This window comes from Fundulus heteroclitus, chromosome 3, assembly GCF_011125445.2.
Source record: "Fundulus heteroclitus isolate FHET01 chromosome 3, MU-UCD_Fhet_4.1, whole genome shotgun sequence".
NCBI lineage: Eukaryota > Metazoa > Chordata > Actinopteri > Cyprinodontiformes > Fundulidae > Fundulus > Fundulus heteroclitus.
Genome location: NC_046363.1, coordinates 43,391,412 through 43,455,277, shown reverse-complemented (window position 1 = coordinate 43,455,277; position 63,866 = coordinate 43,391,412). Strand labels below are relative to the sequence as shown.

At 40.3% G+C, this 63,866-nt stretch overlaps 2 protein-coding genes and 1 long non-coding RNA gene across 5 annotated transcripts; 2 read left to right on the top strand and 1 right to left on the bottom strand.

Annotated features, from left to right (window-relative positions):
• Positions 1-3,343: 3,343 nt before the first annotated feature.
• Positions 3,344-30,964, top strand: ntrk1 (neurotrophic tyrosine kinase, receptor, type 1; the record flags this gene model as incomplete). The annotated part of the gene is given in 7 exon segments (XM_036135463.1): positions 3,344-3,446; positions 4,571-4,726; positions 6,711-6,841; positions 9,764-9,936; positions 18,096-18,336; positions 18,457-18,615; positions 30,122-30,964. Coding segments are annotated over 7 exon segments (1,149 nt in total), but the record flags the coding sequence as incomplete, so codon positions are not given.
• Positions 30,965-36,958: 5,994 nt separating this feature from the next.
• Positions 36,959-61,614, bottom strand: paqr6 (progestin and adipoQ receptor family member VI). 3 transcript variants are annotated; one of them, XM_036135465.1, is made up of 8 exons: positions 61,254-61,614; positions 47,355-47,620; positions 43,485-43,612; positions 43,184-43,389; positions 41,073-41,199; positions 39,476-39,572; positions 39,091-39,235; positions 36,959-37,694 (listed from the first exon to the last, which is right to left on the bottom strand). In XM_036135465.1, the coding sequence occupies exons 1-8, from the start codon at positions 61,312-61,314 to the stop codon at positions 37,432-37,434; spliced, it is 1,293 nt and encodes a 430-aa protein (XP_035991358.1). In that variant the 5' UTR covers positions 61,315-61,614; the 3' UTR covers positions 36,959-37,431. The 3 variants fall into 3 exon arrangements, with proteins under 3 accessions (XP_035991358.1, XP_035991359.1, XP_035991357.1); XM_036135466.1 differs by lacking the exon at positions 61,254-61,614 and adding an exon at positions 54,725-54,833; XM_036135464.1 differs by lacking the exon at positions 61,254-61,614 and adding an exon at positions 47,754-48,022.
• Positions 46,475-47,583, top strand: LOC118562698. The gene is made up of 2 exons (XR_004930766.1): positions 46,475-46,690; positions 47,318-47,583. It is a non-coding gene; the product is annotated as an uncharacterized LOC118562698 (long non-coding RNA).
• Positions 61,615-63,866: the final 2,252 nt, after the last annotated feature.

Genomic DNA, 63,866 nt, shown 5'->3' with positions numbered 1-63,866 from the left:
TCAATTTTATTTATATAGCGCCAAATCATGAAACATGTCATCTCAAGGCACTTTACAAATCAAGTTCAATCATATTATACAGATTGGGTCAGATTATACAGATTGTTCAAAAATGTCCTATATAAGGATCATCAACATTGACTTTGCAGCAATTCCTGATAGGCTATGTCAAAATACCTCTAAAATCTGTGGTGTGGTGAGCCCGACCATATTCCCTGTTACTTACAAATTAAGAAATAATTTGGACATTAAATTTATTAAGTTAAAAAGACAACATAGAGAGCTCTGTAATTGTATGTTTAAACTGATTGTTCTCTCTGTATTGAATTATATGTTGACTGATTGTTTTTCTTTTTCTAAAAGGATCAAGTACTTATGTGTTAAATAAATGAAATAATGATTGTTTTAGTGCAGACAGTCTGAAGAGAAAATAGATTTGAGCATGGTCAGTTACGAGGGTATGGAGCAATGTGTGAGTGTCCAGAGAGATCAGCTGCTGTCCACAGGAAATGTGCCGGGGAGAAAGAGGAAGTGGAACCAGATGGTTTGGTTTAAGGAACTGTTGCTGGGGTGAAGGCGATGAGGTGATGAGGGACTTTTTGCTGTTGTTCAGTAAAAGGGGATGTTTCAAAGTTTTTGCAACCTCCCAACGGCTCTCTCTCTCTCAACACATAAAAGAAAGGTGATTTGTGTGCTCGTTGCCCAGTCTCCTCAGAAGACACGCAGCGCGGAGCAGAAGAAAAGAAGACCAAGGACGGAAGGAAGATCATCGAGCCGAAGGAAAAACACGGCGCCCCTGTCTCTGAGAACCGCCGAGACTCAGTCAGATTATCTATTTTTGGTGTTTTTCCACAATTCGGGACCCATGATCTGCAACTCCTGTCAAGAAGAACCGCTGTGGTTTTGTAGCCTCGTGAGACCATCCTGATCTCGCGAGCTTTCAAGGTTTCACTCGCAGATCAGTCTGGCTACTTTCCGTTAAAGAAAATTTGGAGCCGTTCACCAAACGAACGTCCAATCAGCGTTGGCTTTGAGGCGGGTTTGAGGTGTGACGCAAACGGGAAAGCGCGACAGTTCAGTCTAAAGAACATGGCGGCTTCAGCCGATGAAAACTAGCGTTAGCGTGGCTATCGAGCAAGTTTTATCGGAATTATAGAGTATTTCTTCACTGAAAGAAGAGCAAAACACTGCTCTGGAGGCTTTTCTCAGAGGGAAAAGATGTTTTTTTGCTCTTCTCCCGACTGGTTTCGGCAAGAGCTTGTGGTTGTGTTTTCGTCGTCGCTGTTAGTACGTCATATGCTTCGTTGATCTGATTGGTTTATTTGGCCCGTCTATCACCAACATAGGCCAATCAGCTAACCAGTATTTTCGCCCCTTCCCAAAATTACTTCAACGGAAGGTTTCCAGATGGATGTGCGGAACAAATCCATCTGGCGGAGTCAGGTTAGTGGTTTTGACCCGGTTGATGAGAAGATCCTAGATGTTCCGAAGATGTGAGTTGCACCCGTGAGATGTCAGTACATCTAGGCTCATCTCATCAACCAGGTCAAACCAAAGCAGTTCTTATTAACAGGATTTGCAGAATCGTTGGCCCAGAATTGTGGATGAACACAGAAAAGTGGATAATGGCTTAGTCTTGGTGGTTCTCAGAGACAGGTGTTCTTTCCCTCGGCCTGTTGCTCTTCTTTTCCTGTCTTGGGTCTTTTGTTCTTCTGCTCCGTGCTGCGTGTCTTCTTGAGTCGAGATCTAAACCCCGAGCACACCGATAATCTTTCCTTTTCAAACCCTCCCCCTGTATCGAACAACAGCATCACGTTTCTCATTTCCTTTTTACCTTTATCCCAGGCAGCGAGTCAGTGGAGCTGAAGGCCTGGTTCCTCTTTGTCGGTTGAGCTGAAGGTCTAGTTCCTCCTTTCTAACATTGCAAGGGGCTCCTCGACTTTTACCCCACTCACCAAGTCGGTTGAATCAAAGGTCTAGTTCCTCTTCTTCTGCTATAGACGGACCACATCCTCCTTTCTTCTCGGGAAGACTTCTTACATCTGCTCCTTCTTTCTAACCATCGTTACTTTTTCTCCATTTCTCGCTCATTTACTCCTCCATGATAGCACATCCTCCTCACTGAATACGGCAATTCTATTTTCTACTCAGCATGTCTGCACTAAGATGCTCATTGCTTCATTTATTTAACACATAAGTACTTGATTCTTTAAAAAAAAAAAAAAACAATCAGTCAACATATAATTCAATGCAGAGAGAACAATCAGTTTAAACATACAATTACAGAGCTCTCTATGTTGTCTTTTTAACTTTATACATTTTTAATGCCCAAATTATTTCTTAATTTGTAATTAATAGGGGACATGGGCGGGCTCACCACATCACTGATTTTAGAGGTATTTTGACAGCTATCAAGCAAGTGTGTAGTCCAGCCTTTAAGTAATAAATAAATGGACTAGTTTTTCAGCATTACTCCTACACACCTGCACACCTACATGGCTACATACATTGCATATATATATATATATATATATATATATGTATATATTTGGATCGAAGTTATTGAGGATACTGAGGTTCTTTCAGCTGCAATAAAAACCTAAAATCTAAGATCTAAAAGATCAGGGTAAACAGAGTTCAGAATATTCAGTGGCCGTACCAGATATGGGACATTTAATGGCTTTCAGGACCTCAGATTGTCTATCTACATACACTGTAGAATTATTAGCTATTTTGAAGGCTTTAGAATGGGTTGATGAAACACAGCAAAGTAATGTTTTGATTTGCTCTGATTCCAACTCAGTCCTCTTGAGCATGTGGCCTCCAGCAGATAAATTAGCAAAACGAGCATTAAGGAAAAATAGTATTGGTTTAATTCTGCCACTTGGAAAGAAAATGAGGCGAAATCTCTGATTTGAGCTAAAGAGTTTTTATTTAGTTTAGTTGATAATGTACAGAAAGCAGCTCCGAAAATAGGAAGACAAGAAAAGTAGATAACCATATTAGGCTGGGATATAGTAATTTAAATAGTACTGTTTTGCATGTTTTGTTTAACTGTAGTAAATAAAGTGAAGAAAGGCACACATCTGGAGGAAGAATTAATAAAATAAGGAATTCAAATGTTAAATTTTCAGAATGTCATTCATAGCCAGGGACCACTTATTATTTACCTCGTGCAAACAGGATTAATGAATAGAACATAGTTTCTGTCTGGTCTCACTCTTGAGCAACAGTAGGCGGTAATGCTCCAAGCTGGTTGCCAACCGCCGTTAAAACACAAAAAGAAGAAGAAGTCACTCACTGAATGGCTGCAAATCGTCCTGTGTTTGTGTTTGTTTGACAGGTGTATGTTGCTGTGGGCCTCGCGGTGTTCGCCTGCACCTGTCTGCTCATCATAGTTCTGGTCATTAACAAGTACGGCCAGCAGTCCAAGTTTGGCATCCACCGTAAGTAGCAGTTCACTGCGTGAGAGTACATCCGACACGTAAGCACAGAGGACTGGCTTTATGGGAACATTCCCTCAAAGCTGAGTCTTTTGTCATCCGGCCGTTAAACTGAAGAAATTCGCTTTTAGGCGCCCTTTGGCCTAGACACACTCACTCACTTTGGCTGTAATGCAGAAACTAGTTTGAGATTTATTCTCCAAGCGCTGCTCAACTATTCTGTGTTTCTGTGGGCACCAGATTTATGCAAATAATGCATTTTTTGTCAGACAATTAAAAAAAAGTTGTTTCTGAATCTGTGGCCATTTACTTGATACTTCAATTGATGCCTCAAAGTTAAAACTTAATAAAAGAGCATTGTACATGTATTTTTTTTTCTCAACCCAGAAGAGTTTCTGCGAAAACTGCTGTTTGGAATCGGAGCTGGTTGTGTTTTTTCGGGATTTAATGGCCGACCACAGCTTTTCAGTGTGATGTAACTTTGCACACAGGCAGCTGCTGTTTGTTTGTTGGGCAAAGTGCCTTAATTACAGCGCAGACCTCCGCTGCCCACCGCCACGTGGTGAGAGCCATTAAAAACGATGGATGGACGGATTGATGGATGGATGGATGGACGGATGGAGGACACCCCACCCTTTTCTCTCTTCACTCAGAGCTCCTAAGTGTGCCTGATTGCCTAAGTGGACCACGCTCCCTCTTTCCTCCCCTCCATCTCCTCTGGGCTCCCTCGTTGTTGTTCCATTTTCTTCTGTTTTGGACTCTGGGGGTTTTGTGGTTTGCCTTGCTGAGTGGATTTTACAATTTGGGCCCCACTTGTTTGGCTTTTAATACTTGCCATAGTCAGGTGTTGCTAACCATCCAGACTTCCTGTATGGCCATTTTCCCCCCATTTCAATGTGGTCTGATTGCTGCATGGTTGATGATGGTGATTATTAGAGCTTGTCATCGTCTGTCACCATGGTACCAACAATTGGGCAGCCAAGTTGGTAGTGGAGTATGTTTGTCCCTTATAAGGGAAAAATTGGTCCCAAATTGCTTCTTTTGTCGGCTAGTGCAATCAAAAGAGGTTGGAGACTGATTGGGTGTCATGTATCCCTCAGTCATGCTGGTCTCTTGTCTTTCATTAGGCTCATCAGTTCTTGGTACCGAGGATGACCTGGCCGTCTCACTCCGCTTCCTGAACTTCGGAACCAGCCCACCTTCCTCGGATGAAGACTCTGGTTTGTCAAGTTTTGTGGAGAACCCGCAGTACTTCTGCGGCATCATCAAGGACAAAGACATGTGTGAGTGCTGGTGAAATTTCTGTTGAATACATTTGTTCTCATTAAAAAGCTGTTTTATAGCATCAGTTACTAATTTCTGAGATATTTAAATGGATCCTTAAGGCGTGTCTTCTAAACTTTTGTTTGAATTACACAACAATCTCACTCTGTGAGCGCTCTCAGTACAATCTCCTACAATTTACAAAGCATGCGTCCTTTCTACATATATTTATCATATATTTATCACTATTTTTTCTTAGTCAAATATTAGAGTTCTATCAGATATCAGATTGGGTTCTTTTGAACACGCTGGGCTGGAAAGAATGGCTTTCATTGGGTTGTTAAATTATTGGGGCTGCTTTTCATACTATTTGGTGGGTTTTTAGGAAATATTCGAAGGAAACTTTAATCAAAAAAGTTGACATTGTGTGGCAGGAGAGAAAAATAAATAAAACGCTTTTCCTTGCATTCATTTCATAAGTTAATTTATTTTTAAAATATCTGGAATATGTCAACCAGACATAATTAATGATTAATATTCATTGGCTAATTACCGTTCAATGTTGACTGTAAATGCCCTAAATGGAGCTAAGAGTTCAACTGATCAACTTCCATGGCTAGGAAAGGGAAATGTTCACTTCATCTATACATCTATATAGAGAATCTTTATATTAAGTTAGATTTACAACTCATTTAGCTGGGAGGCTATTCATAACTTCTTTTTTGTTGCTATGAAGACATGATTTGGAAAGTTATCTTTGCTTGCAGGTAATTTGGTCGCCTGATTCCAAATAGCTGTTTTTTTTTGTTGTTTTTTTTTGCTAATGATGTGTTATTTGTATTGTGTGTGTAATGTAATAACTCTTAACTTTTAACATGAGTTTGAGAGGGGGTTGAGATTATGGGCTGGTTTTGAGCTCAGCAGGTTCTATATTGTGTTTGGGCTGAAAACAGTCGGTCAGATCTGGCAACCCTGGTTCTGGATTATTCACCCTCTAAAAGGAGAACACTGTGACTTCCTGTAGCACAACCATCAGGATGAACATGCTTTTTCATATGTATTTGAAATCGAAAAATAAAAATGTGTTCATCAGTTTGAATCAAATATTTTAAATAATTAGTTTTTACTTAGGCTTGATGAGAAAGTCCAAACCTACCAGCTTCATTGTTGGCAATCGGCTTCCCCAGAGTTTCCTTTACTGGAGATGCTCCACATAAAACCTGCATTTTGTGACAATAAAATGTTCCTAGAAGCTAAAGTTATTTGCTGTTAAAGCAAGAATACAACCAAACAGGACCTGCATGACAACATGAAGTAGGCTACAAGCTCTCAAAATGCACCACACCATGCACCAACGTAAAGAAATTCAGGTTTTCTGGAGGTTGTAAACAAAGTCACTGACATCTGTAAGTCGGGAAAGTAATTTGTAAAGTAGCGAAACTCCAGTGAACCACGGTGTGAGCCGTTATCCACAAATAGAGAAAACATGAAACAGTGGTGAGCCGTCCCAGGAGGAGCCAACCTTCCAAAATTACTCCAAAAAAAACCCACGACTCATGTAGGAGGGCACAAAAGAAACCAGAACAACATCTAAAGCCCAGGAGAGCTCAACAGAGAGAGAGTTTGAGCAGAAATGGCCTCCACTGCTGTCCAAAAAGAACCCAAAGGTTCTCAAACAGCCGTCTTTGCCAAAAACATCTTTTAGGGAAATCTTTGAGTTCGAACATTTTGGAAGGTCTGTGTTCTGCTACATCTGGTGAAAAACAACCACAAATCTCAGAAAAAATATTATAATTCTGGCTGTCTCAATGATGACGGTGGGGTAATGGTCTGTTTCCTGGGAAAACCAAAATTATTTAGGAGGATTAACAAGTTAGAAACTCTCCAGACGGATTAGTGCCTGGCTTGACGAGGACGCGGCGCTCGAAAGCTCGCCTCTTCTCGGACCGCAGCAGATCCCAGCAACACTTCCCTCACAGCCGTTTCTCTTTCTTATTGTGGCAGGTGTGCAGCACATTAAGCGGCAGGACATTGTGCTGAAGTGGGAGCTAGGTGAAGGAGCGTTTGGCAAAGTCTACCTGGCAGAGTGCGCCAACCTCAGCCCCGACAGCGACAAGATGCTGGTTGCCATTAAGGTGAGGAAATCTTACATCGTCCCCTGCGCTGTCTCAGGAGCAATTTAACGCCTAATGCGCTCTAAGCATTTGCAGCAGCGGTGAAAATGTCAGCCGTTAGTATGTGGTCTAAGCAGAGGAGTGTGAGTGAAAAGCCTGGCTGTTTGTGGTAAAGAGAGGAGAAAGTTTAGATTTCCGCTGCAGCGAAGTTATAGTTGGTGTTTTAAAAAAAATCCTACGTCTACATGGCACCGCTGGGAAACACGTGTAAAAAACCTTAAAATACGGCCGTCTGTTATTGAAGGGAAAGGCTTTTCTAGACAATCGTCACAGCCAGATGTGCAATAACATGGATGGAAGCATTATTTATGTCATGTTTTACTTCTGTAAGTTGTTCTCTAGCAATTTTTTTACTTCCAGTTTCCAGGGGTATAAATATTATGCAACCCATTTAGGTTAGCTTCTCTTTAAAAAAGGGAAAGATGAGAGAATACACAATTCAAGTAATGCAGAGGATTGTTGAGCTTAAACGAGGAAACAGCCACAAACTGGCAACTACTCACCTAAACATCTTCATATTTACAGTCAGTATTAGTTAGTATTTGAAAAAATAAGGCCGGACGTTGAGCCAGTGAGGAGGGTGGTATGTAAGCATAAAAATGGATATAAGCACATTGAGCGCTCTGTTAGGTATGGTGGAGGATCTGTGGCCCCGGGAACCTTTGTGTTAGAGTGCATCGGATCACGATACCAGGACATTTCTATTAAAAAAGCTCCACATATTGGGATGTATTACCCAACGCTGTCAAAAGGCAGGGGTATGCAGAGGATGGCTGGGAAAGAAGAAGATGTGGAGATCAGGGGGAGATGAAGGCAGATGGTGCGCTGTGGGACCCCTACAGAGGGCAGCCCACAAAAGATCTGGGATATTTCTTTTTATTCTTAAAAAAAAAAAAACACAGTTTAAACTGTATGCAGTGACCTCTGCTTAGTTCATTATAATATTTATAAGTATAATACAGCATTAATATATCATAGTCTGTGCTGAAGAAGGCTGAACAGGTTGAGTAACATAAATGTAGATTATAGATGTAGATAAAAATACTGATTAGAGATTGATTATAGACAGATTTTCATTGATCCCCCTATATATATATATATATATATATATATATATATATATATATATATATATATATATATATATATATATATATATATATATATATACAATTTTTATTTTATTTTATGCAGAGATAGAGATCTAGAAAGATAAAAGTGGACTTTAACACCTTGTCTTAAGTCTATTCCTGCCTGGGCTTTATTGTTAGAACAATATTCTGCGGTTTTAGAGTGAGCCATCTTTGTTAAAAGGCTGTCAGATGGTTTAATACTCAGCTCATGTTACAACAGATTAATGCAAACCACTAAGAAAAAAAAACACATGCAAGAAGATGATGGAATATGCGTCAGCTCACTTTTATCAGTCCATTAATCACACACATAGGGCTTTTTATAATATCGTTACTCATCTTAGTTGAGGTGCTGCAAGGAATTCTGGAAACATTCATGTAATATTCAGGCATCACTTCTTCACCAACACATGCTGTTTTAACTCTTTTAGAAACTATTTGAATGGGTTTTCAAGCTTTTTTTGGCTCAGAATCGGAAGAAGTAGAGATAAAACAAACTACACAAAGAACAGAAAGTAAAACAAAATGTCTTAATTAAAACATATTTTCAATAAAATACATCAAACCAGTCAAGCAGTGGTGCATTGCTGTGTGATGCACCTTTATTTTCCAACCCTTAAATTGTATGTCTGAGTTTACAGCCAGCTTGTAACCAGTGAAATGCTTCTGACTGGATATTTGACCTCCCTTCTTGGAAATGTTGGAACGGTCCATTTAAATATGTCGGTTTCTTAGCAGGGACTCGGTTCTCTGCATAGATCACAACTTTTCAACAGTGTTCAAGCCTAATATCAGCTCAGTTTTGATTTGTGTTTGGGATCAGATGATAAAGTGAAAGTGTTCCAACAATGGAGCCTTGAGGAACGCCAAAGTATTCCCAGTCTATGAAATAAGATTTAAAGACATAAAGAGTCCCTTCTACCATTTGTCCAACCAATTAAAAATCACCTGGTCCTGTTAAACCCACACTAACCTTAGAAAACTGAACAACACGTTCATCCGCGTGCAAATAATATTAAGATGTACAACAGTTTGCCAAATTATAAAATTAAAGTACTAGAATAAACAGATGACATTTCATCACTTTTTGAGCAAGTTAAGGAAAAAAGAAAAGTACAAAGGTCTACATTTTTTTTCTGTAGACCTCCTTTGATATGAGACCTGGAAAATGTATCACATTTTTGTGAAAATTGGTCGGTGTCATTCATAATTCTATGAATAAATGATTATTTCCAAGTTAACGTGCAGTATTTGTATAATTTAGGTGATATTCCTACTAAAACGATAATAAGCTGTGTATACAGTGCATTCATTTAATTAAAATAATAAATTTCACATAACTGAGTTCACAAAAAGCAGCTTATTTTTGGGCAAACATGTATCACATGTGCTTTTGTTTTAGGTTTTTTTTTACATTTCATGCACATTATTGCAGAAAAACATAAAGGAGAACTGTTTAATCTGGTCTTTCAAATTATAGAAAAATATGAAAATATTTTACTCATGCAATTTTCTTTTTATGATGAAAGCTATGGAGGATGGTAAAGGAGGGAAACAGCCTTTGGTTTGATGACTCCTGTTCTTTATTTTTACAATTTAGAAAAACTAACTTACAAATTCTGTCTTTCGAAACACAAAAAAAGGGCCCAATAACTCAGAGTGAAAATAATACCATGTTGCAATGTAGCATAATAGTCCTAAAATGTTTTCTCCAGCGGATATAACGGCACAACCATGTTTTTGTTCACAGACTCTGAAGGATGCAAACGAGTCGACCCGGCAGGACTTCCAGCGGGAGGCAGAGCTGCTGACGGTCCTCCAGCATCAACACATTGTGCGATTCTACGGCGTGTGCACAGACGGAGAGCCGCTGGCCATGGTGTTTGAGTACATGAGGCATGGAGACCTCAACCGCTTCCTCCGGTACGTAGAAGGCCGCACATTCAGTCTCAGCGGTGGGCTGTCGAAGCTCCGCTGCCCCAAACGCTGGCTCCTCATGCTGGTTAATGTTAGACCCTAAAAGTATTGAATGAAAGGCAGCAGCGGCAGCAGCAGCACCGCCTTCATGGCAAATGTGTCAGAGTAGGAAAAGCACAGTAGGAACGTTTCCCAGCAGTGAGCCAGCCTTCACAATGCAAAAGCCTGATTTTGAAGCAGCTAAGTGGAATACAGCCATCGTGCCTTTCATCTGGTACAGTACGGCTGAACGGATTGGTGGGATAATAATGTAGCTGATTGAATGAAGAAATAATTAATCCCATAATTGTACTTTTTGAGCAAAAAAAAAAAAAAAAGCCATGAGATTGAATGTTTCCTAATTGTTTGATGGAACATTGAAATAATCTTCATGATTTTGAAAAGGCTGCAATGGACGTTTTCATTCTAAACATAATTTTTTTTTCTTCTTATTGTCAACAGTGTGTGTTTAGAGGGTTCATTTAGCTCAGGTTTACAGCACCAACAGTAAAAATGGTTTAACTAAGCTTAACAAACAATTACAGACGATAATGTTTAGGTTAAAATTCAGCATTTCGTGCCTTAGCTTTGACATGAATTGCAGGTATTTACCTGCGCATAAAGCCTAAAGGACCAGTAGCTACTTTTTTATGTTGGTACAAACATTGTTAGTTAATTTGGCGACTGAGTGGACTGTCATTTTTAATATTTCAGTAGGTTTCTTTCCGGTGTTGCAAACCCTGCATTTGTAAACAGGTTTTCATGTTAATACTGATTAAAACTAACCGGTGTTTTACAACCAGCTTGGTGGAAGCAGACAATAACCATGTTTTGTCAGTTTTAACCTGTATTGACATGGAAAATGAGGACTTTTTGTTTTAAAACTGAAGAAGTGAAACCAACACTGAAATACCCACAGGCTGTGATAATTGTCACACGACTGTAATAATCAGAGAACGGAGCCGCAGATTTAAAGAAGACGAGGGAGCACGTTTAAACGCTGTGCCATAGTCACATACCAAAATACTTCCCTTAATTTTCTATTCTGAACCCACAGGGCAGTATGATTTATGAATCTGATGTTTGGTCTGAGCTCCCAGCCAAAGAAAAATGGATAAATACACAACTACAATTATAAAGGCAGCGAGAAGATCGTTTACAATTTCAGGAAAGGTTGTTTCTGCGCTGTTATGTGTTCCAGCCGCTGAGCGCTTCACATTTTTCCTTCAATGGGTCAAACGGCTGATTTCCTTTGTCAAAAAATAAAACATCTCAGCTAGAAAAAGTTTTCTTCAACAGAGGTTTAATTTTAGCAGCTCTACAAAGGCTGTTGTTCGTAGCTTGTTGATGTGTTAAGTTCATTTTGACGGAATTGCAAAACAAAATGTTTTTTTTTTTTCCTGTTCTCTTGTTGCCATTTGAAAAGTTGAAGCTTATGAACTGTAACCCCCTGCTTTCTGGATCTTATTTTTCCCTGTCAACGTATCCCTGTATCACACAGCGGTGCCATTAACATATCAAACCTTCACAGCTCTAATGTATGTGATTCATGCATTGAAACTTTCCTGCAGGTAATGGCTGGCCACATGCTGGCGCACATCCACTCAGGTTCCCTCTTACCGGCTCTAAACGCTCTGCTATTCGTCTCCTTCTTGGTGTTCCAGCTTATTCTCAACATAAATGGCAGCTTTAAAAATTTCTAGAAATATATGGTGAAGGGTTTTCTACTTTTTTTTTCTTCAATATTCTGAACAGCAGATTGAGGCCCCTGACTTATTTTATAGTCCTTGAGAAGCAACTTCTATTTACCGCCAATTTTTCTTGATGTCAGGGTTCGAGCTGTTATTAAAGTTTTATTACTAGTTTAGTTGAGAAAAAAACTGGACATTTTTTTAACCTTGTCCAGCTTCTTTGTTTATGTCCAACTTTCCTGCAAAACCTGAGTGCAATGAACTTTTATTTGGATGGAAAATCTAAAAAACATTCATATGAAATTTGCAAGAAAATTTGTGTCTGAATCTGTTTTTACAGTAAAGAGCTGCAAAAGATTGCTTGCTTTTTACTACATCTGTGTCAGGTAACACAAAAAACACTTTGTTGCATATTTTTAATTAAAATTCCTACAAAGAAAAAAAAATCTTAAATCTTGTGGCTTCATTTTTCTTTTGTTTTCGTTAGATTTGAGCTTCTACTGAAGCTCCGTTTTTAGACTTCGCTTGTGTGTCAAAAGAATAAATATTAGCGTACATTTAAATCTAGAAGGACATTTCTGAAGTTTCTTTTGGAAAGTCCATTACAAACATGCTTTATTTTGCACATAAGCTCTTTTTGGCACAATTGTCGGGAACAAAACACTCTTACTACTGTGTGTAAATTATGTGATTTTGTTTTGTCCAATTTTGAACAAAATTTCCTTGCTGGTGGCTTGACTGCTTCCCTCAGACCATATTTAACCTCTTAAGACCTGAGAATTTTGGTTCAAACATGGGCTTTTAGGGACCTGAATAAGCGCTGGAAAAAAAGAATTTCTCTTCAAACATAAATGTTTGATCTGTTGTAAAACTCATTTACAGATCCGTCAGGAGAAAGAAATATATATGTGAAGAGAATCTGGTCAGTTTTAAATCTTGAAAAGCCTATGTTTAGACTTAAGCTCTGAAGATGTTAAATAATTAAACTTTTTAATAAGAAAATTAATAAGATAACAGAGGTAAACTGGAGTGCTTTATTTTTTACACTTGACCTGCCATTTCCAATTCTGTGTGATTCCAGTTTTCGTCTTAAGGATTATAACTCATACAAACTCCTTTTTAACTTTGATTTGATTTAACAATTAAATAAACCACAAAAGTAAAATGTGCTGCAGGTTCCTTAATAGATGTAAAAGTAACAGAAAATAAAGGGACTGCAAGATTATCACCATTAATGCATCAGAGCTACAAACCCTTCTCACATCAGACATCTTTTTGTCATGATGCATCTACATACTGGAAAAAGAGTGAGATTTTTACATTTAGATGCATTTAATAAACAGACTATAAGTAAACTGATCATGGGTGAACTGGCTAATTGGGTAAACCAGCAGCTTGGTTAATAAACAGAAACACACCCATCAGACTATAAGGCACTCTTAAAATCCTTAAATTTTCTCAAAAATTGATGAGTCGTTTTATAATCCGGTGCTCCTTATAGTCCGAAAAATACGGTAACTCACCACCGTCAGGGTATGAATGGGTGAATGATTGTCGTGTAAAGCACTTTGGGGTCGTCGGACTAGTTAAAGCGCTATATAAGTATAAGACATTTACCATTTAGGAGAAATTTAAAGAATTACAAGAATATTCCCATCTATACACCCAAGCATATGTTGCTGAACTTCAACTCAGAAAAGTTGTTCAAAGCAACCTGCAGACTGTTCTTAATTTGTATGCATGTAAGGACAAGGAGGGGGAAAAAAAATCTGATTTTGCAGTATTTGACCTGCTGATCACCGTCTCAGTATCGGCCGAATCCATTCTCTCTTTGATTAACCATCGCCAGGACCAAGACCCAGAGATGACTGAACTCCTCCGCAGCTTCATGCATAAGGCTTCAAGAATAGAATATCATTTTATTTGCTCTGCTCATGTTGGCCACCCATAGATGGTTGCTTACTGTGTGAGCTGACTAAAGGGACTAAAGGAGATGGCGTTAGAGCTGAAGCTCCGGGAAGCAATTCAGAACAAGTCAAGGCACAGGGCAGCTTCATTATTAGCAAGCCCGGCCTACAGTGTTACTGGCAAAAAGTAAGAGAGTTTAATCTCCAGAAGATTTTTATATTCTTTAAGCTTTTTTTCTTTTAAAAATCCCTTGGAAAGCTGCAGAAGGACTTGAAGGGGCGTGAACCTATCAGAGTTCAGTTGCACCTTGGAAACAGTCAGAGCAGACAGACTGTTTAGTTTACAGGCCGCCAGGTGTCCTGCACAGGAGACAGATTGGAAATGAACACCCCCCCCCCCACACACACACACACACACACGAACACAAAGAAATAACAAAAAAATAATAAACCCATGTGTTTGTGCACTCACACAGGCTTTTTCTGAGATATACGTTCAGCGACGATTCGAAATCACATTTCCAGAAACCAGAGTGGGTGAAATGTTGGAGAGCCCCCACGGTGCAGCTGCTTTCCCACCCTGCCACCTGCCCTTTAAACTAATAGTGATTGTATAGACAACTTCCTTTGTAATATGGAGAGGAGAGAGATTAGGATGGATGGACGACACATGGAGACACGTCAGCTGTGATCTGCTCATTTAGGCAGTTGGACGTCAGAGTGGGTGTTCACGATCCACAGAAACAACAGAGAGTTAATGTGCTCTGCATCTCTGGATTACATTATTGCAAATCAATTGTAGGCGTATTACAAGCCTCGTGTTTTCTATTAAGGGTGAGTTTTAAATGGCTTTATTGTGGCGTGGTCGCGCTGACCACGCCTGTCCCGCTCTCAGAGCTCAGGCCGGGTCTGACACAAGCGTTCAATCTGCAGATTGCTTGCTGAGGTCATTGTCCCTTAGGTGACCCAAGGTTGGTGCCGTGATTACAAATACGCTGAGAGGCCAATCCCAGTGTTTTCATAATCATAAACAGACAATAGTAGGTGGATTATTACAAGGACCTGCAGGTTCTTGAACCATGTGGGCCGCTATGACCTTGTCTGCGTTTATTACTGCTCTCAGGTTCAGCTCTTATGGTACAAACAGAAAATGGTACCTATTATGTGTTTAATGTGGCCAACGGACATTAAAGTTCAGAACATTAGAATATAAATAAATTAGAATATGCGTTCCAGTGAAGCTTGATTGTCAGATTAAGAGTCTTGAAAATAACAACCTGTATTAAACATACTTTTGATTAAATACCACATTATCTGTAAGGGGAAGCTCATCATAATTAACAGAAATAAAGGCTTTAAAACGTCAGTCTGTGATTAATTAATCTATATATTGGGTTTCACTTAGTGAATTGAGTTACTGAAATAAATTAGCTTTTCAATGATGTTCCAAGTTATTGAACAGGACCGTACACCAGGGTGCTTTTATTCCATCTCTGTTCTGATTTTCCGTAGAGGTCCTGTCTGTTGTTCCGATCAGAAAATTTAAATTTTACTACCACACACCAGGAAGGTTTCTTGTTTTATAAATGCCTGGAACACAATTAAGACACATAAACCACAGATCTATAGAGAGCATTACTCATGAACGAACTGTGAGTGTGGAGATGAGCTCTGGCGCTTTGGTCCCTCTGACTTAAAGGCCTAATGGAAAATATTTCAGGGTAATAAATGCTCCATACTCCTCTATTACCCTGGATTTTAAGTCCTATTGACCAATGGTTCCTGTAAAATGACTGTGATAAAATCTCCTATTCACACGCAGGGATGCTGTGTTTGTCAAAACGTTGCGTTCATTGGATAAAAATAGGCAAAAATTAGCAGCATAGGACACAATTGTTGTTGAGCGTTTGCATGACTACTTGCTTGATTACCAGACCTTTATTCAGTCAGTGTTTTTATCTGTGGGACAGTCTGCCAGCTTCAGTCTTCTGTGTACAGATTTTGAGTTCACATAATTTTCTACGTCTATTAGAACTTCAGCTCTGGATCCTGAAAAACCTGAAAACTGCAGCAGCATCTTCTCACAGAGAGACAGTTTGTCTAAAGGTGTGTTCACACTGCAGGGAAATGCGACACAAATCCGATCTTTTCACCCCCCAAAATATCTGATCTGGGCCACTTCCATATGTAGTACTAATTCAGATATGTATGGGATTTGTTCTTCAAAGCGTCCGCAGTCTGACCAATCATGTCACATTTATCTGTTCAATTCAATTCAATTCAATTCAATTTTATTTATATAGCGCCAAATCATGAAACATGTCATCTCAAGGCACTTTACAAAATCAAGTTCAATCATATTATACAGATTGGGTCAGATTATACAGATTGGTCAAAAATGTCCTATATAAGGAAACCAGTTGATTGCATCAAAGTCCCGACAAGCAGCATTCACTCCTGGAGAAGCATAGAGCCACAGGGAGAGTCGTCTGCATTGTACATGGCTTTGCAGCAATCCCTCATACCGAGCAAGCATGAAGCGACAGTGGGAAGAAAAACTCCCCATTAACGGGAAGGAAAACCTCCGGCAGAACCGGGCTCAGTATGAACGGTCATCTGCCTCGACCGACTGGGGTTACAGAAGACAGAGCAGAGACACAACAAGACAGACAAACAAGCACAGAAGCACACATTGATCTAGTAATCTGTTCTACATTAGATGGTAGTAGCGGGTGAGCCGTCCTCTCTGGATGATGTCACAGTTAACAGAACGCCAGACCAGATGTTCCAACTATGAAGAAAAAAAAAAGAGAGAGAACAAAAAGTTAAAAGCTGACATAATAACAAGCAATGCAGATTGGAGAGCAGTAGGAGAACTCAGCAGAGTGAGAGAAATATATCCTGCTGTCCTCCAGCAGCCTAAGCCTATAGCAGCATAACTATAGAGATAGCTCAGGGTAACATGAGCCACTTTAACTAGTACCTTTTCACAAAGAAAAGTTTTAAGATTAGTCTTAAAAGTAGACGGGGTGTCTGCCTCACGGACCAAAACTGGGAGTTGGTTCCACAGGAGAGGAGCCTGATAGCTAAAGGATCTGCCTCCCATTCTACTTTTAGAGACTCTAGGAACCACCAGCAGACCTGCAGTCTGAGAGCGAAGTGCTCTGTTAGGAACATACGGGGTAATCAGAGCTCCTATATATGATGGAGTTTGATTATTAAGGGCTTTATACGTTAGAAGGAGAATTTTAAATTATATTCTTGATTTAACAGGAAGCCAATGAAGGGAAGCTAAAATAGGAGAAATATGATCCCTCTTGTTGATTTTCATCAGAACTCTTGCTGCAGCATTTTGGATCAGCTGAAGACTTCAAACTGCATTTTGTGGACTTCCTGATATAGTAGAGAATTATTCTAGCTTTTCAGCATCAGTCCTGGACAGATTATTTCTACAGCAGCAAGTCGTAGAGTATACTGTAGGTTCATCATTGTTATGGAGCTGCTATTAACTTCAGTTTTTACTTTCCCCAAATACAAGTAACTTTGGAGGATTTGTATGTGTAAGCTCCAACATGAAAATTGCGATCCAAAACCAAGTGACCACCACTGTGAAGCCTCCAAATACAAGCTGTCATTGAGGCGGTTGATTGTCTACAAGCAGAAGCAGCGGGGGCTTTTGCGTCTGGTAGGCTAGTGTTGATGGATAGCAGACAGGATGATGAGAATCCACAACAGCGAGCAGGGGAACAGTTTCTATCAACTGAACAGTTGGCTACCTACGCATTTTTTACGAACATCATGTATAAAGTGCAGCAGGGCCGAGCTCGTTGTCTCTGGTGTAGAGTGCTATGAACGTAATATATAAAACACCCAAGGAAGAACCACGGCACCTCAGTCAGAACATATTCATCAACACATCTGTTAGCTTCTCCATGCTAAACACTTTATGCTAAGCTACAAAAAACAGTGCATTTCAAATGTCCTTCCAGAATACATATTCCAAACAATGCACTAAAACCACACATTGCACAACATGGCATGGATGTAATCGTTTTTTACCATTTCACAGTCCAAACTCGGGCATTCAGCGCATCGTCGGCCATGGCGGTCCTCAGAAACAGAATCCCAGCCTGTAGAGTTCTTAGTCAATTCCAGCTGTAGGTTCAGGGTCGTACCGGTATTGTTGAATACCAACTCTTCCTGCTAAAATATTCCGGCATTTTTTCATACTCAAAGAAGGCGTCTTCTTCCATGGCTACAAGTAAACAACTGGAAAGTAATGACATCCATAGTTCTCCAGGAGCCCACTTCAGCAGTTAATGACAAAAATGCTAAAAACAAGTTATTTAAGTTTAAAGTTAGAGAAATCGATCTCTTGAATGAATTGTGGAAGCATCTCAAAAATGAAAGCTACTTTAAGTTAAAGCAGCTTTTTACCAATCACATAAATGACTCTATATCTCAATCAGTGTGTGGTCCCGGACCAAGAATTGTAAAAATCCAGCCGCTGTCTGTGTTTCCCCCCCAGAGCCCATGGGCCTGACGCTCGTATACTGGAGGAGTCCAAGATGCCCCCCTTGGGGCAGCTGACTCTGCCCCAGATGCTGCACATCGCGTCCCAGATCGCTTCGGGCATGGTGTACCTGGCGTCGCTGCACTTCGTCCATCGTGACCTGGCAACACGCAACTGTCTGGTGGGAGAAGCTCTGGTGGTGAAAATCGGAGACTTTGGCATGTCCCGAGACATCTACAGCACAGATTACTACCGGGTTAGTGTCTGGAAGTCCAGTTTCTGTCAACGTTCATTTTTGACATCTTTGGCATGCTTCTTTAATACTATTCCTTCTGGCCAATAAAACTTAGTCCTGGATGGGTGTCCTCATCCTCAGGTTGGCGGACGCACGATGCTGCCGATCCGCTGGATGCCTCCGGAGAGCATCATGTACAGGAAGTTCACAACGGAAAGTGACATCTGGAGCTACGGCGTCGTTCTTTGGGAAATCTTCACCTATGGCAAACAACCCTGGTATCAGCTGTCCAACAGTGAGGTAAACTGTGCTTGTTGGCACACATTTTGAATATCCTTGTTTAGTTGAATATTTTTTTATACCTTCTTTATTCAATTATTTTTATGATACTCCTAAAATTTAAGGAAAAAGAAGAAATAATGTATGATTTGAAGCAATTTCTTTATAACCAATCTTAATAACTGCCCTGGAAAGCATGTTGTTCTTAATTATTTATTTGTCAATGCTGCTAAAACTTTAGGAACTGTTCCTGTGGACAATCTTGGTTTTTATAACGACATTATCATTTATTTAGTTAGAAGATACTGAAAGATGTGAATCGCTGTGACAGAAGCATGCAGATTCACACAAAGTTTAAAATATAATAGCAAAAAATAGGAACAAGAGATGTTACAGTAAGGGCATAAGAAATAAACTGTACAGTTTTTAAAATTTAGCACAAATTTAGGAATAAAGAAAAGTAAAACTGAGTAGGACGGTTAAAAAATTTTACAAAATGTGTAAGATAGTACTAACACATTCAAAGGAAACATTGATGCTAGCAGCATCTTAGTTCGCCCCTGAGGCAAGTGAGGAAACCAATAAAACCAACCATAAAATATTGTTTTAGGGACATTTTCCATTGAAGCAGTTATTGCGCCAAACTGGTGATAATTCTTGTTTTGTTTCCAGAGGTAAAAGCCTAAATCCTAGGAAATAAGTGGTACTCACTGAGCAGCAAGTCTTTTTCAGGCTGGAGTAAAGAACCACAGCTTGATGAAAACCTTGGACGAGGCTCATAGAGACCTAGAATCACATTAAACATTAACAAAGGCTGAAGAATCTTTCTGAACCCTAAAAGTTTGACGTCTTGTCTGGTTTACACACTCACAAAGGAGAATTTTTTTTATCCAACAGCTTCTTAAAGTAGTTTGTATTTAAGGTCTGGCCTTAAACAGCAGGAGACTGTTCTTAACAGTTTTCACAGTCACATTCTTCACATTAATTTAAAAACACAATTTCTGGGCTGTTTAAAACTGTCCATTTTATTCATACAACCAGCAGGTGTTTTTAAGCCCTGCTAGAAATTTAACATCTTATTCTCACCTGACATTTATACAAACTCTGAGCTAAATCCAGAATTGTCATATCCGTTTTATAAGTTTTGGTCCTTGATACCCAACATTTCTTTTGATCCAACAATGGAACCATCCAGTCACATCACATTGATGCCATATCTGCCAGATAACAGTAAAAGTGTGAGAAAGTGCTTTGGCATCGTCTATCATTCAGTGGGTTGCAGCTTCTAACATTACTTGTAGCGCCTTTTAACTTTTAACTGGAACACAGAGGAGAGGGCTTATTACTCCCATTTGATTCTCTCTGCACCAGAGGTTATTTAAAACGAAATTGTTTCTGAGACTCTTACTCCTCCTTACCTCACAGAGCCAATGCATTCCCCTTCTCGGTCAGTCGGATCCAGACCAAGGACACTGCAGAAGCTTATACCACTGCAACTTCCAAATTATGGACCACTGCGTTGTTGCAACTTTTGAGCAATCAAGAATTGTTACAAAGCTTCGGTTACTTTAGTTAGAAACCTCTGATCGGGCCCAGAATCTGGGCATATATGACTCTGAACCTTCAGAGTCATATAAGGACAATTGCAAAGTCGGCCTTTTATCACCTGAAGGATATCTCCAGGATTAAAGGAACCAAACATGAAGCATCATTCAGTTCTTTTGCTCCAGTTATCTGGAACAAACTCCCGGAAGAATGTAAAAGTGCTGAAACCCTGAGTTCCTTTAAATAAAGGTTAAAAAAGAGTTGCCTTTGAATGTTCGTTATAGAGGGTTCTGGGAACCCACTAAATAATCCAGATTACAGGACTCTGGGAGAAGGGATTTCTAGTTGGGAAATATAGGGACTTGGGGCAGTCCAGTGTGATTTGTAGTTTTCTGAAACGTCATTAGATTAGTTAACCTGACTCTAGCCATATGGATTTTGCTCCGCCTAGCTCCATTTACATCCATCTGGGACCTCTCCCATAGAAAGTGATTTCTCCAACCAATTTTATTGTCCAGCCAATCAGGACGCAGGGCTGGAGTTTCATAGATGTGACATAGTGGAGAAGTGACCGTTACATGAGACTGTTTTGATTCAGATAGCAATGGCGGCTCGCATCGAGGAAGCAAACGTTAACATTGATGCTGCTATTTCTTCCGTGTTGTCCAATCTACCTAATATTGTTTCATTAAAAGAACATCAGAGAACGGCGTCACGGGTTAGCTTCGGTGTGAGTTGTTGAAATAGCACGTCGATAAAGATGACAGACAAGTGGCTTATCCAATCATATGTAAGGATTTTTGATAAGGCCCAGCCTTCAATAAAGGCAATTCCTATGGAGAGGTCCCAGATGGATGTGCGGAGCTAGGCAGAGCGAAATCCATATGGCTAGGGTCAGGTTATAGATTAGTGTCCTGATGCATCTCAATAATCCAGGCAGAAGTGGAATAGAAACGGGTTCTTCCTTAATGAAGCGTTTAGTCTCTTCTCCAAGACACTTCTCCAGTCTGGTGAGTTTTAGGTAAACTCAGATTTATAAGCAGTACCTTCACATGGTGGATCAAAGGTCTATTGATCGGCGTTTAGGCTGACCGTCCTCTTCTGCATGTGAGCAACCAGTTCTGATTGCCTCGCTAAACTTGCAAAGGTTCTGCTTATGAAGCTGAGTTTACCTGAAACTCCCCAGACTGAAGAAGTCTCCAGAGACACTCGAGCCTGAATTCTTTCACTCTCTCATCCTTTTCACTTACAGACCTTGTAGTCGTACATGTTCTGCTCTCTTGAACCAATCAATGAGTTCATAGTAATTAAGGGCAGTCCAGTCTGGCCTTTTTAGCTTAAGCACCAAGAAGTGGGTCTCCACTGTGACCACAGCGGTGCTCTTACAGGCCGTAAGCCTCTCTTCTTTCCAGAGAAGGCTGGATCACTTTTCCTTTGCACTCGATTCTAATCTCATTGGCTTCGTTTTTGCCTTCGGCCAATAAAGCTTAACCTCGTTATCCTAATCTGTCTTGCCCGGTGAGGGACAGGTGAAATTATCATGTTGCCTAAATACTGACGCTGCGGAGATAAATCACCCCAAACTACTGACGTGGCGGCAGCCGGCAATTTAGCGGGTCGTTAGGAGTCTCGATGCTCAGCTCTGAGCCCGACTGATGGGTCATTCTGGTGTGAAGTGGCTCTGTTGACAGGCTTCTTCTTTTCACTTAATCAGGCAAAGGTTAACAGCAGCAAATAGAGTCCGATGGAGATCCTCACTCTGATCCCCGACAGTGATGTATTCACTGAGCGGTGCGAGGCTGTGAACTGCATCCGTCTGTGCAGCCATTACTGGCTGGTTCTTCACATTTTGGCTGCTCTCCATTGTCCCGGAGGTCGCAGCTAATGGACACAGATCCGTACATAGTCATGCTCCTTTACTGGAACCTGTGTGGCAGGAAGTCTGGATCCACAACGTTTCAATGAGCTTTTTACGTTACCCTGCTTTGTAAGACCTGTTGAGAAAATGTATTATTATTATTAGTATTATTATTATTATTATTATTATTATTATTATTATTATTATTTGATTATGCCTTTTCAGCCATTTATTCAAAACAAAGGAGGTTTAAGTATTTAAATTTGCTTCTAAGTTTAATTTAATTGATTTTTATGGCATGATTTAACAACGAATCTCATCTAATGTCACATTACTGCAGCCGTCCCTTCCTCCCGTGAAAGAGTGTGGTAACAGTGGAAACATAATAAAGTGTACTCGGATATACAGCAGCAATGATTCAAATAATGGGTCCGGCCAGAAAAGAGAAGCAAAGAAAGTAGCACGGGGTTGGGGAATACTTTCAACAGGAAAGAAAAATAAAGAGCGAATGCATTATTAATAGCAGTAAAAGATAAGATAAGATAGACTTTATTGATCTCACGGTGGAGAAATTCACTTGCCACATCGGCTCTTATAATCAGTGAAGGTGCCAAAAAGGAGGAAAAGGTGCATGAGATATATACAGTACGTCCACATATATACAGTGGATAGGGGAAAAAGAAAAGAAAAAGAAATAAGGAAGAGATTTAAGGTGACTTATAAACATATGGATTTGACATTGTACATTAAAGTGGTACCAGGTGAGTAACAACAGTGAGGTAGTGAGATAACTATAACAGCTGAATCTTTCCAAAAAAAAGTAAAAAACAAAGCAACTGGGTAAAATAAAAAAAAAAATGGCTATTTTCATTTGTTAATTATAGTTATGTTACACCTTTTATATATTAATATTTTTTTATTGTGGTTTTATATAATTCTTTATATTAGTAAGTATGGACTTAAATCTGTTAATAAAGCTTGATTGAGTGATTTAATACCAATTCATTACATATATTTAAAAGTCTAAACCTTTAGGGACACAAAATATAGTTTCTTTTTTTTCATGCTCTCCATGTGTTTTTATTTAGCACTTACCTGTTTTACTATGTAGCACTTTGGGATTTGTATAAATATAAAGTGCATTACAAATCCAGTGTATTATTATTATTATTATTATTATTATTATTAAAACCTCCTAACAATATAAAACGTTTGCACAGTATTACTATTACTTTTATGAACACATCCATCCGTTATCTTGCACGTCTATCCCTGTTGGGGTCATGATGGGTGCTGGTGCCTATCTCCAGCTGTCAGAGGGCGAGAGGCGGGGTACACGCTGAAAATGCCGCCAGTCTATCGCAGTTTTATAAACGCAGTTTGGTTTTATTTTATTGTGTTCTTCAGTAGGTATTCCTGTCTAAGCATTTCAGTGTCCGGACCTTCTTTGCTGTAACTGGCCAGTTACAGTTACAGGCCATTAAGATGATGATTTTTACACGACATGTTGATTTCATTCCTATCAGAATCTGAATCATAAATAGTTTAATAATCCCAGAGGGAAATTATTTAAATGCTGAACACAATATAGTTTCCTAATAAAGGACATTTTAGAATTTGTGAAATGGTCACAAAGACCCATCATGGCTACGTCTAGAGACTGCTCATAGAATCAGATCTCTAAGGTACTGCTGTCCATAGTATTTGACAGTCAATTTGACATCACTATTAATAAGCAAACAATTAACAATCAAAGTCACTGCTGTTCAATAGTCTAAAAATTAAAACAACATGCTTCCTTAATTATTATTCAAGACATTGTTAAAGTTCTCTTGAAATCCACCGCCATCTCCACTGCCTTGACGGTTAAGCTCCAGGTGGGTCTGACCGCCGATCCACCACCTGTCTGTACGCAAACTCAATAAACCAGGTGACAGTGGTGTCATCTGCCATTCTCAGGAGTTTCACATATGGGTCCGGTGAGGTGTCCGTCATTTGTGTACAGGGAGACGAAGAGCGGGTAGAGAACACATGCTGGGGTGGGCGCTGGTGCTGATGGTCTCTATGTGGCCTCACCTGCTGCTGCTAATCAGTCAGGAGGCTGGTGATCCACGGACAGGTGATGGCCGACACTGTAGGCCGTGATGTTTATGAAAGCATTTTAAACTGTAGCTTTTCTTTTTTGCCTTGTTCTCCTTGTTGAGTTTGTTCCTGGCTTGACTGTACAGGGCTCGGTCCCTACTGCTATAAGCCTGCTGTGTTTTTCTAAGCAGAGTTTTCAGATCTGGTCTTCACTGTTGTTTTATGTGCAAAAGGTCTTGCTTTGCGCATTCGTCCTCACAAAAAGTGACGTTTGACAATTTTATCAACCTCATTCCGGTCAACGTGCGAAGCTTCAAAGCCACTCCAATCTGTGCTGTCAAAGCAAGACTATAATCTGCTTTGACTTCCTAGCAGTCCTAACCACAGGCTGGGAGGTTTTCAGTTTTTACCTGCAAGTTGGTATGAGAGGAAAAGAGACCTAGAGCTGGCAGAGGAAGCTGTGTAATAGAGTGTCATAATCCTTGGTAGGTTACTGTTTTTTGGAAGTTCACTGGAGAGGTTAGCAAGTTAAAATCCCCTAAAACAATGATGAGACAGTCTGTTATCAGGTCAGGGAGCTGTACTGCTGCCTCTGGTGTGTAGGCGTGTGGTGGGATGTAAACACGGGCCAGAATAAAGTCCCTCTGTGAATAAAAAGGCTTACGGCCTTTAAAATGTAACAGAAGGTGATGACTACATGTCTTCTAAACCACTGTTACATCAGTTATTTATGTAAAAGCAGATTACGCCTCCTTTCTGTTTCCCCGAGTGCTCCACATGAAATAGTTGGAAACCCACAGTCTTCTGCGATTCTATGCAACATAGACGACACAAAGACAAAATAAATATTAAAACGTTTTAAAAATAAAGCATAAATTTACGTTATTAGTTAGCTTCCTGTGTACATGTGTGTGCATGTGCATTCAGAATAAATGTCCATTCAAGAAGACCAGGATGTGTCTTGGAGATTAGCGACCTGCTTGCTTTAAGGACGAGACTCGCTCAGCCTGCTCCTCCACTGCTTGTCGTCACTGGACTAGCTAGGAGCTGAGAATTTTACATGAAGATGTAAATTCAGGAACCGAATCCTTTCAGTGCTGCTGAAGCAACTAGGTAACAGCCTCAAGTGTTGAGCTAGTGTTGAGCTCTCTTTGAGCTCTTAGAAGCCACAACAAATGGGTCAAACACGTTGAAAGCACTAAAAGCAGGTTTTTATAGAGGCTAAACAGTTATTGGGTGAAATAAATCAAGAGGTTGAAATTCACCGCAGCGGTTCGTTCCACCGTCTATTCTGACCGGAGGTGACTGGCTGTTTAGATACTATGATGCATTCAGTGAGAAAATCCAGCAAGGGAAGCATTGCTTTATCTTTTGTATGTCTCCCTCTGACAAGATGCTCCAAAAAAGGCGTGGGTCCAGACTCTACCGGCCTCATCAGTTCCAGGGTCCTCGCTGTGTAGGGGATATTTTTTGGTTGTTACTGGCAGACGTTGCATGTTAAATGCACGTGTGTGTAGAACGTTTAAATCAAATGACGCTTCATGTTGCGTACTGTGACTTTCTAAGACAAGCAGAAACCTTTACAGTTTTAAAAATAAAATCCAGATTCTTTTCCTTTTTTTGATTATTAAATCTCTTGGTTTGCAATGTGATCCCCAGGAAACACCCTCACAGGGTCCCAGAAAATGTTCTGGGTCAAAAACTACAGAGCTTTTAAATGTAATTGTCAGTGCTGCAAATAGACAACTCTGATTTTCCCCTATTGTACTGAGCTGAACTTCCTAAATTATAGGTTACCTGCTACATATAAAGACATGTTTATGTTGGCTCTCCATCATGCAGATTTAGCCGCCAGTGTGAAATGAAGCACAAAGCAATGCTGCGTGATCAAAAGCACATTCATGAAAGCAGAGAGGACCGGTGTGCTGCTCAAAAACCTATATTGTTCAAGACATTGTGTATAAAAAATAATGAACACTTAAAGCTAGGCTCGCCGACTTTTCCAAAAACTCTGTTAAAAAATCTGTGTTAAAAAATCTCCCAAATACACTCTGGTCTTACTTCTTTCTACTGAGGCCTTCCTCTTCTTCTCATAAACATGAACACGTTTTCCTTCTTGTGACTCTCAGCCATGTTCAAAGTATGCAGTGAGAGCAGCGGAGCTACAATTAACGGCTAACCGCTAAGCTAACCGCTAACCTAGCCGCTAAGCCAGGGGTGACCAACCTTTTTGAAACTGAGAGCTACTTCATCGGCACTGTGTCATACGAAGGCTACCAGTACTGAGCTTTAAACTACTAAGAGTCCAAGCTCACCTTAACTTTACGTAATATAAATAGGTTTTTAATGCTTTTGTCATTTTTAAATCTATGTAAATACAAGTATTATTAAAAAGGAAGAGTAACTGAATAAAACAGCATTTTAAATGAAGCTCAATGGGGGGTTGTGCTATTTTTTTTAACAGGCATGTGGGCACCACATGGGGTCCACGGGGGCTATCTGGGCACCATGTTGGTGACCCCTGCGCTAAGCTAACCGCTAACCTGGCCGCAAAGCTAACCGGATGCATAAACACTAGAAGTGCGCATGCGCAGCTAGCAAGCGAAAACCCAGAAGGGACGAGCACGCATGTTGGCGTTACGTGAGCGCGTCAGAATGATTGGCATGTGGGACAAACAATAGATGCGGTGATACTCCTGGAACTTGAGGGACAGAGGGGTGTGAGTAATGTCTATGCGGGGAGAGCAGGAATAAAACTCTGACAAATCCCTGCCCTCCGGACCGAAAGGCAGAGACTGCCTGGTTATAGTTTTTAACAGGCCTGCCATTCGTACAGAGAACGATATTTTTAACCTCTTTTTTGTGAATACATAATGTATTTACTACTTTCAGGATGAAAGGACAGTTTTACCCAGTATAACAAAAAGTGAACCTTCAAAGTCCAGGGACAAAGAAAGTTTGAACCCAGGACCAACTTGCAAAGAAACTGTCCAACCAGCTGCAACAGCTCAGATTTTCTCTAGCTCAACATTTAACATCCTGACTGAGATAGGTCCCTTCTTTCTCTTCAGGTTTAACACAAACTGCTTTGTTTGAGTTTCTTGTAATGTAGTGGGATGTGGGATATATATATATATATATATATATATATATATATATATATATATATATATATATATATATATATATATATATATATATATATATATGTATGTACATGGGCATATATATATGCCCAGATAGTCCTTTATTCTGTACTTTGATGCACAAAGGTTATCATCTCTTTCAAAAACTAATTATGGACCACAGTCATGGGTGTTTTCCTCACTCCCTTCTTCCGATTGGAAAACATAATTAGATTTTCTAATTTGCTGTAAGTGGAGTACATATTAAACTGTGGCATTAGATGTGATGCAGATTTTCCAATATCTCTGAGTTTTTTTCTTTTGAATGTGAATATTTAAAGCTGGTTGTTTGACCCTAAAATCTCTGCTGTTTTAAAGTGCCGGAGCTAAGGCGTTGACCTGAATGCACAGCTGCCTGTGGGGCTTAGACCCTGAAAACGGAGCTTATTAGGACACCTTTTTGACACTGAGCTTTGCGGTTTCAATTTCTCGCCACAAAGGCGGGTGAATCAATACGTACATTTATTCCTGCTGGGCCTACAAGGAAACATCAGCCAGCCTGGTTAAGATACAGTAAATACAGAAATATCCCACTTTTCCTTCACATCCAGTGGCTCCCCGGGGAAAGCTCTTAAAAACATCTAAAATAAATAAATATACCTTTGCAGAGGCAAAGTCTCACTCTGAAAAATATCAGAATAATCCAACCTTTGATTTCAATTTGATTCTAACAACTTTTTTTGTCGACCTGTTGCCTCAATTATTTTCATCGCTAATAACTCCTATGAGACAACATTAACTAAAGCGTTTTTTTAATATTTATAGTTCATTTTCCTAAGTACTGTAAATCAGAGTTGGCTTCTTGTTCCCCTGAGGTATAAATGTAACGTGACACAAAGGTCGGAGGATGATGGCGTATTGTTAGACAGCTGCGGCAAAGTGTCTCTATGGCAATATTCAGGCCAACTACTTGTTCAAAAGGCATGGCAGGAAAATCCTTTTTTTCTTTTTCGACCATCGCAAACGTAAACGTGTGCTATTTGAAGCTGAACTGGAACTTTAGTTGAGTAAAAAGAGCCCCACATGTCCACTGCTCAGCATGGTGGAGGATCTGTGATGCTGGGGGCCCGCCTCTCTTCCAAAGGGTCTGGGAAACCTTTTTAAAAAACACAGCATGGTGAGACTCTTTGAAATGTCAGAAACTTTAATTAAAGATGATTGGGTAAGTGATTTTAAATGTGATCAGTGTTGGGGAGTAACGGATTACATGTAACGACGTTACGTAATTTAATTACAAAAAAAGAGTAACTGTAATTCGTTACAGTTACAGTGAGAAAATATGTAATTCTGTTACAGTTACTTCCGAAAATATTAAGAATTACAAATTTAGTTACATTTTTTTCAAAATATAAAGAAAAACCTTTGCGCTTTGCGCCCTGTATCGCCGTTTCCCGCTACGGCTCCTTGTCTCTATCACTCTGATGATCCATCCTGTGCTGGTGGAGCCTTCTGAAAGAACAGCAAGCGAGCGGACGTTTCACGGTTTTATTTCAGCTCAAGCAGCACATCAAAAATGACAGCCTTCAAGCTTGTTGACAGCCACCTCTTGTTATTCACCCACAACAATAAACAGTGAGAGCCGACGTGTGTTGTGAAACTGCAAAACTTTGTCTTAAGCGGAAAATCAAACGCGCGTCCACAGACAGCTCAGCGTTCACAGTGTTGCGTTCGTGAGCGTCGGAAAGCTATGGTGCATTCAGGAGCATGGGACATTTCCGTTTTACAACGAAAAAGGCAGAAAACGGAACAGAACTTAACTCATACAATAATGTATTTATCCAGAAACAGTGTGGGCTTTCTTACAATACTGAATGCTCTATAATTGTATTTCTGTTATTTTTAATTATGCACGTCTGCTAGCTTTTTATTCTAAAAAAATCTATAATATTACAGCAGCAAATTATCAAAGTTTTTCAAAGCCTGTTTAAAAGCTCCAAATTGGGCTTCAGATCATACAGCAACAATTGTGCTGTCATTGTTTTACAGGGCAGAATTTGCATTTGCTGACTCTTGTCCTTAAACTACTGATTGGATATACAGGAAATTCCGCTTTTTTAAGGTTCACATTCAGTTCTCAAAAATTAAATGTTGAACATGGGTCAATACTCATTAAAACAAAGTAATCAAAAAGTAATCAAAAGTAATTAGTTACATTACTTTTTAAAAGTAATCGAAAAAGTTACACTACAATTACATTTTAAACAAAGTAACTTGTAACTGTAACGGATTACATTTTTAAAGTAACTTACCCAACACTGAATGTGATAATCCAAAATCCGATTATCCGAACTAGTCGACCAGATCCAGAATCAGCCAGCTTCTAATCCAGATCTAGATCCTTTAGTCCTGCTGGCAAGCGATGCTGGGCAAAATATAAAATGCAGGAATAATTCCTAAACAACAGTGACTCTGTTATTAAAAAATAAAAGACAGAACAGCTAACTTTTTTTAACTGAATCAATTTTTCTTAAATAAAAATTTCCACTGTTTTCATTTTTTTTTTTTATTATTGCTGGTCAGGAAAACAAAAGGTCATGCGTTACTCATTTAAAGTCCCGATCAAACACTTACATATAAATTACAAAATCTTTAGTTACTTTTATGTTATTGTAGATGTTGGAGGATGTATTTGTTTATTATATATTATAATTTTATCTTAAGACTTTTAAGCAACTTTACCAGGGAGGCTAATCCGTCCTCAGAGGGTGGTAGCCTCAGTTCTCAGACATCATTTAAATATGAGCTTAAAATAAGATGTGTGGACCATTAAAAGAGCTGATTTTGGCCAAGGAAGTTGAAGACCAACCTTCTTTTTCACGTCTTAACAGATGAGTCTGTGTTGTTTCCGTCCCCTCAGGCCATCGAATGCATCACGCAGGGACGGGAGCTGGAGAGGCCACGCACCTGCCCCAAAGAGGTGTACCTGCTGATGCAGGGCTGCTGGCAGCGGGAGCCCCAGCAGAGGATGGTCATCAAGGAAATCCACAGCCGCCTGCTGGAGCTGGTCAAGAACCCGCCCGTTTACCTGGACATCCTGGGCTGAAGGGGGCCAAAAGGCAGCCAGGGAGCAGAAATCAAAGACTCAGAGGGTTGGGATTTATGTTGGTACCTGTAAACAGCGTATGCCATTTGTAGCTTTTCGCCCCATTTCATCTCGACTCGGTGTCCCGTTTTCTGCCCTGGGATTGTCTGGAAACCTGTCAAATGTTTACTGAAGTGTTTAAAGTTTATCTGCTGTGGGATCAGTGTGACGGGACGTGCATGGATAGGAAGACGGCTTTATATGCGCTGCAAAGCCAGTTTCTGATGAGATTTCCTAAGATTTTGCAGCTCAGAGTAATTTTACGTGGGGAGAAAAATTCTGTTTTATGGATTTGGACACAGCTGGAGTGTATTTCTATAACACACTGATCTATGGGGGGAGGGGGGTCATGTAAATGTAAATAAGAAAATCCCAGTGAAAGATTGTTTTTCACGAGTCATATTGTCTGTATTATACAATTATTTTTAAAAAAAAAGAAACAAAAAGAATTTGTTGAATATTAGGCGGAGAAGCTGTTTCCAGACACGCCAATCCCAACGTTGACGTCTGATGTGGACAGAAATACGTTTCCAAAGAGCAGCGGTTTGGACTCCAGAGTGGCTTTTTGTTCAAATTAGCAACATCTTAACGTGTGACTGTAAGGAAAGAAAAAAAAAATCAAAGCACTGCAGTGAAATCTAGTAAGGGGGCAGGATGGTGGGGAGGTGAAAGCCTGAGACGGTTTGAGGGGCAACAGATGGATTAAAGAGCGACTCCAGGAGGGCGGACAGATGGCACTGAAAGAGAACCTGCAGACAAAAAATAAGATCAGGTTTACAAACTACTGCAACGCCTTGTGTAAATACTAAATGTACATACGCCGTATTAGTGTCTGAATTATTCACACTCAGAAGTTTATATACACTTGGCATTAATGTATTAATAATTTTAGGCTGTTTCTGATCCATTACATCCATTCTTCAGGCCTGGGATGATGATACGATATAAAAGATCATTTGCGTGCACAAGTTTGAATTTATTGTCTTTTTTCAAATTAAAAATTGCTCAACAATATATGTAAACTCACTTAAACCTTCTGACCATTGATCAGGGCTGACAGGTGCTGATCATTTCACTCTTTGCAGAATAAAGCTATTAATTTGACGCCAGTATTGGACTGATCTGAACATCCTAGGAACCCAGAGAAGATCCAAGGGTTTTTAAGGCCTTTCTGGCTGTTTCTAAAGTGCAGTTATTGCCCAGTTTTACATCACTTTGGGCTGAGAGGACGCAGATCAGGACAGAAGCCTCCGTTTACAAAGCTACAACTTCAAAAACGATGGGACTGAGAGAGATGCAATAACGAGGAAAGAGGACTGCGTCCAAATCCTTCACCTAAAATCAACGGCTGGATCATGTCTGGGCAGTTTCAGTCTTTAAAGGTCAGTGTCTGCCATGCTTTGGTTGTTTTCATGCTTCAAATCACCTGATCTGGACAAATGCGTCAGTCTCAAGACGCTGCAGGATAAAGTGACGAAGCAAATGGATAATTTAGTAATCCGACACATTTAAAAACATGCAAGATGCCCTTAAGGACTGGAATTGATCCCCTCTCAGCTGGTTGGCTGAAACTTGGACACGGCAGGAAAATTATCCCAAATACACATCAAAACTCATTTTAATGGCTCCTTAAATCCCCGACCTCAACCGTGCCTGAACAGAACCCCGAAACCAAGCAAATTCAATTCAATTCAATTTTATTTATACAGCGCCAATTCATGATACGTCATCTCAAGGCACTTTCCAAAGTCAGACTCCATCAGATCCTTCAGGTTGGTCAGAAAGTTTCCTCTCTAAGGAAACCCAGCAGGTTGCATCAAGTCTCTCCAAGCAGCATTCACTCCTCCTGAAAGAGCGTAGAGCCACAGTGGACAGTCGTCTGCATTGTTGATGGCTTTGCAGCAATCCCTCATACTGAGCATGCATGAAGCGACAGTGGAGAGGAAAACTCCCCTTTAACAGGGAGGAGAACCTCCAGCAGAACCAGAACCAGGCTCAGTGTGAACGCTCATCTGCCTCCACCCACTGGGGCTTAGAGAAGACAGAGCAGAGACACAGAAAGCTCAGAAGCTCACATTGATCCAGGAGTACTTTCTATGTTAGATGGTAATAGAGGATGATCTGCCTCCCCTGGATGATGTCACAGCTAACAACGCCATACCAGGTGTACCTTCTATGAAGAAAGAAAGAGAGAGAACAAAAAGTTAAAAGCTAAAATAACAACAAACAATGCAGATTGGAGAGCAGTAGGAGAACTCAGCAGAGTGAGAGAAATAGACCCTGATGTCCTCCAGCAGCCTAAGCCTAGCAGCATAATTATAGAGGTAGCTCAGGGTAACATGAGCCACTCTGACAATAAGTTTTGTCACAAAGGAAAGTTTTAAGCACAGTGTTAAAAGTAGACAGGGTGTCAAATAAAGTGAAATCCACCAGTTCTGCTCAAGAAGAATCATCAAATTACATTTAACCCCTAATTAATTGGGATGTGTGTATAATTCTGGCCCTGTTTGGGTGACGTAGGAACCCACAGCTCTAAGAGGAGAACAATCTAAAATAAATCTTTGGTCCTGCTGAGTGTAGGTAAACTTCTGACATTGTTCCTCCAGCACTCTGTAAATTGTCTGGTCTTAAAAATAAAGTTGAAGAAATAAAAAAAATAATAATAAAAAAGGGTCCCTCTGCATCGGTCAATCCATCATTAAGATGCTCTTCAGAGCAAATAATGATCCGTGCTGCTGTCTGTACTTAAAGTTGGCCATCTTAACAAGCTATTCAAGAGCCTCCTCTTATTTTGAGGAACTAATCAGCAACCTGCAACGTCTCTATGGGATGCTCAGCAGACGGTTATTGAAAAGGAATAATCATGTTTCATATTGCCTTACCGTCACCCCTCCAGCAAACAAACACCCTCCAGCCCCCCCCCCCCCTCCTTCCCCGCCCTCCATCATGCTGTATGTAGGGCGTCTCTGGGGAGGGGTAATGGATTGTGAGTAATGCTATCATCCCTTTCTCCCCTCTTCCCTGGTGTAGCGGGTGAGAAGGAGGGGGGGGACCAGAGTGAAAAAATAAAACACTTGGAGGACTCGTGTCTTGCGTATTGTTTCTTCCAGTGTCTTACAAGCAGATCCAGGCCAGATAGGATAGGAACAGTGTGTAGTGCTTGTCCCTGGTCTCCTTGAGGGCTCCCTTTGTGGCTCCAGAATGAACCTTTTTTTTAATAAGCACTCGAAGCTCCACCCTGGTTGGATGTTGAATATGGAGGATAATAAGAGCTGGAAATGAGGCCATTTTTAAAATGGAAGTCCTATTAGAGCTTTGCAGCAGGAAACTTTCCTTTTCAGTCCTTCACCTCGTCTCATAATGTACGCACACAGGATATTGATTTCTCATAATAATTTTTTTCTTTTAGGATAATGGCAGAGCCAATTCATTGTGGCCTGTGTCTACAGCTAATAATAAACCACTCTGTGTGCTTTGCAGGCCACCTTGTGAGGTCTCACAGTAGGAAAAGAAAGGAACCTAATGAATCAAAAGCAAAACAGAAAGAAAAAAAAAACTACACTGCTTGATAAAGAAATCTAGAAGCTTTTAAAAACGACTAGGCTTCCCTTTACGGTATTTTAATCATCGGATTCTGATCAGATTTAGACTGCGCCATATTGCTTGAATATTTGCTATTTTCAAGAAATGAAAATTTTCAAAACATGAAAATTAAATCTACAAAAGAACAAAAACATATAAAATAATTGTCCAAAATTAAATTTAAATCTTGAATTGAATCTACATTTAAAATAAAGTGCATCAAAATAAACAGAATGCAAGCAAGATTAAAATAAATAACCACAAATAATTAACCTAAAGAACTCAACATTGCTTCTCTACTCCAGCAGCAAACCTGCTTTAAGACCAGATCTTTTCATTTAAAACCTGACGGTCCTGCAGGAAAGTCTTCGCCCTCTCCTGACTACCTACCGACGAGCTGCACTGCCCTCTGGTGGCCAAACACACAAACCACTCAGATCTACAGTCACTTAAGGGCAGAGTTGGGAAACAAACACATAAACCATGTCAATTTGAAAGAAAAAAAAATAGATTTTGTGGATAGATGTGGAGCATTGATTTATTGTTTGGATGAGAAGCAATCCAGCTTTTGGTAACACACAGGACTCACGACAGCGCTCAGCGTTTCTCCTCCACTGGTCCTACACTGACAGGATTCAGCAGAGAAAATACCTTTGCACTTATCTTGTGCCGTCCATCTCTGTGTTTCGTGTTTGTCTTGGACAGAATTCGGCTCTTCTTGTCCAAGAGCCTTTTCCACAGCATGAATACAAATCCACACACCCCCCTCACCTGCTGCCAGTGCTGAAATAGCTCTGCACTGGCGGCAACATGCCTTTTTACTAATTACTCTGCAACCGCTTTTATGAAAACTTTGGCTTTTGTTTTCATTTGCATAAAATAATTACAGTGACAACAGATACTTTTATAAAAGCCTTAATTTATTATTAATATCTAGTAGAAGAAAGCAGCAAATTAGAGACGATACACAACAAATGTAAAAATAAGTATTCATACCGTTTAAGAGGTCTCAGTTTTTCTTAAAAAAAAAAAAAAAAAAAAAAAAAATTTGAGCAAAACATTTTTTTTTTTTTTTTTTTAAAAGGCACCAATAGTTTTTCCTTCCACCAACATCAGTATCCTTCTCTAACCCTTAATCTGTTACACGTGGTAAAAAAACAAAACAAATCCTTAGATACATTGTATGTAAAATAAAATAAAATAAAAATAAAAGTGCCAGAAAGTAAGTGCCCAGCACAACCTGCATTTCTCTGTCCACAGAGACCAAACAGATGAGCCTTAAGGAAAAAAGATCCAGTGATCCGGTCAGGTTTGATATTCTGGTCAAAATAATGCAGTTTGGAAGAAATGTGTATATATTTATATATATTTGATGTGCAAGCTTGGAGCCCTCGGTGTGTCTGAGCTGTCAAACAGCTAAACTATCCCTGAATTCCACAGGAACAAACTGAGGAATGCTTTAACGCGATCAAATCAATCAGCGCGGAGCAGCAGGACAGACTCAGAGGCCAAAGCTGCTGCCGCTCTGAAGCGCTTCGCAGCAACCCTGGAAATGTGTGTGTGCACTTTGTGTTTTCTACCCGTTCATTTTCCTCCCAGCGTTTCCACCTCAGCGTCCGACACGGACCTGGACCGCGCCTCATTCCCATCAAATCACGTGCAGTTTCCCCTCTGATCGGGTCGTTCCACTAAAGACGAGTGTGTGAGTTAGTTAGAGGTGCGTTCCATGGCGCTTTATTAAGATTTCTGCCCGTTTGTCAACTAAAATGAGGATTACTGAAAACCTGTAAGTTCTCCAACTGCTCGGTAATCATCTGCCACATCCAGCTTCTAGTAAAATTTCCTTTCCGGTTAGTCCTGCTGTCAGGTCTACAGTTTATTAAAACAGTTTTAGGATTACATTTTAGATCTAAACGAGCAAAAACAAGTGGAAAAAAGACGAGATTTCAGAAATCAGCCGTCTGCTGGCACATCGTTTAGGAGTCCAGCTCACAGATTCTTCAGATCAGGTTTAAACCATCATTAAGAGGGTTTATGATGTAAGAAATGGGCAATTTGAGCAGGTTTCTAATGATTTCTGGTATTATTTTAGTTTAGTTTTAGTTTGAAAAACAAATATTTCTATTTAAGCTGCAAAACGGTTTAACATTTTATCAACATTATCTTTGCACACAACGATTTGGCTTCATTTGTTTACTTACTATAAAGTTTGTTGCAAAGCTTCAAAAATATATATTTAAAATCCGACAGTTTTTGGTTTGGCTTTGTTAATGATTGATATCCCGGTAGTTAATTAAACTGTATCTGTATTAATTCTGTATTTCTCATCACAAATAACCATTACTACATCCTCACCCAGACATGGAAAATATTAAAACCAAATTCCATGTTTTTTCCACACAAATCAGCAACCCTGTACAAAAGGAAACAAATATTTATTTTCTATAAAAAATGCTTAGAAAGTTTGCGAAAGCGAGAATCTGTTTAGCTGAAAATTATCTTTATCATCTGGATTATTTTCCACTTGTTTTATGTTCATTAAGATCATGAAAATTAGCAGAAAGAACCTTTTTCTTTTAATAGAAATGCAATAAATACAAAGAAAAACAAAATTTCACCTCTTTACCGTATTTTGCACCTAAAATGACCTTAACTACCTGAAAAGAAGCTATTTCAGCGCTTAATGTAAACAGGAGTCAGTTGGGTTGAGATATATGACGCCTAAATGAGCCGTTAATGTTTTTGCCTTTACACAGAATAACATCCTGAATGTTAATAATTATGAATAAATCCCACCTGGTCTCCATGCTTCTCTGAATCCCAACAACATGTTGTGAAACAAATGTGTTAAAGTTCTCTGAGAGCCAATAAGGTCAGAACCCAATGACTGTCGGGGGGGCGAGGGGCTGTGTCGGCGCCGCCATGGGAACACAGCGTTATGAAAGCACTACCTGTCTTTTAATCCCCCCCCCCCCCCCCTCCCCACCCTTTGAGGGCAGATTGTGTGGCTCGTAATGAGGCAGGCAATCAGGGGGGGGAGAGAAAAAGAACCGCACGGCTCTGAAAATCAATTCCCGTGAGCGAGGAGTGGGATCGATGGCGGACGTTTAAGAGCTGCCGATCCAATCTGCATTATTTTATGGAGCCGTCAGGCTCACAGAACAACCCGACCGACCCATCGGTCCAGTTAGGAGGAACATTTCCGAGGATTTCTCAGAAACCTGAAGGAAATTCTGTCAGTTCAAACTGAATGTTTCCAGTCTGAGGTTTAAAACTGGCAGTGAGGGCGCTGTGCCACGACAGCGAGCTTCCTTCAACCCAGAACCTTAAGAGCATCAGAACGAGGCTTTAATGAAGGACCGGGTCTTCAGCCGCTGAGCAAACACAAAGCGCCTAAGATACGTGAGAGGGAAACTGTTAAACCAGCGCGACTTGGAGCTGACGACCAGCCAAACCTTTCCTTTGGAAAGCAAACGGCTCCACTGTTTCTGGGAAGCTTTTCCTTACTGCTCCTTGCAGACATGCTGCTGCTGCTGCTGCTTGCTGCCGTGTCGGCTTTTCCACAGCAGCGGAGTGCTGAAAATGCCGATGATGGCCAGGTTGAGGGCGAGGCTGACGGCCAGAGCGCCGATGGTCCCCAGGAAGGACGGCGTGGCCCCGTGGAGCTGGAGCCACGCCCTCCGAGACGTCATGTCCGCTATGACGCCCTCCATCTGGAAGTGGGTTCCCACCACGGCGCTGACGTGGAACAGCTGGTGGCTGTGGCCTGAGCGACAAACACAGGGCGCCGTTAGTGCTGGAACCGAGAGACCAGTCCGTCCTCAGTGCTGCAGGTCCAACCAGGTTTTCAAACAAAAGTGTCAAAATAATAAAATCAGTCCCATTTTCAAAGAAAACGTCTGAATTAATGCTGCACGTTTGTCATATGGAGTTTTTCTGGGACAATTAGTAAATCAATGACCTGGGATCAAAACTATTTCCCCAAATTTTATGCAGAACAAACACAGCCAGAGATTCCTGCTTCCAGACGACTTAAATCTCCAGGGTTTAGATTAAATTTTAGAAAATATTTCCAAGCACAAAAACAAAAGTTTTTTTGGAAATTATGACAGAAGCCGTTTTGCAGAAGCAAAAACAAAACCGTTACAGAACAGGTACGGGAATAAAGGCTGGAAAAGCAAATATGATTCAATTATCCATTTCTAAAAGCAACTGTTTGATCATAATCTATTTAATATTTTCCCATCCATGTTCAGGCTTGATGAAAATACTTCAATCCAAACATTTTTCCTTTCTACTAGTTTTCCAGACTAGATTCTGAGCTCACTTTTTTTCCAAACATGCCTCCAGACACACAGAACAGGAAAGATTATAACTCCCTCAAAATGGCACTTAAGGCTTTACAGTTGATTTATTTAAACAATAATACATCCGCATTAAAGAATTAGATCATTTTTAAAAGCTCTTGGGTAAAACTAAGCAGCAACAAGAAGCTATTCTCCCTTTAAAATCCCCCCAAATTAATCTTTACATCCAGATTCTGTAATCTGCATTAATACAAAGTTTAGTCTGTTAGGTAACATTTTTAATCTCTTGATTTGAATCCAACATTTGTAGGTTTAAATGATGAAAGCCTGGTTAGAATTCAACAGTCTTTGTGTTATTTGGCATCACTTGTAAACCAACTGATTTTTTTTAATTGTTTCTAACAATTAAAACTTTGTGGGATCAAAAAGACGAAGAGCAAAGGAACAATAGGAGGAGTTTACTCAGCGTCGGATCAAAAGCGGGTCTGATGTGGAGCCAATATTGTTCAGGCGGAGATAAAAGGCGTTATTTAACAGTAACGCCCCGTTTAGGAGGAATTACCCTGAATAACTTCCCCAAAGGTTTCTCTTTCAGACATTCAGATCCTTTGAACTTCTTCACTTTAATCACAAACATCAGCTCATTTTATTGGGAATTTATGTGGCAGAACAACAAGAAGGAGCGCATAATTTTAAAACTGACGAGAAAATGATGAATAATTTTAGACCTTGATCTCTGCAGCTCCTCCAGTTACCCCAAGCCTCTTGGCTCTGATTCCCGCTCAGAAATGAGCTCATTAGCTCTGTTCTGTATATCTGATTGTGATTCATTATTTGCTGCACAGGAGGACGTACCGATGTAGTCGAAGCGGCCCGGGGCCAGCCTCTCTGGCAGGTGGGCGGTGAACAGGAAGCAGGTGAGGAAGGCGAAGAGGAGGTGGTAACAATGACTGGACAGGGCGTCGCTCGGGCTGTCGCCACCCCACAAGCAGATCAGTGCCTGAAAACCAAAGAAGTGCTTCATTTTATTCTGTTACAACATTTCAGATTGCATAACAGAGTAATTCTGGAAGGGATTAGCAGAATCACTAATGGCAGAAATGTATTGAGTAAAGGAAGGGTGTCAGATCCTGGGTCAGTGGGCCAAAGTCTCATTAAACCTGTTAAACCTGCCACTAATCAGGTCTGGGAGCTTACATAATCGGACGTTTTCAGACTGAGGAGGGACGTAAGGACTCACCCTGTAAAACAGAGGGACCGTGTCGAATATGAACGGCACAACAAACGCTCCGGTCCGTAAGGCTTTACTCCTCTTGGGGAACTGCAGCTCCACAAATCTGTGCAAAAACAAACAGTAAATGTTGAACTTTTTAACCGCCTCGGTGCAGATTTCTGTAGGATAAACCAACCGAGCAGCGTTTACAGAGTTTCTAATCTAGTTTCAGGGCTGCTGAAACTAAAAGAATTTGGTTTCTGTGGGGGAGTCTAAGGGTCACATGACAGCAGTAATGCTGTTCCAGATGCTTTCAGTTACACGCAGAATGCAAACCTGAATGAGAAATACTTCTCCAGCAAACAGGAGTCACACTTTTTCCATTTAAACCCAGTTCCACCGGGGCGGCTCGTGTTTAACACATTTAAATAAAATACAGAACGAAAATGCCTCCCAGTATAATTCGGCCCACATGGAGTTCAGCTACTGTTATGAAAACAATTTGATTTGCCAGCGTGTGTCTATTGATAATGATTGAAGTGATGGGGACACGAAGCATCAATTGGACTAATCACACTAAACAGAACAATGTAACAATAATTACATTCATGTTTAGCTAATGCATGTGCAGAAACAAGGAGTAAAACACATATTTTAAAAAGGTGCATAGCCACGTTATTTGACTTTTTATTTATTCATACGTCAGTAGTTCACTCTGGTTGCATCCAAAGTTTTTATGAAAGATTATCACGTCCTGCTGGCGTATTAGTTGTTATCTTGGTGTTTTATGCTCTGTTTTTACTCAGTTTGTTAGAAAATAAAGCCTTTCATGTTTATTTACGATATTAATGGAAGTACGCAGTGCAGGGGATGAAACAAGGAAGCGGCTAACGGCTATTAGCATCTCTAGGCTAAACAATGAAGAAAGGTCCAAGATCCAGTAACAAAAATATATGATTCCAAGAGGGAAAAGTCTGGAATGTCTCTGGGAATACAGTCTGAACGCTGGTGTTCACTAAAGCGGACACTTAACCATTTTTTTAATTTAGATTTTGTAATTAAGCAAACCAGCATTGTGATATTTCTGCGATACTGTCACTAGATGGCACCTCGTCTGTTTACATCTGCTAATCGCGCCCGAGACGGGATTATATTTTATCAAAACACTATCAAGATGGAGGCATGGTATATGTAGCTTTATTGTATCATGATCAAACAGTTTTTGGTCTTCTTTGGCTACACACCTTTAAACAATTTATTAAATAACTAGAAAAAATTAACACGTAAAATAATAGATTTGTCCATTCATCCACACATGCAGTAAAAATTAATGCTTTCAGGTCTTAATTCAAAGCCAACAGTTTCTGCACATCTCAGGTTTTCAGGAAGTTTCAGAACTGAGAGCTTAGAAACTAAATGGTGCTTCTGGTTGTTTAGTTCTGGTCCTGGGAGCGCCGAGGGAGCAGGTGTCCCATGACCTGAAGGGTCTACATGCTTAAAGCCGCATAAGAAACCAGCCTTAGACCTTCACCGCCTCAGAGTGAAGCTCTTCTAGACGCTGAGCTGGTTATCTCAGCAGGGGAATTTCACCTGCAACCATCCAGGAGAGCGTAGAGAGTCTCACCTGGAATAGCAGGACATGCTGGTGCAGAACAGAGAGTTCCCGATGGCGATGAGAACAAAATGTTGATGGATCCAACTGTTCACCCAGCAGTCTGGCATCACGTAGTATCCATAGCTGATGGCACAACCTGCACACAAACACAGGACTGGTCAGCAGCGGCACCTTTCAGGCTTTCAGAGGATCTCTTTAATGTTTTTAGCTTTGAATTTGCTGCTTTTAATTCGTCTCTTGAATGGAAATTTGGTCTAGCCTCAGAAACCGGAACAATTCACGCACGTTTCTGATAAAACTAAACCAAAGATCTAATTAGTTAATAAATCTAATTATTTTTGGAAGATAAAGCAGCCGTCTTCACAGTTTTGTTTCTGATTTGACCACTAGAGGCCCCCAAAGTACAAAATGTCATTAAAACGTTTGAACGTGCTGCTTTTCTGGCAAATAAATTAAGATAAATCAGATAAATCAAGTTGGCATTTAGATGAAGGATGATTATTTGGTTTGTTGTAGAATAAATTAGATGATTAAAAAGGAAATTGACAAATAGATCTATGTTTATCTTTTGTTATTTAGCCCCAAAGCAAAGAGGTTTTTACGCCAAAGTCTGACTTCTTTAAGAACTTTAAACACATTTCTGCACCTGAAAAATAACTCTTCACCTGTAATGTTATTCCCAACTGTTAGCCTTCAGATTAAGAGCACGCTGAAATGGTTCAAATATACAATCTGCCAGCTAAGCAGACAGGAAGGCAGCAGAGCATCAGCGTTATCACATAAAGTCTGACATGCAAATCAGACAAGCGGCGGTCGTGGAAGACGCAGCTCAAACACAGAATGAAAAGAATTTGGATGATACTGTTGGGAATTTGCAAGTCAAAGAGCACGAAACATTTAATCTGTTAAACGTCCTCAGAAGTGACCAAACTGCTTCAACTCAAATAAGGCGAAATTCGTAGCAAACGGGTTCAACAAGCTGAAGGCCGGTTGTTTGACCTTTACAAATGTTTTATATAAAAAAACAATAAAAATCACTCCCAAAACACTCAACGTCTCTATTGTTCAGAGCTTCAGAGTTCCTGTGTGAGGAAATGCTCTGCCTGAGGAATGTTTTCATATTCTGCTCATCGCTTATCTGACTAAGAAATCTCCAGTGTGGACAAGGAGAAGGTCAGACTCAGCCTCTAGGGTTTATACATCAATTTAAGTGAGTAGCACGAACGACTTTGCTGATTTAAATGGAGAAGACAAAGAAGTCTATGGTTGCACTGCAAAAAGGGAACTAAAAGTAAGTAAAATCTTCTTGAAATTAGTATTTTTCCTTCATTTGAGCAGGAAAGTAAACTTATTTGCCAATGGAATAAGACTTTTGCCCTTAAAATAAGAACAATTAATCTCCATCATCTTTTTTCAAGTGCAAGATATCTAATTATGTTATTTTAGGGGTAAAAATACTTTTTTAGCTGCTCAAATCAAGGAAAGAAAATCTACTAATTTCACCTTTTTGCAGTGTGAAGAGACTTGAAGGTGCTTCTGAGAATCTGTTGAGGTTTTCATATTTAATGTGGACAGAATGTGACAGAGCCTGTTCCCGTTAAAAAACAAGATCCGGATCAGCTTAGAGGAAAAATCATACTGATGTTTTATCCTTCACAAATGGGGGAAACTGATGAGAAATGTGCACCTAGTACTTGTTGCCTCAGGCTTTAAATGAACAGTTTTCAGCTGCAGCACTGCTGCAGAAAGTTGGAACAGTACCACAAAATCTACACATTTGTGTTTTTTTGTGGATTTAACTGTAATGTAGATCATCATTCATTGATGTCATGTTATTTAGCTGAATAGGTTTTTATCCATTTGGATTAGTAATACATACTCTTCTGAGTTTTAGGATTTTCTTAAAAAAAAAAAAAAAAGGGGAAAATTTATAAAATGCAGATGTGTGTCGGTTCATACAATTCGGGGTTTTCCTTCCTTCAGTAAAAATGTGATTTCAATATCTGATTTAATAGTTTTGTTGCAAGTTACAAATAAAAAACCTGAACATGAGCTGAAGGCGTAACTCTTCTTCGTTTGTGTGAACCGGCCCTTGGCCGGGCCCCGGAGGCGTCTCTTACCCAGGCTGTAGAGGCTGAGGGCCCCGTAGTCGAAGAAGTAGCAGATGTGGCGGGACTCTGCGGACATGGAGCTGAAGGTGTGGGCGCAGCTGGAGGTGAACGGGTAAATGCAGATGAGCAGCATGTAGACCAGCAGGGGCCAGGTGTAGCTGTCGTTCACGAAGTTCACGCTGGAGCACAGGGCCAGGAACCGCCACACAAAGTACCTGCAGCCAAGTGTTCAGTGAACCGGCTCATTGTGAAAAACGATTCATTAAAGGAGGAAAAGACTGGACAGAAACAATCAGAGGCTGGTTGTCACCATGTGGGCAGGAAGTGGGTCCATATGTTGATGGTTTCGTTGTTCATCTGGAAGCTGCTGAGGACGCAGTCCATGGCGGAGCTCTGAGGGTGACGGTATCCGGAGATGATGCTTTCCTCCCTGAACACCTGGGGGCCGAACAGACGCATCGTCTCAGCGGAGCTCCTCAGACGGACGGTGACGTCACAACTTACCTCCAATCTTACTTTTATAGAATTTATTTTATATCGTTGACAATTTTGATCAACAGTTCTTTGTGATTACCTCTGTTAGTCTATAAATCCCTGAATGGTTTAGCACCTAAATACATCACAGACTTGTTATCAGGGCATCAACCCTCCAGACCACTCAGGTCTTCTGGCTCCAGCCTGCTCTGCAGAACCAGAACCAGAACAAGACATGGAGAAGCAGCATTTAGTTCCTATGCTCCACTGATCTGGAACAAACTCCCAGAAAACTAAAAGTGCTGAAAGCCTGAGTTCCTTTAAATTGAAGTTAAAAAACTTTTAGTTTAGAGCTGCCCTTGGATGCTAATGTTCAATTTAAACTGATTTATTTCACTGAAACTTCATTAGATTAAGTTTGTAGTCCAACTTATCTTGACCTGCTGCTATTATTCCACAGCTATGTGTTTTCCTCTGTAATGTTTTCTTTCCTTTATGTTCTGTTCATGTTCAGCACTTTGAATTGTCTGGATACTGAAATGTGCTACAAATAAACTTATCTTGCCTTGGGGATCTTTTGGGGATATCGTGGGATTTTAGCCGTTTCCTTTTTCTCATTTCCATCCCAGCCCTAATACAAAGGCAGAATCACGCATGTGCCAGGGAACAAACAGAGAGCAGGAATGGTCTGTACTTGTACAGAGCTTTATCAAATCCAGAGGACCTCAAAGCATTCACCTTACATAAACAGAAAGACCAATAGGATATCTGCCTGATTGGTGCATTTATAAATCAAACTGATTAAAAGTCAGGCTGCTTGCGAGCAACACATGGGAGCTAAGTCAGGGCTTTTAGAATGCACCATATAAAATGAAAAGTGGCTTTAAGCACTAAAACTGTTGGTTAAACAGGTAAAACCTGTCAAACCTATTCAGATCTAGATGTGTTGATCATTCTGGTTGTTTTTAAGACAGCCGGTAAATAGTTTTTGTCACTTTTTGCACCATAGTACTAATTTGACTTTTAAACGACCCGGTTAACAAACGTATCTCTACAGAGAAAAGGAGCAGGGACCAGTGTTGCAGCCCTGAGAACATTACCCAGGTGTCAAGTTATTTAAAAAAAAAAAAAAATAAAACACGCGTCACTACTGCAGATCAGACGCTTCTTCAGACTCCGTTCTAAAAATGCATCAGAGGCAGACTGGATGCAGGCAACATGTTGAAATCTGTTCTGCTTGGTTTAAAATATTCGACTGCATCACGCTGGGCTCAGATAGAGGATGTGAAATTAAACACAAATGGGAGTCGTGCAAATATTTAGCTGCAGGGATATCACCAACGTCACAGGTAAAAAAAAAAAAAAGAAAGAAAAAAAAAAAGACTCCGTTTTACCAAATTTAAAAGTCTTATTCATTTCCTTTTTATGGTTCTTTTAACGTATAAAGTAACAATCTTAGTTTGTAAGTCTGAGCAAATCATGAGCAGATATCTGCTTCTGCTTTTGAAACAGCAGCAACGTTTTCTGATACTATTCTTGTTACAAGGATGACGACATCTAGCGGGAAAATGCATTTAATCTGGAGACCTTGAGCCAGTTTTAAAAGCGGTAAACTCCTCAAACGTTGTAGAACGTCTATTTTGTTGACCCTCATGGTTTTGCATGACTGGGAACGCTGATGCAAATGCTATTTGGGTTGAAGAGATAAGACGAGTGCAGCAGCACGCTCCAAACAGCTCCTGTGTCTCTCTGAGGGTTCTGGGAACCAAACAACTCCGTAAAGCAGAGGTTCCTAAACCGTTTTTCTCCCAAACAGGAATCCTTTTATTGGAAAGTGACGTTTATCCAATTTACAGCAGAGCTCACTGTCCTAGAGAGCCTAAAGGCCTCTTCTGATGCTTTAAAACAATATAATAAATGTCACAAATAATAATAATAATAGTAGCCAGACTTAAATGAAGGTGTGTGCTAGAGATGGAGGGGCTGTTCAGCTGTCCTGGTTCAGCGTCTGTGATCCGGTTATCGGAACACGTGAAGCTGGGTTAGTTCTGGGAAGGGATCGGGAGCAGGAACTCAAGCTAAACAGTTTTGACTGTTGGTTTTTCTTTGCAAAATAAATGAAAAATTACTTAAAATCAGCCATAAACAACTATGATAATTTGTTGTCAATTACAGTTTTGTAAATTACAATTTACTGTGCATTTACCTCCCACCAGACTGTGGCCCCATCAGGACAATAAAGACACAATATACCTCCAATTACCCTTGATTGCACTGAAAGAGTTCTCCGACTCTTTTGAGGAAACACAAAACTTCTTTGGCGAGATCCTGGTTGTTCGTAAATGTCGTGGCTGAGAACCATGCGGCGCCACTGCTTTGCATCCAACCATGACTTTGGCCACGATTAAATGGACGTGAATCAACAGCTAAACAGAGTCAGTCTTCGATTTAAATCGATTAATTCGAATTTACAATTTGTTGAGATTCAATTCTTGGAAAATTGGGATTTTATTTTGCAGACGCACTTCCATGAAGAGAATAGCAGCAATGCTGACTATATGTTTAGGAAATATGTTATCAAAATGTTGTAAAGAACCATTTTTTAACCATAATATGACACACTTTTAATTTACTCTTTAACTTATTTTTTAATTAAGTTTGAAGTTACACCTCCAGCAGCAAACATTTAGTTATATTTTCATTGTTTACGACGGCAGGGCGGCCATCTTGGTTTACAATCATGTTTCACAGCTTGGATTTAGTTGAATTTTGATTTCAGGTCAACTCCCAGAGGAAACGCCTGAAATATGTTTTTAAAATAATTTTTCTTTTTTTTATGAAACAAAGACGATGAAAAATAACTGATTAACTGGATTTGGTGTAATAAAGTGGGAGATTTTATTTTTTAAGCCATATCGCCCAGCCCAGATCAGACCCCTTACACACAGAGACTGCGCCGGTCTTTCTATGGACTGGACCGCTCAGCTGGGGAGAAATGCACACACCTCCATATTGTGTGTTAACTGGTGGATACGGAAAAAGGTGAGAGCTTTTTTTTTCAGGCAGAAAGTTCAAGTGCAAAATGTGTTTGTCACGTTGTCAGAGAGAAGCTCTGGCATCGTGTTTGACAACAAAGATGGAGGACAAAGGATGAGTGTGGGGAAAAGGGCTCAGAAATTTTTCTTTACAATAGTCATAGTGAGATTAATAAAAAGAAACTTAAGACTTCATGCCTACAGACAGAGCTGTGCCAGGTTGCTCAGTGGGGGAAATATTGATGAATTTCCTCCTCCATAGCAAAGCTGAAAGGGATGGAGGCACAGAAGCCTCCAACACATACAGGGAAATCCTAAAGTCATTTAAAAGCTAAGTTGTTAAGTTAAAAGTTAAGTTGAAGTCATCTGGACATCTAGTCAGGCTGCGTTTTGGCTTCTCACCAGAAGAACCTTTTGTTGAAGCTAATGGATCTGTTTACCACAGAAACATGATGAAGAAGATGAAACGATAGATTATTTATTTTAAAGCTTTTGACCAAGACTACAGTGTCATTTTATCTTCTTTGGTTCATTAGATGATTCATTGTTGTATTTGAGTTGCGTAACGTTCACAGACAGACGTCACAGCCAGGAGTGACTGGAGGATTGCTGTTTTGCTTTTTTTTTTTAACAGTAGGATAAGAAGAGCGGGGCCTCCTGCCCTTCCTTACCTTGGGAATCTGATGGATGTTGAAGAGCTGGGGGAGATTTAAGCCCAGCAGGTCTGTGGGCAGTCTGATGGCGCCTCTCCCTCTCTGACACACCTCCCTGAGCCGGGCACGCCCCCGGCGACAGAAGACCAGCCACACAGGGTAGTCGAACGCCGGGATTCTGGTCCCTCGGTCTCCGCTATCCGGCTCCCATCTCAGGCAGCGGCCCCAGCCCTGGCTCCACCCGACGGCGCTACTGGCTCCTATCCCCCTCCAGACAGGAAACACTGCAGGACACAAAGAACACGGACTAAGGACCAAAGCAGCTCGTCACATCAGCTGCGTCCTCCTCTCCAAACACAGAGGCGGCCGGCTTTGATCCTCCTTCGGGTAAACAGGCGCCGACTGGCAGAAACGTACCGAGGCTCTTCGCCATGGTTCCCGGGGTTTTTGTGCTGCACAGCTCAACTCCTGCATTCAAGTTCATGTGACAGAGTCCTTCAGCGTGACGCGTTTGTTGACTGCAGCAGAACAATCTCTTATTGTGGCTGCCCTGCAGACACTCCCACGCTCCGATCTGAAGAAGGGCCGGCTCTGTGGAGCAGGACCGGCCCGGGCCGAGACGCAAAGCGTGTGACAACACGCTGAGAGCATTCCTTCTACGTCCACGGAACGAGAGCGGCTCAGGATAAATGCTCTTTATCTCAGGCAGCCTGCAGCAGCAACGTCTGACTTCCACACTTACCTGATAATCACGTTTCCTAATACACTTTGAAGTAGCAACATTTGCCAAAGATAACTCGTAGTTTTCTCTACTTGGCTTTAAGGCACACTGAAAACAATTTATGAGTGAAACAATTTATGAGCCCTTCTCAATGTTCAACTTTAATTTCTTAATTCTTAAACAACAAACTATAAGAGTAGCTGTGTGTGCATTTCAAATAAAAAAGCTGTGCCTGCTCTGAGGCAGAAAACATCAGCTAATTATAGTCTCGGTGTCATTTTATATAAAAAGAAGAGCTAATAAATCTTATTCATTGTCACTTTCATTTATTAAAGGTTTATGTGTTTAATAAATTCTAATTCTAATGATTCAGCTGACGCCAGCATCATATGTCAGAGTTATATCTGTTTCAAATATTCCAAATAATCAAATAATCCCACAGCTGAAGCTAAAGGTTCACAAATAAGTACTGATAACGCTTCAGAACCAACACATCCGTATACGGAACGAACCCAGCGTGGGTTTTAAGCCAAACACAACCAGAATGTTTATGTGCAGCATAACGATCCGTTGGGCAACTTTAAAAAGTGACACAAAATCAATCTGGGAGGATCTCCAGCCATCACTGTTTTAGGGAACACTTAAAACAGCAGACGTGTAAAACTGTGTAAGGTTCATTTTTTAAGGTTCATCAAGCCCAACGTAAATGTCACTCTACTGGAGAATTAAATCAGCTAAAAAGGTTCAAATCCTGCTGCCTGGAGTAGCATCGACCTAAAATGCTGCACAGCAGCAGGATTCCCTCTGAGGGGATATCCCGATAGCTGAAGGTGCATTCAGGGACGACTCGTACATTACAATGTCTATATCAGGGCTTCCCATACTTTTCCACATGCGACCCTAAAAATAAGAGCGACACAGACCGGCAACCCCCTTTTGGTGGGTTCTTTTTTTTCCCCTTCCTGGAAATTAGGAGACTAAAGTCAGAACTCTTGGAAAAATTTGCAGTCTTGTGTTAAAATGAGGATCGTTGAGCCTCTTGTAAAGTTATAATTTGTATCTATTTGACAAATAAGGAAATACTAAACCTTTTTTAGCAAATCCGCTTCAAATTGGTGTAATTCTCAGGACTTTGAAACAATTATGTGACTTTATTCTCGTAATATTCTGACTTGATTTTTTGCAATGTTTTTTATTCTTGTATACCTAATGTTAGGACTTTATTCTTGTAAATTCCAAAAAGAAGAAAATTTGTATTATGGCCAAAAAAATTACTTGCCACGGAGGAGTAAATTTCAACAAAAGAAAAACGTAGGAATTTTGAGATTAATTTCACATATTTGCGATAAAAAACTTAGAAGTTTTCTGATGTTGAAAAGTCATACATGTTGGAGAAAAAAAAAATCTAAAAATTTGCTATATTAAAACAAGCATATCACTGACATTGTAAAGTCAGAAATGTTGCATCATCATTTGGATGAAATCACAACCCCCACTTTGGGGATCCCCTGATCTACATATTAAGACATCTCTAAAGATATTTAAGGATTTAATACTGAAATATCACCGCAGTCTCATTCAAAAATTCCTTTTCAGGTGGTTTTATTGTGTAATTTATACAGGAATTGGCTACAGGCCTGCCTGATTGTCCTGAATGAATTGGAAATAATCAAACCAAAACTGTAAAACATAATCTAACATTTTTACAAATAAAGTAATACTATAATCACTACTGGATAAAGTAAAAAAAAAATAAAAATAAATAAAAAATAAAAAAAGGTTTCTCTTGATTGAAGCATACCAAAAACATAATGAACCACCAGTTTAACAGCGAGGTACGAACCGAGATCTTTGTGTACCTTAAGCCCCTAAAATGAAATCCTGTTGACATTTTTTGTAGTAAAGTTTGGTTTTAGTTCAGTACGACTGTGAAACCATCGTTTTTGGTCAAGGTAACAGCCGATGTCGATGCAGCTCTTAAATAAATTATTAAATTATTAAAAAATACCTGGATATTATACGGTTCACTGTAAATCAGTCGCAGTGTGTGCAGACTTTCTGAAGATTGTTATAAAGGCTCAAAAACTCTTCTTTTCTGAAGTCTTTCTTTATATCTTACTTCCAAACTGCACCTACCTGTCTATTTTACCTTTATCTGCCATTATCCGTTGTAACTACAGAGATGCTAAAGTATGTGAAAACAAACAACCATGGTAACTTGAAATATTTGTTGAAATCCTGTTTCGTATCCTCCACGATCAAAACTGAGAGAAGCACCAAAAGTAAACACGTTTCTCCACTCTTTTATCCGATTACACGTCTGATAAATAATTGGTGCATGCAAAAAGCCGGTGGCTGTTTACCCAGTTCCCGCAGTTTTTCCTGACAAAACTCCCGCTGACCCGACCAGAACACGCCCTGAATAAAACCTGCTGACCTGTCTGGGTTTTATCTCAGTCTGACAGGATAAAACATTTCCTCTAACATCCAGTTCCCGCCTCGCCGGGGACCTCGGGACCGCAGAGGGTCAGAACGTCTACAGCACCCCAGCTGCAGGATCTGGCCACCGCACCGGGACAAAGTGGGCTTTGTGGAGTCTGAAGCCTTCGGAGTGCAGAGGCCAAACAATGGCCGTTACACACTGAACTGCATGGAAATGAAGCAACATGCACATTATACCACCGCAAATAATAAGAATAAAAAACATCTTCAAGAGCTCCAGCAGGTACAAACACTCTGGCACACATGAGAGCATCAGGTTCAACAGATCTCTACTACTGTGTTTGAAAGGGTTACTCAGTATTTAAGACCCAACAATGCCTGGTAATAAATGTTTGTAGGACATCTGAAGCCTTAAAAATAATAATAATAAAAAAGGACCACAACTGACTGAAACATGTGAGAACAATGTAAAGTGTATAGATTGGCTAAAGCTTGACTGAATTACTGTAATTAGTACTATTTTTAAATGTAATTTAACTTTTAAAACATTTACTGCAGGGAACGAACGACTGGTTTAAAACGTGTCATCTCTAAAATTAACCTTAGTGAGATATTTTATGCTAAAGCGACTAAATTCACTAACTCCCCCACCCACCCCGTCCACTCATGACCTCATCATGTGACCTCCTTCAATGGCCGTCTTTATGGGTCTGATTCTGGCAGAGAGACGGGTCTGCGGAGAGCACGCTGCCCACACCCACGGCCCGGCCCGGCCTGGCCCAAAAAACTCGATCCGTGGGCTGAAGTTTGGAAAATTCCACCGTTCTGTTGGAACACGTCCAGTCTGGAGCACGGGACCCTGGGTAACCTCATGCCTTCACATTAACACCGTCAGGAGCGTGTTTTCACAGGTTGGCTCCACCTGTCAGAAGATGCAGCTTAACCTCGGCGTTTATGCTGTTACGGCACACGGAGGAGGTTCTGACCCAAAGAACCAGCACTAAAAACCAGCACAAAGATTCTCTAACTGAGCACAACAGTCTGAGTTGCATTTTTCGTTTGAAAAACTGAAAATAAAACCAAAAGACTAAACTGTCAGAGTCACCAGGGGAACGGTTTCAAGGAAGAGAGAAAAGTTATTTTCATTTCCGTTTTACTGTGAACACAGACCTGACCTGTTAGAATAGCAGTTGTAATAAACTGCTCCAACAGTGGTTCCTATCTGCTCCTCCAATCATAAATCAGATATTATATATTTATTATTTCCTCATGTCTATCATGTTTACTGTTCTGCTGTTTCCTTTAGAAGCTGATCCAAGCGATCTGAACACTGAAGTTAAACCTGAATTAAAGGTTCCTTCCAAGCGCTTCCACCACGGCTGTGGGAATGAACTTTTATTTCTAGCATTAAACAGTTTTCTTAACCGTCTCCCCGTTTATTAGATGCATTTCATTTAGTAGTTTTTTGCTGTTTTTACTTTTATCCTGATTCCTTGTATTTTATTACAGAAGCAATGTCATTTTTTCTTATTACAGTCATACAGCTTCCACATTTTCAGGGAAAGGGCAAAGTGATTCTTATTTTCTTGGCCTGGAAAAAAAAAAGTCTATCCAACAAGAACAAGATTTGGGTCTGAAATGCAGAATTGGATCCATTCTACATACCTGTTGCTGGATATTTGTGGTCATACTTGTGATTAAATTGAGAAGAAAGCAAAAAGTATGATTATTAAAACAGACAAGTTATTTGTTTTCTACCTTGTAACAATAATTTAATGAAGATTTTAATTTTCAATAAAAAAGTTGCCCTATTTAAAAGAAGATGGTCTACATTGTCATTACCAAAAGCAGCTTTTGGTAATGACGCTACCCCCCCTCAGACTATGGGAAATCACAGACAGCCAGACCGTCTGTGATTTCCCACAGACTGGATCTGGTCGTTGCGGCTGAAAAGTTAATATAAAGTATTTGCTAAGTTTGTGGGGAATATCTACATTCACCAGATATCAAACGTGAAAATCTTGCCTGGATGTTTTCTGCATTTTAAGTTAATTATAAACTTTTTAACCACAGTTCTGTAATTAGACTTATATTTTAGTACTACTGATCAAACGAAGGCCTTCCATTTTCCTTGTGCACAGAAAACACAAGACTGACTGACTTTTCATCTAAACCTAAATCTAAACCTAAATCTAAACCTAAAATAGCTGGTCTGTGAACTCTTTTGCTATTTACAAACCACAGATGAGCGCGCTGTATTTAATAGTCTAAATCATATTGGAAAAAACTGGCTCTGCTTTTCTTCTGCAGCAGGAGAAGTAGAAAAAGCGGAGGCACCAAAAGATGCTTTTGGTGCCATCAAAAGTCTGTGGCATTGTCCTGAAAAATCCCCCTGGTTATTCTTGCCATGGATGAGGTAAAACCCTACTCACAAAGCCCTCAATTTTGACTCCATGAGGCAAAGTTTTGATCAGACAGATCAGTCTGTCTGCTCCCCTGTGCTGCACCACTGTGGTCCCTACGCACACACAGAGAAGCTGTGCTTTATTTTCATTTATTTTTAACAACAGGTAGAAAATAATAAAGCCTGGCAGATCTGAGCAACTGCCCACAGCAAAAGAAAATCTGATAGTAGTGGTAGTTTAAAAATCAACACAAAACAAAAATTGCAAGATGATCCCCCTTTAGGCTTTAAAAACTAAGGTTCCCACCCATCCTCTGGTTTTTACAAAATTCAAAAACAAACATGATTGGGCAACAGGCAGTTTGCTGATGCCTTCTAAGATCAGGAAAAATGTGTTTTAGTTTTAAAACATTTTCTGAAACATAAAAGAAAAAAAACTGATCAACTGATCGAAGCATCAGAAGATTATTAAACCTGAAGATTGAAAGGGTTTTATTTAGAGCAGGTAAGATGGTGACTGTTCATAATTTCCCCACAACAACTTACTTAAAAAAGAAAAAAGAAAAAAAAGAAATCAGGTCATCATTAATCATTCCCACAAACACGTACTTTACAATCCATTCACAGTAAGAACATAACACTACATACACTATGAAGACGAGGAATGCGCCCACACGTAACATGTATTCATCTTAATGACAAAATAAGATAGAAATAAACTATTAGCAATGTTAGTGGCTAGGCAAATAGCAAACTTTGTCATTTATCGTAAAGAATTACCAGCATTATTGCTCAATAACTGAAGAGGAATCCTTCTGAGGAAAAAAAATAAATCACTAAACCCTCAGTGATTGAGACATCTTTGGTTTTTGTCGGATATTCTGTATTTTTACACAAGCATGACAGGAGATCGCATGATGTGTTCATCTTCATAGTTTTTGCTGGTGAAGATTCTCAATCATCCAGGTCATGGATGTTTCTTCATAGTTTTTCCTTTTCTTTTTCTTACCAAAGCTGAAGACATTAAGTATTTCCACACCGCTGCTCCTCCCTGTTCACTGTCAGCATCTCACATGAAAACACTAACATGTTACATAACACTGTTCCTCTGCGGAGATGACTTCATCTGTGAGATCAGCACAGTGACCAGATATAGTTTTTTCAGATGTTTTTTTTTTCAAATGTGTTTTTTTTAGGATTCTCTTTTTAGGATTCTCTGAAACCCTTAAAATAACGCAGTAAATGAATCAGTGAGGACAGGATGTCATTAAAAAAAGGAACCAGGTTCTGCTCGTTGTTCAACATGCATGAAGTCCCAGTTTTTAACAGGAGGTCCAACAGTCAGCTGGAAGTTCACGGGGTTTACAAGCTCCAGTAAAAACACCCTGAAAACACACTTCAGTCCTCATGGGGCTCTCCAGACTGTACATCACAAATGTCCAACTACAGTTTTATTTGCTCATTAACTAAATTAACGCGTCGGATTTACATGGCCGTACAACTCTTAATAAATCCTTAAATATTTAGTTTCTTAAAAATACTCTCATGTCCAGCGACATGGAAAAAAAAACAGGCTGGAAGGAGGAAAGCTGCCTCCTCCCGCCTGGCAATTTACATCAACTCTACTGCTCATAATAAGTTGTCTCGGCTGGTTAACTGTGCGTAAAAGTATTTTCCTTTACGCTTATTGGCAAAAAAACTCGCCGACAAAACGAGGATGACGCTGAAAGCGCAGCAGATTCCCGTAGAGAGAAGAGTGACAGCTGGAAAACTTCCTAATTAGATCATTTATCTGAGATTTGCTGAAATGAAGCGACTTACCGCGGCGTTCCTCCTCCATTCCGCGGGCTGACAGAGTCCTCCTCCCCGCTAACAGACAGCCTGAGCTGGACGGGATGGGCTGGACGTCCTCCACGCTGCGTGTCTCGGGTTTTTGCGTGAAGCCCGAACCTCCGCAGCTGCTTTCCGTTCGCGTCTGGTCCCAGGCCGACCAATAGGAAGCGCTGCTCGGGGCTCACGTGGATCTCAGGAGGAACAACAACACGAGCCATGTGTTCCACCGATGGCGGGAATTCCGGCTCCATTCCAAGGATCCATAACTTCTGGCTCGGTTCAGACTAGAAAAGAGCCGTTTCTTTCCGCTCCTGAACGGGTTTTCATTTATTGTGTTTTTTTTTTTTTTTTGTTAATTTTTAACCACAAGGTGAAGCTAAAGGTACACTTCAATATATGTGGACAGTACAGGCCTAAATATTATTAAAACAATCAGTGACAAAGTTGCAATCTTGAGCTTGAATCGGCATCTTTATCCTGTCAGTCTTATAGTTCGTTCCATTTGTCCTCGGTTGTGGGAATTCTCGACCTCCGGGTCGGAAAATTTAACTGGAACGACCCCTAAAGTCAGTATTACAAGTTGGAAAGGCGGCGCAACGGGTTACGTCATCTCCGCCTTTTCGCGTTCCAGTTTGCCTTGTCGGAAAGTATGATATAAAACATAGACGGTACAGCCATCATGAATACAGAACTCAGGTACCATCCGACTCATAATACCAACTTTAGGGGCTATTCCAGTTAAATTTTCCAACCCAGAGGTCGAGAATGAACCGGTTGATGTAGGGAGGTGCACAATTTGTGTCTCTAGAAGTTGCCCTGTGACTGGAAATAGACCGGCGACCTGTCCGGGTTGTACCCTGCCTCTCGCCCAATGACTACCGGAGTTAGGTACCAGCATCCCTGTAAGGATAGGCGGGTATAAACAATAGATGGATGTTGCTACAGTGTTGGAAAGTCCAACCTGCAGAAATATACACTTTTCATGGTTTTGTCGTTAGTAGTAGTTAACCTGCTCATTGCGCATTTCAGCTATTAAATGCAACTAGTATCTGAAATCGGACCCGGAAGACCGGTTGGTGTTTGATTTTATTCACAAATCCAAATTCTGACTTCAGAGCTAAATGGAGCAAAGCGTATACTACCATAACAGGGATTTGCCCTTCATACATTTCTGTTCTTTTTGGATTATTGTTGCACTTAAATCCATCCATCGTCTGTACAGTATGTCTGCTTGTCCTTGCAGGCTCGCAGGGGGCTTGGTGCGTATCTCCAGGCAGCCATCAGGACAGAGGCGGGGTACACCTGAACAGGTGGCCAGGTTCATATGCAGGAGGAGAACATGCAAACTCCATGCAGAAAGACTCCAGGGTGGGATTCAAACTGAGGACCTGCAGGAAGGTAACAGTGCTACCAAGTTTGCAAATGATGATCTCATTTCTTAAAGGAAACAAGCTTTCCAAATCAGCCTGGTCCTGTCTGAAATCATGGTGTCTGTTTAATCATGAATTAACTGTGATTAACCGCTGAGTTCAGTTTTATGAGCCACGCCCAGACCCGATCACTGTCAGACAAATAGAGTCAAGAAGTTACAGACCTCTCATCCGCTTGCCTGTCTTCATAAGAAAGACAATGAGCAAAAAAGGGCCTCCATGGGAGAGATCCCAGGCGAAACCACTGCTGATCCCAAATAACACAAAGTGCCATCGCTTGTATGCCAAAAAAAAAAACACACATCTAGAAACTTTTGGGGAAGGTTTTGGATGACTTATTTGACTAAATTGAAGCGTAGAAGAGTCAGTGAAAGTTCCTCCACAGCAAAGTGAAAGACTCACTGCCAGATACATCGTAAAACACTGGCTGGTTGTTGTTAACACACAGTTATTCGATTTATGGGGGAATTACTATTCAGAGGGCCAGGTTGGTTTGATGGGTTTTATTTCTTAATGGACAAAAACATCACTTGAAAACAGCTTTTTGTACTTATTTTGGTTTTCTTTGTCTGATGTTAAAATTTGCTTGATTTGGAACCTTTAACTGTGACCCAAAAAAGCAAAAATAGAAGAAATCTGTCAATACTTTTTAGCCCATCTACAAACACGGGCGGTAATCTTCTGGGTTCTGTGTCCAGCATCTTCTTCCAGACACAGAGACAGCGTCTCTGACCAGTTAACAACCTGTAAGCTGCTTCTGAAAGAAAGCTGTCATTTTAAGCCTGCACCTCTGAGAATACCACCTCCGTTCAAAGAAAGTGTTCCCTCTGCTTTCATGAGGTTGTCGTTTAGACTGAGAGCTACTTGGATCGAGCAGAAGAGACCTCAGTAGGTCCCTTCAACACTTGTTTGTGGACTAAATAAAATTTACAGATCAGACAGAAAATAAAAACACAAAAATGAAATTTAGGGCCGTTTTGGAAGAGCTACTGTCAACAATTTCTTCTGAAATGATCAGGTACTTGGGAACAACAATCACATTTTTTGGCCAAAAGACTTAAACCTTTTAGAAAGTACTGAGTAGTTATGAAGCACTTCTCTGGCTCTCTATTGCCTGTTATGATGCAGAGCTTTATGACTTAAGGATGTATTAAAATCTTTAATTCCTGCAGATGTATCGTATCACCAAGCACCAAACAATAGAGGTAAGAAGTCCAGGAGAGAAACCAAAACGTCCCTCCAGGTCCAGCTGTTCCCAGTGCAGGAGGGTTATTCCTTCAATGAGTTCTGGTTGTGCTCCAGCGTCTCCCCCCAGTGGGACAAGCCCAACAAATCCTCCACCAGAGCAGCAGGACCAAATCACCTTGAGTACCCCCTTTCAACCGAAGAAGCAGCTCAACTCTTTCCTTACTTTATGTTTTCTCTTGCTCCCGCATTATTTGTGATTATTTCTGTCACCAACTTTTAGAAAGTGGTCCAGTATTTTGTGTGTAGCTGGGAGGAGCCCTTATCCGTGTGCTCTCTGTTTCTTTCTTCATAGAAAGTACTCCTAGTCCATTGTTTCAGCCTTTCTGTTTTCTTCTTGTCTTCTAAACTCCAAGCCGATTGTAGATCGTCCCCATGCCGGCTATTGATGCCTCAGGTTTCTTCTGCTGCATGCTTGCTGAGCACGAGGGATTGCTGCAAAGTCAAAAGCTCCATCCAAATAACTCTACTGGATAAAGATTCTTCAGCCAAAGCGGGAGTGTGTCACCAGTTGCCATGAAAAGTGCAGTCAGTAAGGAAGGAGGCAGGGAAAGGAGCCTGTATGCTTCCTCTCACAGCTAATTTAGCTAATTTAACCTTGCAACGTCTCTTACCGACGCTAAGAGGCTATATGTAATCCCACAATCCTTTGCATGACATGACATATACACACAGCCTTAATCACAGAAATTGACGACAATGGCTAAAGAGAAGAGAGCGCGCACTTTGTAGTTCATTGACTCGCATCATTAATGTGTGTTTCTGTCGCGTAAAGACGTCAGAGTTAAAGGCTGTCCGAAATCAGCACAGTAGTATGAAGCTCCTCTCCTCCCCACGATTAAGTTCTTAATGTTGGCCCCGTGAAAGGTCAAGGAACAGGAGCTAGGAGCTTTGATTAGAGGGATTCAAATGGAGCCAAAGATTTGATGCAACTGGTTGGAAAAATTAGTTTTACCAGTAGCTGATAGAGGATCAAAGGAGGAACAATCTTGACTAAAAATTATTGAATCTGAGTCTATGTGACTGAAATGTATTGGAATATATTAAAATAAAGTAGGTATTAAATAAACTTTCCATAAACAGAGCCAGTTTGCCTTGTAAAGTGCTTTGAGATTAGATATGTTGTGAAATGCTGCCATATAAATGATCTAAGCAGAATTGTCTTTGTCTTGCTTTTATTTCTCTCACGATGAGCCTTCCTGTTAAACCTGCAGCGAAGCCTCTTTTGTCCAGAGAGGACATCCTGTTTGATTCAGTGTGGCATAAACTTCCAGCTCTCACTCATTTTTTTATCTTCATATTTCTGCAGAGGTCTTGTTTGAGTTCACAGCTTTGTCGCATTAAACACAAAAGGGGAAACTGCTGTTTTTTGCTCCACATATTCAAATCAAGCCTTGGTGGCAGTAATCAAACATTTAGGAAACTGAATTTAGGATAAGTGATGGTTTTACCTGTTTCCCTGATTAATTTGAAATTTCATTACGCAAGCCTGCTGCAGAACAAACCACACATCAGATAAACAACCAAGCTCTAGAAAGTTTAATCCCAAATAGATAATTTTACACTTGTTCCTACATGATTAAATCCTTTGCTGTATTGTTTTTTTTTTTTTTTTAGTGTCAATGTCTAACGCTGTTGGATTCTTTTACATTTTTGGATTAACTTACAGGGTGGCCTACTTAACACCAGACTTTCACAGTGGTTTAGTAATGCTCTTACTATTGGTCCATGCTGAGTTTGACCGGATTGGTTCCTATTGTGCTGCATGAATGTCCCTTTTGATAATTTGAAAGTATGTTTATTCTGAGCCAGCTCAACTAAACCCACCGAATAAATTCATGTGGAAACCCCTCAAGGATCTTAACCCAAAAGTGTGTGAGGATGTTTTATCAAATTAATACAAGTAAACATAGATGTGCTTTGGATCATCTTCATGATACAGAAATTAAGCCCTGTTAAATCAAAAGAAAGCCTTCTGATGTAAAAATATTCAAACCCATTGAACATGTACAAAATTTGTCATTTTATTTGGATCTTAAGTCATAAACCAAGACAAATAATTGCATAAGTGTGAAGTGGAAGGAAAAAGATGTGATCTTCAAATTTCTTTGCAAAAGAGTCTGATATTAGTGTATTTGTATTCAGCCTCACTACGCTGCAAAAAGGGAACTAAAAGTAAGTAAAATGTTCTTGAAATCCACGTATTTGTCCTTGATTTGAGCAGACAAGTTTAAATGATCTGCCAATGGAATAAGATTTTTTTATTTTTTTTTAATAAGAACAACTCGTCTCTTATCTTAAGTACAGTAGGCCTATATTTAATTATCTTGTTTTTTTTAGGGTCAAAATACTCATTATAGCCACTCCAGGCCTGAACAAAACTATCAGCTACTAATACTCTGCAGCTAAGCATGATTTACAATTATTGTAAACAATTACAGGAGCTGTCACTGCAACTGAGTATATGCACGCCTGTTATTCACCCCATAGACTGGCTCAGAGCTTACCTGCTTATCTGTGTCTGCTCTGGTTGAAGCCACTAAAGCAGCCACAGCTGCCATGAACTTTACTTTTTCTTTAACATAAAAAGTGCTTCTAGACCAAACTTCTGTGTCTTCTTCTTATGTGTGTTTGTCCCTTTTCTCAAACCATCAGCCGGTTGCTGCAGATGGAAGATCGCACTAAGCCAGTTCTGCCAGAGGTTTCTTCCCATTAAAGGGGAGATTTCCTCTCTTGTTGCCCCATGCTGGCTCTGGAAGAGGGGTTTCTGTAAAGTATACAACCCGGTGACATCAACAGTTCAGTGTCACTCCATGCTTTCACAGGAGGAGGGGCTGCTTATTTAGTTCAGCACTAAATAAGCAGCCAGAGCTACAATAGAAGAGTTTAGATGAATGCAAAATGGTGCGAGCCTAGCTTTAAATTCAAATGCAAATCTGTGGCAAAACCTGAAAATGAACATTCACAAAACTTGGTAAACTCACCCAGCTGTTTCGCATCATTATTTTGCACTGCCAACGTTGCTGAACTTTTCAAATTAATGCCTTTTTTGCTCCATTATCTTTGCACTATAGTGGAACATTCTTCTGCAAACTTTTTTAAAAACTGCTTTTCTCCTGGACTGTTACATTTTTTTCACTGCTGCACTTTATATTGTGATGTTATTTTATTTAATTTGCAATCGCATTACATTGTCGTAAGCTGTATGCAACGAAATTTCAATAAAGTTAATCAGAGTCTATCTAAGTCTGCTGTTGAAAGGTGATACAAAATCAGACTTATTGCTCTGATGCAGAAGTTTGGTGCGTAAAAAGTCCTAAACTGGGATGCGCAGCGCAAATAAACAGCGACAAGATGCGAATCCATTGCGCCAAACTGGCTCCTGTAGTTCTTTCCTGTTCTGACACCAACCGAGGGGAAAATAAAGCTGCGGGGGCCTCTTTACAAGAAAAAGGGGGGAGTGGATTCTCTGTAGCAGAGGACAGTTCTTCGAAAGAGAAAAGCGGAGCGCGGCTCGGCTGCAGAAGTCAGATCTGGTCTGATGTATGAATCTCCGAGCGGTTCATCGGTGCGCAGAGAGGAGAGCGTTGATCTTTTGATCTAAAACTTATCTTCCATCCAAAACACACCGACCTCCGCCCACCGCTCGTTCCTGCTACATTGAAACACCACTGGAACCCCCCAGTGTCCAGATCCCACCCTCCCTGGAGTTTCCTCCGTTGGATGTGGGGGGAAACCTGAGCTTGTTTTTCCTCGACTGGACGCACTAAATGTTCCAGAGTGTCATCTAAACGTGGTTGAAACGAGTTGCAAATAAAGTGAAACAAAGACGAGTTACTTACGCATGAACTCCAGGCAGGCGAGACATTTCCCCAGCGCCAGCACCGACCCCTGCGCGGACATTTCTCAGGCGGAACACGGGCTCTTTCCAGCCGGGTTAGAAATCTAAGAACTTCTCATCCTGATAGCTGCAGCCAGGTCCAGTCCGTCCACACCAAAAGTCCCGATCAGACCCAAAGTCCCTCAAATCTGGGTCACCGAGGTTTCCCAACCTACTTACCCAGCAAAAGGGTGAAAAAAAAAAAAAAAACGCAAACTGGGGCAACACTTGTGCCAGCCGTCCTCTGTGCCTCCGCTGTCAGGGGACTGGTTATATATTCTGTGCGCTCGGTCAGCGCTGGGCACCGGGCCCGCAGAGGGACAGAGTAGAGGGGCGCACAACAATGGGGCGGCGAGGAGAAAAAAAGGGAAGGAATGGCACAGAGAGACCCAGATTCAGAGAGAGGAGAAAGGGGGCCCTTGGGAGAATTTACACGAGGAGCTCACTCACGTTTACTGGAGGAATGTCAGAGCTGCACTCCGTTTTCACCATGTTCTGGTTCTGGTTCTGATCAGGCTTTATTGCATCACCAACTCTCTGCTGTCTCCAAATCAGATAGTGTGCTGAAGCGGCACAATTATTTACGGAGGTTGGTATTAACTCGCTGCAAAAGAATTACTGTTAGGAACCAAATTTATATCAGAGGAAGCAGTGAAATTCTAGTTAATATCACCATGACTCTAATTACCAGGCTGCTTTGGCTTAAAGGTGCAGGGCCACTTAAGGGGAGCAGATGTGTGGCCCTTAACACTAGAACTCCCAAGGCAGTCATTTTGACTGTTTTCGGATTTTGAAGTGTAATAACTTTTTTTACATGAGTCTTACATTATTCATGCTAGCTGACTTTTCCTGTATCTGTATGTCCTTTATTTCCATATTGTTTTTTAAATAAAATAAAAAAACAAATAAAAAATATCGTTACTTTTACCTTTGTCTCCCACACCCGTCATTTTGACGGCTCCGTTAGTTACATTCTATTTTATTCCCGCGTTGAAACACAACGGGATGTTGCCTAGCAACCAGCATTCTAGCTAGCGCACCAAAGACCCGCTGGTGTGCGGCGAACCCTCCTCAGATGAGGAGCCGCCTTTATTTAGGCAAAGAAAACGGTGTTAGGTGCGTCAACACTGTACAAAAAACCGCTCACATGATGCCTGTCACAAGTGCAAAAAGGTGGTGTGCGGGAAATGCACGGGGGATATCGTTGTGACATGCAAAAAATGTGTTTGATCTGTTTTCTAATCTTGTAAATATATCGTTTTGTGTAGTTCCACTTGTAGTTTTATTAAATATTTAGATTTTTAATGTGTTCATTACAGTTTAGAACCATTTATTGTTTTCAATTGTAAATAGTGATGTAATTTCTTGTAACTTTTTTTGGTACCATAGTGTGTAATTTTATTTTGTTTTATTTAGTGTAATCTATTATTGCCACATTGCATTTTCCGAATTTATGTAAATAATTCAACATTTTAGTCATAAACTTTTCTTGCAAAAAATTTTTATTTACAGTGTTATTTTCAGCACCATTTACAATCGTATATTATAAATAATTTAAGGAACAATTGTTGGACGTGGTAAAAATATGTTTTGGACCTAATTTTTAGGTCTACATATCCACAATGGGCTTATAAAGCCCACTAGAACCATTACAGTTGATGACGTCATCACCAATCCCGCATTCCATTGGTCAGAATGTCACCCGTCAAATTGACTGCCAGTGGGAGTTCTAGTAGTATCAGAATTCTGGGAGTCCTAGTGTTAATCTGGCAGACCAAAACTCATGGTAGAACATCAGAAGTGTTATGTGAGGATTTTGCTGTGGTATAACCTTAATATAAGGAGACATGAAAATTTTTTTATTCTCTCTTCAACTACAAAAGAATCAGTAACAAAAACGTAAAACTTCTTCCTCAAACACTTGGAAAATTAAGAAAAAAAAGTGACAATAACCAGATTTTCAAATGTATTTACACAGAAATCTGCTGATTTGACAGGTAGAAAAAAGAAAGAAAAGAAATTGAATTTGTCCTCTGGATGGGTCTTTCTTTGAAGGACGGTTTCGTCTCTTCTCCCAGAGACGGTAAACTCTTAAGCAGTAGGCCTCCCTTCACATAGTGGATCAACACGTTTAACTGACAATCTAAACTGGTCCCCTTGCAGGTGAACAACCAGTTTAGAATATCAGCCAACCGTGCTGATCCACTATGAAAAGCCTCTGCCTTTAAGGCTGAGTTCACCGACAACTCAGACTGAAGAAGTCTCTTAAAAGAGATGAAACATTTCAACAAAGAGGAACCCGTCAACGGGTCCTACTCAGCTTTTACTTATTTTTCTACCTGGTTTATTGAGATTCAAAGATAAACTCCAGATTTTCTACCTAAACGTATGATCATGGTATCATGTGAGCGCAGGCCAGGGATGAATGTGACTGTGACAGATAATAACATACTGTAAATTTAACTTTCTGTAGATCTTCATGCTTCACCGTTGCTGCTGCTACGCCTGAATTCCCCCACTGAGGGACATTTGAGGATATTTCTACTTTATTCTTTAAATTATAAAGCCGGATGGT

What these genes read in the sequence shown, in the direction of transcription:
- paqr6 (XM_036135464.1), bottom strand. Translation starts at nt 47,820, where the DNA reads ATGAACTTGAATGCAGGAGTTGAGCTGTGCAGCACAAAAACCCCGGGA. An exon ending in AGCATGTCCTGCTATTCCAG is followed by an intron (nt 39,573 to 41,072) that starts GTGAGACTCTCT and finishes GTTTTTGCACAG; the next exon opens with ATTTGTGGAGCTGCAGTTCC. An exon ending in CGGTCCCTCTGTTTTACAGG is followed by an intron (nt 39,236 to 39,475) that starts GTGAGTCCTTAC and finishes TTTGGTTTTCAG; the next exon opens with GCACTGATCTGCTTGTGGGG.